Here is a 72,089-nt window from a genome sequence, read left to right on the forward strand (position 1 = left end):
CACGCTGTGATTTTACCACTTCGTGGCTGAGTTGCTGTCATTCTCAATCACTTTGTTATAATACCACCAACAGCCTACTGTAGAATATTTAGTAGTGAAGAAATTTCACAGCTGAACTGCAGGTGACATCCTATCGCAGTACTTCTGAGGGCGAGCCATTCTTTCCCAAATGTTTGTAGATGCCGAGGTGTTTGATTTCATACTCCTGTGGCCGTGCAAGTGATTGAAATTCAATGATGATGGATGGGTGAGTAATTTGTCAATATGGTGTACATACAGTAGGACATGGGAGTAACAACTGGCAGTTTGTAAGAGTGTAGGAATAGGATAACTGATAACAGAACCCAAACCCCTAATAATACTTGTAGTTCTACTAAAGATATGAAAAGAATCCTTTTATCTCTCGTTCTGCTTTCTAGATGTTTGAGTATTATTAGGAAAAGGTGACTTGGGCTGCTCCCTCATTTTCCAGGGGGTTGCCAAAGTGCATATTTGACTTGGCAGAGACATGACCTTCCTGTCCTTCCTGACACAGCCCTGCTGTTTATCCAGGCTTGGGATCAGCACTAGGAGTAGACTAGCTTATGACCTCCTGAGGCTAAGTTTGTGTCTCCTTGAATCAAACCGCTATTTTTCACATATAAGGCAAATGTTTACCACTACATCACGGAGCCACAAAGTCTATCTGGTGGTAGTAAAAATGAGGGCCTCACTTTAGGAGAATTATTGAATAAATGGTTGAAAAGAAGCTGCGAGATGGTAAAATGGACTGATTCTTATTTAGTGCTTTTCTACTCTCCCAAAGTGCTCTATACAACATGCCTCACTCACCCAATCACACCCATACAAGCATTTCCTTCTTTTTCTTTAGTGCTGTTTAGCAAACATTCACACTCAGATGGCTACATCAGAGAGCAACTGGGGGTTAGTATCTTACCCAAGGATATTTGGCATGCAGAATAGGGGAGCCATGGATCGAACCACCAACCTTCCAATCAGTAGCTGTCCTGCTCTACCACCTGAGCTATGAAGTATGAAGTTCACTTCTTCAACACCACCATCACCAATTTCTCCAGTATGGGTCAGAGCATCCCTACATCTGCTCTCAACTTTTTTTGCCAACTTTTTTTTGCGTGGGAAGCAGCAGGTGCATGTCTCGAGAGCCTTTGTGTGCACGCAGAGCGTATATCTTCATTTAGTCATTTCGTACAAGCCTCATTTGCCCATTAGAGTTTCAGCGTCGGTTTATCCTCACCTTTGATGTTACCTACTTTTGTCGTTGTTCAGCGTGTTGTTAAATGTATGCAGGTTAGACTAAATGAGCTGCAACCAACAGTTTTTTGCTTCCCACGCTAAACATGCAGGAACTCACACACTCCCACCCCGTCGTGCTACTGCAGTGACAGTGAGTGAACCCCTGGAAGCTGATAGACAGTTTAGGGTTTAAACAGCTCGTATATGTTATGCAAGCTTCCCTCACCAACTGTGAGACTCGTCTTCCAGCTGAGTCGGCATTGTCAAAGAGTTTTAACTGTAGAAATGTGAAAAAATAAATAAATAAATAAATAAATGTGGAGCGCAGGGGCTCAGCCTTCTGCTGCTGTAGGGCTGATTCAGGAAAAGCTGTTCCAAGATCACACTGCAGGCAATTTGCAGCCGTCACATGAATAGAAAGCATCAGAGAGCATTCTTCACATCGCCATTCTGAGCACATATTTAACAGCTTTGTCCACGTAGGTCTTTAATCCCCCAAGCTGAATATCAATTAACAGCCGCCTTCTTTATAGTCAGGTTTGAGAATAGCTTATGGTAAAGAAAGGGAGGCTGAAAAAAAGGGAGAAGAAGAAGAAGAGGGGGGATTTTAAATTGCTCTCTGTTCACTCAGCATTTAATGGTGCTTTTCTGAGGGTTCTGCCCTTGTTGGGTTGTGCTTTATGGTCAGATAAAAGTCGTGCAGGGGAAATAATTCCATCTGGGCTCTGTGCCAAGGGGCTGGTGTTTCACAGCAGCTCCAGCCTCTCACCAGGATGTGATGAGAAACTTGGTGGGAGGGTGAGGGATGAGGTGGGGCGGGGAGCAGCCCCTCAAGGTGCCACTTCCATGGAGACGCAGCTGGGCCAAACAAGACTTCCATCAGTCGACAAATAGGAGGTGAGGCGGCTGTCTGGCTCCCTCATTACTGAGAGCCCAGCAGCCTCTGTCAGTCTGCTGAGATGTGCTTCTTTGGGCCGTCAGTGTGGGCAACGCTTATCAACATCTCGTGGTAATGAGTGATGTTGAGCGTAAATCTTTTCTTGTGGGACTGGTTATGTTGTTGCTCTCGGCTCTGTTGCCTAGGAAATAAGCATCTCACTGTAAAGGTGGCAGTCTGTGGTCTGTTTGCCCTTTTCCTCAAATTTTTTATTCGATTGGATTGAACTTTCACCTCAAAAGTGAACACGCTCTCCATCATTTTTCACCTCTGTTTTGTTTAATATTCTACCTTGACTTTCACGTGTCCACTCAGAAAGAAGGGAGCCATCTCACCTCTCCTGACTCTTCACGTGTTCTCTAACTACACATTGGCACGAAGAATTGAAGGCTACTTGTGTTCATGCTGGTTTAGCGCTGAAGAAAAGATGTATTTAAAATCAGGGTCAGGGTTCACAGGAGAGAGGACCCAAGTGTAGGATAACAGAGGCAGGTTAAATAAACAAAAAGTGAGCCTTTAATGGCTGATCCAATAACCAGTTAAACACAAAGTCCAACCTGCAGTTACAAGGAAACAGGAGTCCAAGAAGAGGCTCATGAAACACAGACAACGAGAGAGCAAACAGGTGACACATAGGTGAAAACAAACACAACAAAGCTCCACTGGAGATGCACAGCTTTTCAAAATAAGACAAGAAGTAACTGAAAATGCAAAGGAACCAGAAAACCAACAGAAGACAGAGAGGGTAATGAGACAATAGATCTCCAGAAACGACTACCTCTGGGAACTTGACCAACAGCTGTGTCACAGACATTTGTACGGGCTGCTGCAAAGCTGCAAATCTTTATGCTAATGACAACGAGCGCAAACACAACATTACAAAAACAACAATCGTGAATACTCTGAAAAACAACAACAAAACTTTACTTTTCAAACTTGTAAAAACACCCTGCAAATAAATACAAAAATTGCAATAGTTTTTTTTTTTATTCAGTTCAATTCAATTCAGTTTTATTTACACAGCGCCAAATCACAACAGCAGTCGCCTCAAGGTGCTTTATATTGCACAGTAGATTGTACAATAATACATACAAAGAAAAACCCAACAATCATATGACCCCCTATGACCAAGCACTTTGGCGACAGTGGGAAGGAAAAACTCCCTTTTAACAGGAAGAAACCTCCAGCAGAACCAGGCTCAGGGAGGGGCGGGGCCATCTGCTGTGATTGGTTGGGGTGAGAGAAGGAAGACAGGATAAAGACATGCTGTGGAAGAGAGACAGAGGTTAATAACAGATATGATTCAATGCAGAGAGGTCTGTTAACACATAGTGAGTGAGAAAGGTGACTGGAAAGGAAAAACTCAATGCATCATGGGAATCCCCGGCAGCCTACGTCTATTGCAGCATAACTAAGGGAGGATTCAGGGTCACCTGGTCCAGCCCTAACTATATGCTTTAGCAAAAAGGAAAGTTTGAAGCCTAATCTTAAAAGTAGAGTGTGAAATGCACTACACACAGGTACACACACACACAGGTCTTTATCACCAGATTCCACATTTATTTATAGTTTTCCCAGGTTATGACTGAACACAGTCTGACAGCTGTCGGTCCCAGCTGATTTCCCTCTCCCTCCGCTCCTCTCCGTCTCACTATAAAAAGGGAAGGAAACCACCATCAGTCCAAATCGCCATCAGCTGTTCTCACCGGCATCTCCAGCACCGCCCCGTTGAGCTCACTGCACCACTCCTCCCCTGCAGCCGCACCCGGGACCACACCTCCCGCCACATAGAGATAGTGTCTATCTCCCGAATACAAACTGGAAGCTGGTTCCACAGAAGAGGGGCCTGAAAACTGAAGGCTCTGCCTCCCATTCTACTTTAAATACTCTAGGAACAACAAGTAGGCCTGCAGTGTGAGAGCGAAGTGCTCTAATAGGGTGATATGGTACTACAAGGTCATTAAGATAAGATGGGGCCTGATTATTTAAGACCTTGTATGTGAGGAGCAGGATTTTGAATTCAATTCTGGATTTAACAGGAAGCCAATGAAGGGAAGCCAATACAGGAGAAATCTGCTCTCTCTTTCTAGTCCCTGTCAGGACTCTTGCTGCAGCATTTTGGATGGGTGTCATCTGCATAGCAGTGAAAATGTATGCTATGTCTTCTAATGATGCTGCCTAAGGGAAGCATGTATAATGTAAACAGAATTGGTCCTAGCACTGAACCCTGTGGAACTCCATAATTGACCTTAGTGTGTGAAGAGGACTCTCCATTTACATGCACAAATTGGAGTCTGTTAGCTGTTTGACAACTACTCTTTCAAGGATTTTTGATATGAAAGGAAGGTTGGAGATTGGCCTATAATTAGCTAAGACAGCTGGGTCTAGAGATTTTAAGTACAGGTTTAACTACAGCCAGCTTGAAGGCCTGTGGTACATAGCCGATTATTAGAGATAGGTTGATCATATTTAAGATTGAAGAATTAATTAATGGCAGGACTTCTTTGAGCAGTTTTGTAGGAATGGGGTCTAAAAGACACGTTGATGGTTTGGAGGAAGTAATTACTGAAGTTAACTCAGAAAGATCAACTGGAGAAAAAGAGTCTAAATGAATATCAGTGGTACTGAAAGCAGCTGTAGATAATATTATTATAATAATATTATAATATTATTGGTAATTTTTTCTTTAATGATTAAAATTTTATTTGTGAAGAAGTTCATGAAGTCATTACTAGTTAACGTTAAAGGGATGGTTGGCTCAACAGAGCTCTGACTGTTTGTCAGCCTGGCTACAGTGCTGAAGAGAAACTATTTCTCCAGGCTAAATGATGATCCTCTAAATTTGTGACATCCATTTCCTCTCCAGCTTACGAGTCATCTGCTTTAGGCTACGTGTTTGAGAATTATACCACGGAGTCAGGTACTTCTGATTTGAGGCCTTAGTTTTCACAGGAGCTACAGTATCCAGAGTCGTATGTAGTGAGGATATAATATCTTGCTAATATATATCGTCTTTTTGGTAGCGTTGTTCTTTTGTTAAATGTTGCGTGTGTGTTTTATTTAATGTTGTATTTCCTGAGATGTTTTTGTGTTTTTCTTTTTGTCGTTGCTTAATTTTGTGTCGTTGTACTTAAAATGACACCGTAGTTTTGACACATTGCTAACCAACAGTAAGGTAAAACAGGCCTGGTATGAATAAAATGTGTTCAAGAATAATGTGTACAAACTATGACTGTAGTTACTTAAATAAATGCACATCAGCGTTCAATAGTGGCAGCTGTTACATGTTTTTTCATGACTGTAATTTGCCACTTGTTAGTCACTGCAGTAAAGCACATTAGTTTTTCCGGTTAATCTCCTGCACTAAGTTTTTAATTGGTGTCTATGAGGTAAGGCTAAAGTGGCAGTGAATCCTTTTCCTTTTTAGAAGCAGCTGCTAAGAAATGAAGTCACAAATGCACAGTGAAGAGGCCGCAGTGAGTACTCCAGATGTTTAACATTCAGCTTCCCATTTAGGCAAAGTCACAATCAGCAAAAAGAGCGTCTTGGCTTCCAGTCGATTAAAAGGGGAAAAAATGAAGATGCTATTGACGAAACATTTGCTGGATCCCGGGACCATAAATCATTACCTTAAGCCCTTTCGGTCCACGGTGTTCTTCTTTAATTTGTCCCCCTCCCCCCACCAGCTCATGGCCCAGATCACCGAGGAGCTCACTAAGACCATTGTCTTCCTGCCAGCTCACTTAGCATATCTAGTTTTATTTTGAACCCTCTGGCTGTTTGGCAGGAGGAGAGAATAAGCAATGTTAAAGGTATTTATGAGGCTGTCCTTAAAGAACCTTTCTTTATATCAACAGTTTGACTAATGCATATGACAGGGAACTTGATATTGGCAGCAGCTATGAAAAACTTGTCTGCATGACTGATGGTGGGTACGATAGCTGCCAAGCCAACATGTATTAATTATAGTAGCTTTTAAACACACTGATTTTCACTACGTTTGGGAACTACCTAAATGACCGGGCCATTTATAATTACAAGTCTGCAAGAAGCTTATAATTAAGACAAAATCGATATTTTTTTATGATGGCTTATGTGTATAAGCAGAAAACAGATTGTTGGACCATTCTGCAAAGCGAAGGGAGTTTGAGTGTTTGAGTGCAGGCACTTTTTTATGGAAGGTTTTTAGGCTATTCTGGATATATACAAATACCTAATCCTGCTCTGAAGGAGTCTGGATATACTACCCAGGGCACTCTGTAGGTATGAAGAATAAATGAAGGGTGGAGGCAGAAATAAAAGGCTTTTAAACAGCTCAACAGTCTGTTCTTTTTTATTCCTCTTTTTCTTCACACCGATGAATTATTGCAACATGCATCAGGCCAAGCTGAAGAAAACCTGAAGTTATGAAAAAGAATTCAGCTAGTGAGAAAAGAATAACCGGGACTCTCCAACTTCACTTCGAATTTGGTGATCCAAAAGCAGATCCAGTAACAGGCTATACCCCCATTTCAGCAGGACCCATGGCTGCACAGCTACTGTGGCCTGACACAAGTGCAGTTTCAATAACATTACTAACTGACTAACATTTGTAATCAGACTACCTTTGGCATTGTGTATCAGGACATGCAAAAACCTTATTTGGTTTTTTAGTTTTATTTATATAGTGCCAAATCATAGCAACACTTGCCTCAAGGCACTCTATATTGTAATGTAAAGACCCTACAATAATACAGCGAAACCCCAATAATCATATGACCCTTTTTGAGCAAGCACTTAGGCAACAGTGGGAAGAAAAAACTCCCTTTTAACAGCAGAACCAGTTTCAGGGAGGGGCAGCCATCTGCTGTCAACTGTTGGGGTGAGGGGGAGGATTTTTTCGACCATCTCTGTGTGGCTGCTATGGTTTCTGATCAAAACATGTCTACAGACAGATGACAATGAGCTCAAGGCGTTGACCTGGCCTCCAAGACACACTCACACCTCGCCAAACATGTCCAATCCTGGGAAGAGCCTGCAACTCTCAGCACGACAAATTATCCCCACCACTAATCTGACATTACGTGCATATGTGTTTAAATGAAAAAAAGTTTCCGTTTGCTTCACTAAGGTCTGACAAAAAGGTTATTAGTAGGCGTAGTTATGTTTTATTCACACCTCTTTCACAGGCCGCAATGTGACTGCTGGAGTGGAGCCCATGTACGTACCTGTGAGCTTTAAATGCATTCCTGTTGTAAATATTTCTAACACATCATTAATAGTATTCCACACATTATCGGAACTGCTAACAGTTACTGTCATAGCACATTTAAATGTGTACTGCGCACACTACTGTATCATAGGTTATATATGAAGATTGTAAAAATTGTATTTTTTATTGATTTGAACATTTTTATAGTGTCTAATATTATTATCCTTTTTTTAAAATCAGGTACTAGCAAGTGGTTATTTTTTGAGGTTGATGTAAAACCACAGAGGTCACTAAAGTAAAAAAAAAAAATTACTGCATAGCCCGTGTAATTGTAGATAATGTAACAAAAAATAGCCTAAATTTTCAAGAACCTATAAACGCGCTGCCAAATTTATCCTCAGCACTTAAAACTCTACTTCTGCAAACGCCCCAAAGCATCCTCTACCAATCTCCCTCAGTCAGACCCCACAGAACACCTCCAGGGGTCCCACGCCTCACGGGCATAAGTCCAGCCAGAGCCACTGAATGGAATTTGACTTAGTCAAGGACTCTGAGTCCGACTTAAACCCTTTGTGTTACATCTGTAGTTTGAATTTAAAAAGACTGGCAAATATTTTCACATGGACAGTGTACATGGGATTTCTTGCACTAATGGAAAATTATAGCCAAGCACAAATGAAGTGACTCACACATGTCTGAACCACAGAAAAGAACAAGAGAGAGAGAGAAAATATAGCACATTTATTTGTGAAAAAATAACTTGGTAGACAGGAGGGATGACTCAGAATGACAAAACTGCAGAATAAGAACCTCCAGGTTTACAGGATACATATTTATTTTCATTCTTAGTAGTTATCATAGATAGTACAGTTATCCATCAAACTGTCTATCCCATTACCTGGGCTCTCTCACAGTTACATACAGCACCTTTGCACCAGGCCCTCTGCTCTGGCTTCTGTGACTGTCAGGTTGATGTATGTACCTGTTAGCTGCAGCTAACCATCTGCACTTTTCACGTCTTTTTTCAGTGTTTCCCTGCATCTCTGAAAGACTCTTAACATCTTATTATGTATCTTATTTGTTCTTTGGATGCTAATTAAAGTGTAAATTTACATCAAAATTACAATTTTATTAATTGTTGCGTTAATTAGCTTAGCTTAAAACTTAGCTAGTTTACCGGATGCATTAGCTATGGTTTGCTTAACGATAAAGTTTTATTTTATAGGTAGAATTAATTTGAAAGGTTGATATTGGTGTGTAGAGCAAAGGCCATACATTTCTACAATGAAAAGCAGCATCAAAGCTGCCAGGAAAAATGCTGCATCAGCCAAGAAAGCCTTGGATCCTTCCTCTCTCTCATTTGGAGGAAAACAACAGAGGAAACTACAGGGTGAGTTCAACCAGCTGCTGTTAGCAGTAAAATATCTTTTTAAATAAATACATTTTCATCAGATAACTTTTCTTTCCTTCTATTTGCTGCTATTTTTGACTTGAATTTGTCAAAGATACATTCTGGTCTAATCAAACAAAGGAAATTTGTCTTGACTTTCTGTTTTGTTCTAATCATCTTTGTTGAAGATGTTGAAGATTTTGGCTTCTTTAATTTACTGGGAGACAGGGTTGAGAAGTTCCGGAAAAATGCAAAATATTTTTCATTTGAGTTTTTTGATATCTTTTCTTCCAGTGTTTTTACTTATTCAGGCACACATTCCCTTAAATGTTTGGGATTTTAGTGAATGATTTAAAATATGAATTCCCTGACACCATACTTTCTTTTAGGCCGGAACACCAAACATTATTGTGTATAACTCAGGTGTCCTCGGTCATTTTCAAGAGCCACAAAAATAGAAAGAATAATATATAAATGATTGTAGCCCACGGCTTTCCGCACACTGTTTGAGTGTGTGAGATACTTTAAAAGCTGAATACTGAATAAAGTGAATTGAGGCACTGTACTAAGATACCACACATGACATCCTCTAATCTGCCCTCACTAAATGTCGTTGTTTTCACAGCATGGAGAGCACAGTGATGCATCTCTGCTGTATCATGGTGCTGAGCTCATCGTTCATGTAAACAAGTAAGTTTTTCATTTTTATTGGCATTTGGATATTTCCCCCTTTCAACCCTGGATTGGCTCAGTAAAAGGACAGAGAAACTTTAAGATATTGCTAATGTGTGTTTGTGAGAAACAAAGGGACAGACTGTGTAGACTGCTCCACACATTCCTTTGACTGTTTATGGATCAGGACTCGCTCTGCGTGTAGTATTTAAACACTCAGTTTTCCCATACAGCAGAGGAGGGCTGTGAGAGGTTTGAACACCTCCAAGCTGCCGTGAAATCTTAACAGTGATTGCGTCACACGTTAAGGATCAAACAAACAGATGCTGTCAGATGTTTCCTGCCCATGTTAGCGCAGGAAATTCAGCATGCTCTACATAAAATGATAATGAGAGAATAAAAATGTTAAGCACACAGTTTAGCTTCACTAAGTCCCAGTAAGGTTGGATCTGAATTATAATAGCATATCTTATATTTTTGTAAATATCTATCCAGCCCACGTGCTTTATGAGCTGTATGAATTTAAATTCCTCCAGAAGCACATGCATGTGAACAGTATTGGGACTATTTATTGCTTTTTCTCATGCAGTTGAAACACTGACTGAATTGTGTGGCTGTTCGTTACCTGTGGAGGGCAGCAGCAGGCTAGAGATATATCTGAGCTACCTCCAGAGTGAAAAGAAGAATAAGAACGGAGAAGGAGAACAAAAATCCCAATGCAGCTCTATACAACTTCAAACTTGGCCCAGCGTTTTTACTATTATTCTAAAATGCTACTATATTATTATTATTTATTTAGAGCTGAAGCTAATCCAGTTTGGGCAGACTCGCCATAGGACAATAAGGTTTAACTGTAGGCTATGTATTAATGTCCTGCTCTACATGCTGTTGAAAAGGACTAGCAGAGAGAAGAGCGACCAGCACTTAGTAAGAGGCTGAAAATTCAAAAGCAGCAGAAAATTGTTTTATTTTCATTTTTAACTCCAATATGAAGAAACTGACCCCAGTGACTGCTGGAATAGGCTCTGATCCCCGTGCAACTGTGAATTGGATAAGCAGAAGAAAATGGATGGATGAAGAAACTGGACATTGGTAACATTGGTAGCATCACACAAGTGCTTTCACACGTTCAGTATCTTGCATAAGGATACTTTGGCATGCAGATTGGAGCAGCTAGGGATCAAACCATCAACCTTCCAATTAGTAGATGATCTACTCTACCTCCTGAGCCATGGTCACCTATTTAAACCAACGTCCAATCATATTATTTACTGGCAAGTATATTAAATATCCTTTTATTTGGCACATATAGGAATTTTAGTACTTATGTCAAACACGACTTACCTTAAGTTTGTGTTCAAATTATCCTAATTCTTTCTTTATTGTGGTTAGCATTTAGAGCTGTTTCCAGCTCTAAATTTCCATTAAGAAAAATTGTGGGGCAACAAATAATTTTCAAAGAAGTTTACATCTGTAGGTAACATGGCACAATCCAAAGCCGTTTACTGTGTAAAGGATGGCTACCTTTGCTCTGTTTGATATTCATTCAGTGTTCGTGACTCACGGCTGTCAGTTTGGTTTCTAGGTGAATGATGATTCTGTCAGCAGAACAATACTACTGATGTTTGTGAATGAAATTATGCAGAGAAAGCAGTGAAAGTCAAGGCAGGATGAGGTCCAAGAGACAACCCAAAGTGGTTCCACCAAATTGGACAAAAGACCAGAATCTTCCAGACAGTCATCACTGGTCAAAAACACATGAAAAGGCGTTAAACAGAAATTATTTTATATCATTTTTCATAGAAATTCAGTAACTTGTAACAATGTATTTTACATTTTACTCAGAAGATGGTGATAAATAACACATTTTTTTTTATTCTTCTGCCTTGTGCTCACAGTTTTAAAAATGACTGTGGTCTAGCACTGATGATAGGAGTTAATTAGCTTGGTCATCATATAGTGCCAAATCACAACAACATCACCCTCAAGGTGCTTCATATTGTAGGGTAAAGATCCAGAAATAATGATCATGAATAAAGTGGTCAATATTTATTATGATGATTAAAAATAAATTTAAAATTTACAAAGTTTCACAAGAAAATATTCTTGGTTTACTAAACCTGTATTAGGTCCTTAATAGTTAGCTCACTTGTCAGCCATATTGGAAGGCTTCCAGCCAGTGTGTATTTGGAATATTGACTAAATGTACTTTGATTTCAGTGGTAACCAAGACATTAAAACTGCATGCACATCAGGGCTGCCACAAACAATTATTTTAATAGTCGACTAATCGTGGCAGCCCTAATGCACATAGAGACAGTTTATGAAAACTTTTTTTTCTCCAAATATGAAAAATTTAGAATTTAAAAATGTTTTTTTTAGGGGCTGCGTCTCCCTCTCACAAAGTCTCCGTTGTGAATCATTTACTAATAAGCAGCTTTCTTTGCTTTAACAGAAATCTTTTAAAATCCTTCTTCTGCTTTCATTGTCGCCCCGAGAGGACTAAAATGGACTCAAATATAGTGCGATAATATCTGTTTATTTTCACGATCTCTAAATATTTATCATCACACACGCTAACAGGATTTTTTCTGCCTCTTTGTGAAGCGACTGCACATTAGCACAACTGGCCTGCACTTAGTGAAGGCAGTGAGTGTTTTACAGGGTGACAGGGTGACATGTGTCTTCCTGTTCTACCTGGTGATTTTTCTGTTAGCAGCAAAGCTAAAATCTTTTTAGGGTTATATATGTGTATATCTATCTATCTATCTATCTATCTATCTATCTATCTATCTATCTATCTATCTGTCTGTCTGTCTGTCTGTCTGTCTGTCTGTCTGTCTGTCTGTCTGTCTGTCTGTCTGTCTGTCTGTCTGTCTGTCTGTATATACATATATATATAAAGAGTCACTGCACCTTGACAAATATATATATATATTGTACCAAATCATTTGCATCTGAAAACAAAATCATGGTTATGCAAGCTTCTTCAGAAATGCAAATATATGGAACCTGGGTTTTATGTAAGCATTCAAGTGTCCAATTGAGCAAGCTGTCTCCTTTTATGTGGGGTCCTGTAACCTCATTAAACCTTACTTTGTGATATGAGCACAGATGGGTCTTATAAGTGGATGCATAAAGTAAAGTATGCCTTTCATCACCCAGTCAGTGCTATTCTGCTGATGGAGACTGATGCACAAATATGAAATGTCAACTGGTAAGTGATACGATCCTTTTTTTTAGCGTTTGTTGTTCCATCACTGATGTGTTTGAGTGTATGTGAGAGGCTTTTCACAACTTTCCTTGTTAACTATCCATTATAACAGCTGTATTGCAAACAGCTCATGGAGACTTTTAGTACTTTTTATTGATAAAAGGTGTCCATACGGAGATGGAAGTCTTCAAAACAAAAGTAAATCTATAATATTTGCATTAATGATTTAAACAAACAATGGTAAACTTTTTGTATGCAGTGTTTTTTGTTCATAAGCTATGGGAACTGTGTTCGTTTGAGGGATTGGCAAATAGACTGGGAGGGGGCAGGATGGACCCATATTAATAGGAACACTTGAATGAATTAGAAGAATAGGTTTTAAACATGCAGGACAGCGACAATACTGGGCACCGACTGGAGGACTGTACCAGCTTGTCTCATTCAAATGATGCAAACCTGCCTGATTGGCGGGATTTAAACGCTTGTTTCAGCACACTGTCCAAGCAAAACCAAGTCCACTCCAGAGTGTGTGTGTCTGTTTAACTGCCAGTAATCTGAAAGTAAAAAAACAAAAGCTAACTTCAGCTCCAGCCGTGTCTCATGTCATCTTTGAATTGCTAAAAAAAAAGAAAGAGGGATCCCATTAATGTTTTTTTTTTCATTATGCATGTGTGTGTTGTTTGTGATATTTGCTATTTGGAGTGAACTTTAAACAGCAAATGATGAAATTATGACATACACGTGTAAATAAATTCCCAAATTGACACTCCTTTGTAAACCTGTGTGATTGAATGTGCTTCACTCCAACACTGTGGGCTGTCCAGAAACAGCAGCTTCTTCAGATTAATTCAGAAGAGCACCACGAGTGGATGTTTTAATTTGAGTTATTTGGTCATTTGGAAAGGTCCAGAACAATTTAATACAATTAATCTTGCTGAGTGAAGGCAGTCATTGTTGCCATGTAGCAGCAGTAAGTGTTACCCTGATTGCGGCAGTGGTGTAAGTGTCCACCAGTATTGTCTCTGTCAAGTGGCTGTCCAGGTATGGTTATATGATCTTGTGAGGTAAAGCTGCCCCACAGATTTAGGTACACACAGACACAACTAAAAGCTCCACACCCCTTAACGTGTGCACACGCATGCACACACACACACACACACACACACACACACACACACACACACACACACACACACACACACACACACGTATGTGTATATATATATATATATATATATATATATATATATATATATATATATATATATATATACACACGCCCTGCGTCTGACCTGCGGGTCAAGGTGCAGTGACTCTGAGGTTGTCTAACTGGGCCTCTTGAAACTCTTGCTTTGCATTCCTGCACCCAGTGGAGGGGGGTTGCCACAGACAGGGTTATTACTGGACTGAGAGACTGAAAGAAAGACTGATAGAGAGGGAGAGAAAAGCGACAGAGGGAGGGAGAGAGGGAGGGAGGGAGAAGGGGGGGTTGAAGGAAGCTGGAAGGTATTATGCACTATTTCCTTGCCTTCCTAGAAGCTCTCACTTGTTCCCTCCCACTCGGCCGGCATTCTGTGGCAAAGTAAAAGAAAACGCTGAAAACTTGAACCTGCTTATACTCGAGCTTCCTCGGCCTTCAAACGAGCTCACTTGTTTTCTTTCCCTACCCTTCCCCGCGTATGTTTCTCGCACTCTTTCTTGCTCCTCGCCTTGTTCGTCTCTCTCCCTCTCTCTCTCTCTCTCTGGGCTGTGTGTAAGAGGATCACTTTGTTTCCGTTGCCTTTTTCCGCGGTGCTGCAGACACACATGGAGCAGAGGATTGGATTTGAGGAGATACTGACGAAGTGCACAGCTGCAATGGTCCCCTCCATCTCCACACCAGGACTAAGCCCCCCCACCGACCCACCCCAGTGTGTGTGTGTGTGTGTTTGACTCTCTCCCTCTCTCTGTCGCACTCTCTGCTATCCGGCTCTCCGTGGGGTGGGGGTTGCAATATAGTAACTCAGAAAAATGGAAGTGGATTGGAGACAGACAAGATAGGAAGCTTTCGTTCTTGGGCTCGGACGTCAGGATCTGTGTGGTAAGTGCTTTCCTCTTAGCACTTTTGACAAGTTCTGTCCCTAAGAAGAATCCATCTGCCTGAAATCTCAGGAGCACTCTTCATGGCTCTATTGATTCATTTGTTGCCTGCTTTAACTTCTTTAGTTGGACTTTAAACTCCGTTCCCAAGTATTAACAAAATAAGCCTGATTTTCCTTATATTTCTTGTCAGTCTTAAATTAATTTGGTGACAGGAGAGGCTAGATCTTTGAATTTGTGTCCCAATGATTTTTAATGATTTTTAAAACATTTTTTTATTTTATTTGGTGGGAGGGGGGGCGAGGTGGAGAGATGGGGTGGGGGCAGTTGACTGGGGGAAGGGATTTTGAAGAGGTCAAAGAGAACGGCTCGGACAGAACAATGGTTGTGAAAACTTTACTAGTCATTTAGTTACGCCTCTGTGAAACATGTGTCCGTTTGTAGCCAGGGACCCGTGCTCGACTCCAAGGAGGCTTGCTGTGGAGGCCATTTATTTTAGCTAATTCAATTTATCAGCTGCTCAGTAGCTTCACTTTTTTATGAGTTTGGAATTTTTTAATTTGTTTTTTAAATGGGGTGGAGTGCAGTTGTGAGACACCGCACAGTATTTAAGACACCGTCAGCCTCACCAACCGACAAAACTGTTCATGTCTCGTGTATTTTACACCGTCACTGCTTTTACAGGAACGAAGTGATGAACAAGAGAAAAGAAATGAGACAATGAGCAAATGTTTTGATACAAAATCATAGAGAGAGAGAAAGAGAAGTTCCCAAGTTTGCAGTGGATACGGTGGGCTAAGCTTCGATCCACATTTCATCGGCCTTTGATGAAGCGCTTGAGGAATTCAGATTTTTTGTTGTAGTGCTGTTGAAGGAATAAATAATGCAGGTTACAGGGAAAGTAATACTTTACTGCGAGCCCCCCGAATAACTCCATTGTGTGAAATGTTAGGGGGACCTCACATTTCACATATGTGAGAAGCACTGGACCAACATTTATAATAATTAACATTATTTATATATTTGAGATATGTTATTGCTCAATAATTAGTTGATAATAATATATGATAGGACTTAAGATTTAGTTTGAATTAAAAAATCACCTGAATTGTAATTTAGAAAGAATATTGTTACCTATTTATTTTAAGTAATGTTGTAGCTCATTTAAACTCACAAATGTTGGTGCAGTTAAAAAAAAGCTTCTTGTTTCCTGAATGTAAATCATCAGTTACATGAAATATATCACTAGCATCATTTAAAATTCACATTTTATTTTACTTTAATTTTTTTTGATGTGCAAATATTCTTTAAGGGTCTGACAAACTATGTAAAGTGTCAGTTTAATAAAGTAAGCCTTTTCACTCATTTGCACAGAGAAAGCTGTGGTTTGTGAGAGTCTTGAGAAATTAGCTGAGTTGAGCAAGAAACTCATTTTAGGAAGCTACTGAACTTTAGAGCCGTGATTTATGTGTCTCACCTTGATGGTTCACTGGCAGTTTGGGGTTTTTGACCTCACTCTTTGAGGAAATCAGAACCCGTTTCTCTGACCGCCTCACTCTGTGCCTCCCTCGTTCCCTTTGTTCATTAGACATCTCAGTAACATGGGAATTGAGTGTCTCGACTGGCTGTAATGGGCTTATTTCTCCTGTGAAAGGTAGTTTTTAGAGCCACGTTTTAAAAGCCTCAGATGTGCCTCTTTTAATTTATTTATGGCGTTCTCTGAACACAGTTGAATTTATAGTATGCAGGATGAAGCCTAGCTGCTACCATAGCTCCTTTATGCATGCACACGAGCTGTGCTGCAGGGTCTGGTTCTTTATTTTGATTATGTGGGTCATAGTGTTGTGAAGGAGCACAGAACTGCACATCTTCTTGGAAAAAAAGTCTGTCAGAAAGTTGGATTTCCAGCTTCAGCAGCGTAATATGAGAGTAAATAGAAACTTAAAGTGACTGCTCAGCACTGAGGATGATGCTGTCGATCGGTTTCTTCTTGGTGAATGGCTCTTTACACACTTGCAGCTTTTGCTTTTCTCTCCCAGTGTTAGCTTGAACAAATATTAAAATAATGTAAAAATTCCAGCTGTGCTCAGAAATATTTTTTGACCCTTTTTAGGAGGTAATGGCAGAATTTTTGGATTAAAATTACTTTTTTTCTTTTTTTACAAATTATAAAATGCACTTATTAAATAATAAAGTAAAAATCTGATTTGTAAAAATGACAAAAAACTTTACTTGAGTTTCTCAGCTCCCAGAATTCAGTGCTAGTGAAGAAGACTGCAGTTGTCTTCTATGACTATTAATCAGTTGGTACGGTGCAGTTCATCGTCTAATCGGAAACCCTCTCTACTCCTCTCTGGGATGCATTTGTGTATGTTTTCCAGTAGTATGTCTGCTGGCAATCTCCACTGCTGTTTTTTAAGCCAAGTAACGACATGTCGTCAGATAACCTCCCTGACCTCCCCGGGCCAATTTTAGCCTCTCCTGCAAGCCTGTTCTAGTTATAAATTAGCCTGGTTCTTGTGCGCAGGCAGTGAAAAGGAAAAGCTCAGTTAGGAGCAGTGATTTATTAGCTGTTAGGCTTCCACTGTCATGTGACTGACAGAGGTGTCATTCAGGATGAAAACAGAAACCCAGAACGCAGGCGGGATCCGACTGGTTCAGGAAATAGGAGGTGGTTTCCTTTTCTGCCACTCAACCAGGAGAGAAGTTGCATGATTTACATTTGAGTATTCCTGCCAAGTAGTGTTTGAGTCATTCTCAGAGCCTGTTAGTGCCACACTGTACTATTTACTATGATTTTCAAGGGTTTTAAGGTAATTGTCTGCGACGTTCCTAAGTTGTTTGTTTGTTAAAATCCATAAGATGAGAGACAAACAGGAAATAAAAATGAAATACTAAAATCTTTCTAAAACTTAAGTCTTTCCACTCAGCATCCACCTTGAATTGTCAGAGGGCATTTAGCTAAATGAACTTTCATTAAGAACTGCATTCGTTGAATCCTTAGATCAAACACTTACTTATAAGGGTTTAAAAGCTTTAAACAAGCCCTTCCACCCACGTCTTCCACCCTGTTTGCTGTTGTGCATTTTCCCACTGACTTCATCTCAGCTATGCCACGTCTCCCTTATGTTTCAGATAAATATGTTTGTACCTCATCATAATGCAACCTGTGCGAACCTGTGTGCTGGTAATCATCTATGTGATGTTGCCTGAAAACCGTGTTTTATTGCTCACTGCTGCTCACCTGGCTCCTTCTCTTTCCAAACACACCACCTTGCATGTGCTTCACTCTATGACTCGTGTGGCAGCTGTATACATACTGTGCTATATGCTCTATACGTGGTCAGGCTCATCTAAAAATCGATTACTTCTGTAAATCGAGTTTTGCTTACTCCGATTACGGCCTTAATGCAAGTAAGATAATTTTGTTAAGATGTTTGTATGACAGTCCCAATAATGTGAGTATTGTCTTACTCGGGTTATGATCAAATTACTAGAGTGCATGTAAAACCAGTGAGTGGAAGCCCTGTTTGTCTCTGTTTACCAAGCAGGCTGCTCCAGTTTTTACCTCTGACACATGAATTGTTGTAACAAAGCCTGGATATCACCAGGCTGAATTCAGGGAGGCTCGTGCTGTTGCAAGTGTGGACAGTAAGAAGTTTTTAGTCGTCATTGCTTTGTTTGTTTGTTTTTGAGAATGGCTAACTAGGAGACAGTTTCTAGTTGAATTTTGCTGACTAATGTAGGCACACAGTGTGGCGTACAGTTAATTCATGCTGTTCCAGGAAGAAATATGATCAAAATAACTCCTCCAACAATGCAGCTGTTCATAGAGCAGGAGTTCGTATCCCCGAAGGCCGAGAAGAGAGGAGCTTTACAGGTGCTTCTTAGGCCTGAGCAATGTGACGATCATGTATTGTGAACAATCTTAACTTGGCATATCTGCTTTAAAGTCATAAAGTTTGCGTCATTAAATGACATTCCCTTCTCTGTGTGATGTAGACAAAAGCATGATTGGTTATGACTCCTTGGATCATTAATTAGAGTTTATTGTAAACCAGAGACAGTATGACAGATGAAGAATAGCAGCGAGCAACAAAGGAGTCCCAAAAACAGCACTTCTGATCAGAACTTTCAAAATAAAAGCAAGATACAAATTGAATGCAGACCTTAGTGACACTGGCCTCGATTCGACTGCAAAAATAGGCCCAATCCAGCGTTTCTGTTATGATACTGATATCTGGGCTTAGGCAATTTCCTGATGCAAGCATTTAATAGTAGTTTTCTTCATTTTGAGACTCTGAATAATTCAAAATTATTGCTTTTATAACTTTATCATCTGATATGTCACAATTTATATCCAAGAATAAAAACTTACTGGATTTGTATTTGCTAGTAAATTAGTAAGTGAAAACAGGAATAATTAAAAAGTAATTACAACATAAAAATCATTGCATTTATCACATTTCAGCTCAAAGTGAGAGTCTCTTGTAGTTATACTATTTTCCTTTTTTGTCTCTCACACTCTCTCTCTCTCTCTCTCTCACACACACACACACACACACACACACACACACACACACACACACACACACACACACACACACACATCGGGCGTGGAGCTGACATCCATCCATTCATTTATTTTCTTAACCACTTTTCCAGTTCAGGGGCACAGGAGGGTTGGGGCCTATTCCAGCTGTCACTGGCTGAGTGGCGGGGTACACCCTTGACAGGTTGCCATCCATTCCATGGTGAAGTGAACTAATATTAACTGAGTTGACAACAACACTTTCTGTTATTTTAAGTGGAATAAAATCTTCCCTGCAAGTGTTAAAATGAACCGAAGACCTTCTAGCTTCTGTTCGTAATTGCTGTCTCTCCCTGAAAGTTAATGAGAGAGAGAGAAGCCTGTTCGGTTGTGTCAACTGTCTTGACCAAAGTTTGCAGTTAAATAAAAAACTTTTTCAAACATAGAAAAAAAGGAGCATGAAATGGCTCCAAACTACTGCAGCGTTTCAAAGAGATTTTACTAGGGCTGGGCCATATCATACCGTTCACGGTACCGGTATAATGTTGGGCAATGATAAGAAAATGAAATATCACGATAGAATATGGGTAAAACGCGCATGCGCAGTGCTTTTGTTTTCATACGCACATGGCGGAAAAAGCATGGCGGCGACGGAGAATATAAGAGCGAAAGTGGATCGTTGAATGAAACGGATGAACCAGAACTGGTTTGTAAAAAATGCTGCAGCTTCACTGGTGTGGAACTGGTTTAGCTTTCGTCCGTCAGATACACAACAAAGCACTATTTTTGGTAGCGCATGCTAGCGGGCCGTCGCTATTACCGTGTTTTTTGGAAAATACGGCACACTTAAAATCAATCCTTTGATTTTTCTGAAAATCGACAGTGGCCCTTATAATCCCGTGTGCCTTATGTATGAACTCTGGTTGTGTTTACTGACCTCGAAACGATTTTATGTACACGGCGCTCGAAAATCTGTCAAATGTTTCAGTGCGACTTTGCTAAGCTATGAAGCCGCACCGCTTGATGGATTGTCGGAGCATTACGGCTGTCGTAGGCGGAGCCTCGCGGCGTGATACGTACTGCGCTTCAACATAATGTTACCGTATTGTGTGTGTATAACCTCTTTTTAAGTTGTGTGGATATTATACATGGTTATGCTGAGGATATGTCGGCCAATTTCCACTGGAAATGCCTTTTGGTTAAACTATCAGCGAGGAATTTGCATTTGCACTGTTAAATTTTTATATAACTTTAATGCACAGAAAAAACAGCTGCTTGTTTAAGTGAAAATACATTGATGGTTTTTTTTTTGCACTAATAAAGTTGTGGAGTTGTAAAGTATTTTGTCTAGTGTCAATTATATCGTCAGTTATATCGTTATCGCAAATTTTCAAATGTATACCATGATAAATATTTTTGGTCATATCGCCCTGCTCTAGATTTTACCATTCTACTTTAGCTTTCCATCTAACTGTTACTCACGTAATAAGCAAAGAACAGGTTAGGATGCCTTTATTGATACATGATCCAGTTTTTTGGGTCGGGGATCCAAATATTCCATCTGTGAGTCCCAGCAGAGAGGACCATGTGGTCTACTGGCCAGACTGTAAAGATGGCAAAACACTACCAGCAAATCGTCTCAGTGTTTACTGATATGATTGGTGCAATCGTGACTTCCACAGAAAGACATCTTCAGTTTCTTAATCGAGCTGGTGGCTCGTGCCTCATCCCAATAACACTGTCCAAAAAACACGATCATCCATATGAGCACAATTGCAAACTGGGGTGGAACCACCATTAAAGCCAAACTTTTAAAATGACTGGCAAACTCTTTCATGCACCAGCAGAAGCTTTTGAGCGTGCAACTGTTAGTACACCCATTCAATGATAAATGAACGGATTCTATTGCATTCTGTTCTATTCTATTAGCACCATAGTTTCTGTCCAAGGTGGGAATCTGCTTCTCTGATTGGCTAATGTTACAAACATCACATTATGTTTCTTAAAAAGGTCACCTGCTGGATGTAGTAAAACTCTCCCGTCCTTTAGCATGTGCCCAAACTCTGAGATGCAGGTTTACTTATTTATGCATGCCAGTTTGACAAGTCTGTTTGTTTTACAGAGTTGACACTCCCTCTCCTTTAGTACACAATGCACATGTAGCCCTCCACGAGGATGATGCACCATTAAACTGTTAGTTCACATGTTAGGACGTATTCTTAGGACAGAGATTTCATTTTTAAGTGCAATAATTTGTCATTGGATATTTTTTTAGTATTTGAGGAAAGTCATAGGGGTTGTTTACTCTTTACTTATATGGTAAAAGAAAGTCATGACTTTATGGGCGATTAGCATAACTTACTTTGACAAATAGCACGAAGTGCAGGAGGATGCTAAGTGTCATTCAACACTACAATAATGATGACAGATGATATGCGTCATAAGTCACTCATTATTGAATTATTAATGACCTGAGCGAAGTCTTGAGCATTGCCAATGGAAAATAACACAGATGTTTAGTGTTTGGGATTGTTCGCTGTGATAAATTAATACCCATGGCTACAGTTTTCAGTTCAACCTATTATTACCACATGAAGAAGAAAAGTAGAACAACATGTCGGTCTTTGAACTTAAAGTGATGTGAAAAAAATATTATCTAAAAAGCAAAGCAAGAGTAGATACACACATACACATGAGCACACATGCAGCATTGGATTCTGGCACAAATGGCCCCCAAAGGGTTGTTTATAAAGGGGGTGATGTCATGTCTGTGATGGAGGCTGTGTCTCTTTACCAGTGATCCATTTCTTACCCAGCTGTCCTTTGTGCTACTTAGCAGAAAGGAAGAACAAAAGAAAGACGGATATAAAGATGCAAGATTATTTTACATTCCTTTCACCTCCAGCTCACTTTATACCTGCCATTAAAAGGTTTTAGTTATTGATACGATGTTTTTTTTTCTTCATTTGTTTTTGCCCATTTGATATTTTCTGTCCTTTGCTGCACAAATGTAAGGAGGGAAATAAAAGAGCACAAGTCAAACATTGTGTTTCTACTGTATACCAGAAGGCGGTTGTTGGAGTGACCGCGTCTAGGACGCTGATTAAACAGCATCCCAGTGCTTACTGTGAGGTGCTCACACCAGACTGCTTCTGCAGTTTTGCTATTTGAACACCTTATTTGAAAAAGTGCTCATCTTTGTACTTTCACTAATCCAATTTACATATTTATTATCTTATTTAGTGTTTCAGCAATTTTATTCTGGACAGTTGCCCATTTCCTGGGTCAAAGGATCATTGGCAATTTGTCTGCTTGTCTTTGAGCCAACAGGAGTTCGTTCTTCTGTGCAGACAAAGGGTCGCGGGACTTCTTTGTGGCATCGTACGTGTGTCTGCGTGTGTTTATGTGCGTGTGCGCATATGTCAGGTCTAGTGTTTCCAGCCCCTCAACTCTGCACTATTTTAAACAGCTTGGCTTCTTTAACCACCGCGCTCTCTATGGCGGGCACGCATATAAGTGCTGTGGGGGGGTTGTTGGGGGAGGGGAGTCCATATAGAGCTCAGGGGGCTCCCTGGGAAATGGTTTCCATACATTTAGCGTTTCCTCTTTGTGGTGCAGCAGGGTTGTCGCGTCAAAGCTGTGGTACAAGGAGGGGTGGAGGTGTTGGATAATGCAGACACAATGGGCTAAGGCAAACATTAGGAGTGAGACAAAGGACACTCCGCTTAGGTCACAGGGGGGGCAGCTCTTCCCATTATCTAAGGGAAGTGATCTTAACTGAGGGACTTTTTAAACCCATCAGCAAATTAGGGGCAGCGCTGAGCTGCTGGTGTGCGTTCGGGTCATGATCAAAGCCTCGAGAGTGGGTCTGTTTAAAGAGGAAGGCCGTAAAGCAAAGGACAGCAGTCACAACACAGCACAACATGAGGCTGGGTTAGCGCTGAGAGTGCTATCATGACCGTGTTATCATTGTCACAGTCGGGATATTTACTCATGGGAAGCAGAGGATAACTTCTTTCTCATCTGCACTAAAAACAGCACAAGCACCGTATGTCATATGGTCAGCTGAGTGTTTCTGCACCATACACGTGTGTTCTAAGGCGAGCCAATCTATAATCATGCTACACCTCTAATAAAAATTGGCATCAGTTATCTTTTTTTATATAGAATAACAAAATTGTGTTTCAGTTTCATTGTGTCAAATTATCATCTAGGTTTTTGTAATTGTGTTTTCTTTGGATATAGTACAACATTAGGTTTTACCTTTCTAGTATGACTTTGTATAGTTGTTGTCTAATCTGCTGTTCAGAGATTTGGGCTATACAGTATATTTAGCTTGAATTAATAATTTACTTAAATAATTTATCATTAAAATAACCACCAAAGGATTTTTTAACATCACTAATTTATTTAGACACTCCCATATTTGCTAACCACTTTAGAGCTGAGACGTAGGTCAGCTTTTAGTATTTTTTATGAGCTAAGCAGCTTGTCACGTTCCACTCTAATTTATTGCTTGAAAACAGAGTGTCAATTACGTGGTAATTACACGCTGTTAAAGCTACTGCTTAACTGCTGGACATTATGAACATTTATGTCTTTGTTTCTCACTAAACATTTAATTTACTATTGGGGTGTTCAACCATAAGGAAACAGTGCGATCAAAGCAATTAACCTGTCGTTAACAAATTTTAAAAGATTTCACTGAAAAATCACTGAAGAAAATTGATGGAGGGAAAAGCTAGAAAAGAAAAGCAGAAATCTTTTTGCCAAAAAGCTCAACTAAATGTCTCCATATTCACTTATTGCGCTTCTTCTCCTTTTTTTTGTTTTTTGAAACCTTATTCGTGTTTGTGTGGCTGAAGGACCATTATGGGACAGGCTTTTAAGGGAGATCTGGGAAGTGGAAACCTAATACTGCCTGACTGCTGCTCTTGTGTACATGAACCCCACAGCTGCTGGACAGAGAGGGAGAGAAACTGGGGAGAGAAAAATGGAGGAAGAAAGGAGGAGGGGATATAGGAGAGCACGGTGTGCTCGGTAATTAGTTGTCTGGTTTTGTATTGACCAGTCTGGTGCTTGGGCCTTGGGGACTGTTAAATTTGCAATTGAAACTGAAAGGATTATGCATCCAAAAGACATTAAACAGGAGCAATGAATAGATTGTGGGCCACACGGTGGACTACTTTGTTTTTCTTTTTTTTAATCTTCTTCCATCTTCTTAGACGAGCTCGTACTTTCCTTGTGAGAAGCTGATGTTTTACATGTTACAGGTAAATTACAAAAATGTACTGTAGGGTCATGACAGTTTTACATTGTGATAATGGCAGCCCGTTTTAAGAGTCAACCATTACAAAAACAAACACTACACTGGTTCGAGTCATCATTCGGGGTCAGTTTATTAAAAGCAGACAAAGTCTGAAATCATTGCCACATGCTACCTGCTGCAGAGTGCGATGCGAGTCTAATGAAATGTGTTTGAATGGAGACGTGGTGACCACGTGTGGGAATTGATGGCTCTAGCCTGAGCTGCCCAGGGGGGAAGGAAGATTTGTGTCTGTGTTTATTGGTGCTGAGGTTGCTCGTGCTTGCTGCAGTGGGCCCACAGAGTAGGTAACACCTTCCAAGTACTTGCTGAATCTTATGGCCCAGAGAGATTCCCTTTAGATGCACTGCCAGCGTTGATTTAAAACGATCAAACTGGTGTGCGTCAACAGTTTAGTGACTTTTAGCAGGGGAAAGCAGAGACGGGCACAGGAATCGCTTCAAACTAAAGTGTAACGTAGCCCCTTTCTAATGACTTCCATTGTGTGTTAGGGTCCGCTGTACCTGCCGTTCTCACCCTTGGGAATGGTGCAGCATGCCAAAAGTGACATCACCCTTGCCGTCGCAAGCCACACTTTGTTGTCGTTTCAGCCGTGAACCTCTTAACCTGCCAACACCACCAGAGTGAACACACGAGTGTACGGTTGTGTCAGTTTTTGCTGCTGGTTTAATGAAGCTCAGAGATTCACAGACCATACAGAGGCAGATGATGATGCCACAGTTTGAAACGATGAGGCTTTGACTTCTTCTCTTCCTATAATGTGGAGCTTTGTCTGAGTGGAAACGCTTATCGTTCAGGTGAACACTGCAGTGAGTACTCGTGCCCTCAGAGCTGGTATAAATGGTACGGCGCTGCAGCAGCAATGTTACTGTTACTGGCAAGTATAATGGACCCATCAAGCAGGCCAGACCTTACAGTGGGGAGGCAGAGGGTGACTTTTAAAAAGGCAGGCTATAATATGAAGGACCTCTTTGCTTCCATCTGCATCGAGCATTTGAACCTGCTGAACTGTGAGCCTTGAGTGTGTCTTGTGGATGATAGAGGGGTGATGTCATGCTCTCTCTCACTGTTTGTGTAGCTGGCAGAGCTGCTGGAGAGAGTCGCACACTATGACTTAGTCGAGAGCAGAACAGCCCTGTGGGACGCTGCCAGAAAGTTCCTGCCTGCTCCAAAAACTCTGGTTTCTGCTTTTTCCTCTGATTCTGCTTTGACACGATGATTCGAAATCTTGTACCAACAGTCCGTGTTTTTAATCTGTTCGAGTGTCCTGTGACGCTTTGCGACCCAGAGCGAGGAGGCACTCTTTGTAGATAAAACACACAATCTGGTCGAGATCCCGCTTTGTGATTATCACAACGTAAATACAGGAGAGCCTGAGCACAGGTGGCTGATGCTGGGCTGATGGTAACCAGACCGGACTGATGTGTGCATGGAAAAGAAATCACTGCTGTAATGTCACGCATAAACAAAGCCTATTTTCTAAACCTTGCCATGTTCGCTTGAAACATCATACAGCTGAGCGTTTTCACATTGCCAGAACAATGAGCCAACTCCAAAACAGCAGCATGGGCAAACCTTCTTTTCTTTCACATTTACGTAAATATTTTCCCTAAACTTACAAAAATATGATTAGACAGAAACATCTTCTTTAAAAATAGCACTTTTGCTGCATTAATGCTTGAAATAAAAAATGACAACATAAAGATAAAATCAAATCTTTTCAATTGGAATTGTAGTTAAATTAAAGAATAAAGCCAAATATACTGCACATGTTAGGTGTTTATTATTCTGTCATATAAATGGTTGTATTTTTGTTTTAGAAAAACAAAAAAGAAAAACCACGGCCTTTCTGCAAAGGAAAACCAGAGTTAAAGTACTAGTATTTTTTTGTGTGCGTATTTTTATTTACTTAACAAATATATTTTTGTTTTATATATCCAGAAATAACAGGAAATGCATTGCCTTATAAATAAGTGAGCCAACACAGCTCATTGCCCCAGTCATATATGTTTGTTAGTATATTTGTACTCGCGCCCCAAAGGCCCATTTCTGAGCCTGGACAAACCCTGTAATATCTTCTAAATTGCCCTAAATGTTGTGAGGATTACTTTAATTTTCTGCACTATTAGGCATTTTACCTCAAGAAATGTGTCTGAAAGGCTTTGTGACATTTATTCTGATGATGTTAAATTTCTGGTTTAGTCTGTTCGCTTCATCTTCATTCCCTGACTCAGCAGCCAACTCCCAGAGAAAGTTCAGATTTTCTATATTTTTGGATTTTTTCAGGCAAAAACAGCTTTTTCAGACCGACTGCTGCATGCGGCACTCCATCGTCTGCTCGTCAGAATGAGGTGGCAGGTTTTGAGCTCCTGTGCTCATCTGCAGTTAAGAACCTTGCCAACTGAGACACCCCCACTCCCACACACACACACACCCCACCCCACCTTCTATTTGGGGGTCTCTGACTCCCCTCCCCTCATCCCTCCTGGTAATAGATGGCCTCCTCGCTTTGAGCTTGAGCCCACCTTTAAACAGCTAGACAGGACTGGGGTTTGTCTCGGGCCAAGCGGTGGAGTGGAACAATAGGAGTGTGTGACATTGTCTGGTGTGTGTTAGGAGACCGACGTCTGTCTGAAACATACGTACAAACACGTGATGGCGTTCTCTTCACACAGCTGCCTTTACCTGTGCCTGCCAGGTAGCAGAGAGGGAACACGGGACATCCAGGGTATGCACATCTGCACATTTTTTCCTCTTTTTCTTTTTAAGCCACTGCCGTTTGTCAAACGTGGCTTCGCGCCGAGGCATCCGTCTCCACATCACGTTCATTGCCGTTTCCATGCTTCCCGCTGTTTGTCTTTGACGACAAACCCTTTGTCTGGCTGAAGCCTTTAACACAGAGGGGCTGGGATGGAGCCTCCGTGGATCTGTTCTTATGCCTGTGTACGTGTTTGCGTCCATTCGCGATAGACCATCTCTGAATATGTGTGTGTTTTCGATTCATAAGCTGCTAGGACAGACTGCAGCATTGACCTTGGCTTTGTTGAAATGTGTGTGAGGAGAGCATTTATGCGTGTGTGAAAGGAGTTTTTTCTTTTTTATTGTTCTGTCTAAAAGTGCTTATGATGCCACGATTCCTGTTATCTGCAGTAAAGGAGCATGTAGAGTTCTCCCTGCAAATCTGTTTTCCCTGCAGTGGCTCCATGGGACAAGGATCTTGTAGATTTCTCTTTTCTTTTCTTTTTTTTGCTTTAGCATATTCTGCATTCATATGGAAATAAGGGGCAGATGAGGGACAGAATCTCACATCAATTTGATTGGGCCATGAATAGCTGCCAGTGTGTTTGGACTGACCCAGCGCTGCCTTAAAGGCACTGCCCAGCCTCTGCTCTAAGACCGCAGAGCCGAGCACATTTTCAGCTGCGACGCACACGTGTTCGTCCACACACGCGCGCTTCCACCAAAGATGAAAAAGCAGATGCTCATAATTGTACTCATACAATTAGTTACACTCGAGCACTTAGGAAGACAGAACGCTGTCTCATTCTCTGTCACTGTCTCTGTGTTGCACATATACAGACAGCCACGCCAGATCCCAGGGAGACGTTAGTGTCGCAATACGCTCGTCTTTTTTTTTCTTCCTTTCTCGCAAATCCTTTTTTTTTTCTTTTTTATTAAATCCTCACTCACCCTCTTTTTCCCAGCAAAACGGATGTCATGATGATGGGCCTCCTTTAGCATTATTAAGGAAGTTTGACTTTATGCTTCCATTTAGTTTTGGGCCAATGAAAGATGCTTAAAATATTTTATTACAATATTTCCCTACATCTTACAATTAAACAGGACAAATAGATGTCTGTTTACATAAATGCAGAGTTAGAGTTGCTGCAGTTAAAACACAAATATAATTTTCCATGTGAAATATAAAATATTTCACATTAAAAAAAGAAAAGAAAATTTTAGCTTTAAGGTTTTTGTGGTTTTGTGTTATGTAATACTGTAACCCTGAGAAAATGCACAGGCATCGGTTGGATTAAGGTAATATGCTTTTTCTACACTGTCTGTGAATTAATATTGTATGTGAGGAGTCCCGTTTCTAATAAATTTTGAGTGTGTTTCCTTCCCGGGCACGTCTGGTACAATGGGCCTCCCAGACCGAACTATTGCAGTTGGATCTAGCAGCAGGAATCCATCAAACAAGATTTGTCTCGGTGGATATGCTGGTTTTGTGCTCAAGAATTAGAGCCCACCACCCATATTCAACCCTGGTCTGAGTTACTTTGTCTTTTATCAAACTAGACAGTCCCTGAAAGCGTGGCTGTAGAGTTTTAATTCATTTAGTAATGCATCGTCTCTCTCTTTTTTTAAAATAATGTTTTTAAAATATGATAACTGCAATTAGGCTTATTTCAATAACATAGACATTTAAAAAAATAAAATCAAGTAGATAAAGTAGAAAGAACCGATTCATTGTTCTTACTCGGTTTTATTAGGATATTAAAAGATTTTTTCACAAGTATTCAGCACCTATTTTAAGATAAATTAATAACATTTATTTAAAAAAATTTTGTGCTTAATATTTAACCTGAAATTAAACTTTTTTTGCTATTAAATTTCCTTCATGAAAGTATTTGTTCTGCTGCTGTGCATTTCATCTGCTAGATTATCTTCGCTTTCTCCCTGGTGGCTGTTTTGTTCTGTTTTCCGAGTTTATGGTTAAATTTAGGCAGAGTTAAATATTTTGCCTGCTGAAGCATGGCATGTCCGCTTTAACACCAAGGTCCAGCCTCTGTCTGTTAAAAGAGCAATGTGTTGAAGGAGGGCCTCAGTGTGTGTGCGTGCTGTTTTGTCTCTCCATTAGCACCCATTCAGAGACAAAGAGTTAGAGGAGCAGACGATGGGCTTGTTAACACACAGGCATTAGTGAATTAGTGTGTGTCTTTGTGAGGGAGGGGACACTCCTCTAGTGTTATGGGGCTTTCACCACCGATACACTACACTCCAATACCACAAGTGTCCAGCCACTGAATAGGGAGGATTTGTTGCTGCACACCTAATTAAATAGTGCTTTGGGTAGTGGTTGTGGTGAGGGGCCCTTTGTTCCAGTCCACCTTCTAAAGCACCTTGGAAAGCTTAGTGTTTGACTTTGGTGACAGTGGAGGTTAGACCCAGCCTCTCTGTGACAAATGCAGCAGCTGCCTTTCATATACGATGATCATAGCTGGGACCTACAGACATGCCCAGCGAATTGCTGCACATTTTTAACTTAATCACCCAATTAATAAAGTGATTGATTCATTAAAAAACAAAAGAAATGTGAGTTTGTTTGTTTTTCCCTCCCACAGTGAAAATGTAGTGAAACAATGTGAGATAGATGACAGAGTGAAAATGTTGTGGATCTGCTTAGTGTTGTAGGTTTTGAGCAGGACTGACTGCTGGGGGGTGAGGAGATTATGATGCCCTCTGCTTTGTGTAACAGCCTATGGGCTTGACCTGAGGGAGGGAGACTTTGTGGCCCTGAGAAGGGACAACACATCTGAAGTCGGTTCAGAGTTTGCACTTTCTTTTGGATAGAATCTAGATTTGAGGTGGTAACTGTTCTCTAAAGTTATATTATTACAGTTTATATAGAATCCAGTGTAATCTTTGTGTTATTGTTTGTTTCTCTGTAAGTTAATTATTAAAGTTTTTGCCATCACCTGATATTTTAGTGCCTAGGAATTGGTCACGTTTCTCCCCTTGACAACCCTAAAAGAATAGCATTAGCTAGCACACAAGATAATATGATATTTCCCTCAGTCCACCTTTAATTTATGACAGTGGTAATCCTCATTGCTTCTGTTCTCCTGTGCACAGCTGACATTAAAGTGAATGGTAGTTTTTTTTTAGATATGTAAGCTGCAGTCACAATCTCTTACAGGAATATCTGACAGGGTCACTCAGCGATCGAGGGGTTTTTGGTTGTTTGGTTAGCTCTGCTGCCTCATCATGAGCTGTGAGAGCAGACGTGGTGGAGCAGCACTCTGGCATTCAGCTGCCACCGATTCCAGGCAGGACGATGGTGATGGTGGGTTGCTGGTTTACCTGTGTGTTCCAGGAAACATCTGCCAAAGCTGCTGTTTGGTTGAGTGTGTGCTGGTAAATGTGTGGTGCAGAGAAATCAAACGCATTTATTTATTGTCTCATTTACTGCCAGTTGTTCTAGTATGAACAGTGGAAAAATTATTTGCTTTTGGATCCATTAGAGAGGAGAGGATAGTTTCAGATGATAGAGAAGAAACACACACACACACACACACACACACACACACACACACACACACACACACACACACACACACACACACACACACACTTGATCAAAAGGAATAAAAGATGTTTTTCTGTTTTTATTTCATCATGGGGTATTTTGACACACATTCCAGAAATAATTGATTTAAAGAATTCAAAAAATATTTTAACTTGAAGGAAAAATATATAAAAGGCTTCCCTGACGTATTTATTTTCACATTGTTTCATAATTCTGTTGTGTCTTTTTAAAGATTGGATCGTGTGAGTGCGTAACATGAGACGGGAATGTTGAGCTTGTCTTTGTGGCAGATTTGGCCGACTTGTCCCCGTCACTGTGTCGTATAAAGGTTCAGTGAAGAATCCCCTCCCCTCCACCCCATGGTCCCATCTCTGCCATTGTTCCTGCTAACATCAGTCAGCTCTGTTTTTTACATGCAGCCTTTTTTTTTGTTTCATATCCAGGATGAATAATGTCCTTTTTATTTTCAGGCCTTGTCTCATGTTATTTATCTAGTTTATCTTCCCTTTCAGATTATGTTTAATGTAAAAAACAATTAAATGAAAATGAATTTATGTTGCATATTTTACTCTTTTGTAATTTTTTAAAATGTTTCCTAAATAAGATTGAAAATAAATTATAATTTTTTTTAAAGCAATTTAATAATTTTGAAATTATAACATTGTATCTGTAGTGAGATGTTTATCACGCAGTTAGCAGCTATTATTTGTTTCAATCAACATTTTAAGAGTTATTCTTGTTAGTTTAATTTTTTGTCACAACATAAACTGGAACTGAGTTTTAATCATAGAAACCCAGACTACAGAGGAGATGCACTGTTTGCAATCAGCTGGCAAACTGCTTTTTTTTTGTCTGTTTAATTATAACATTTAATTTCACATGAAAGCAGATTTTTCTTCAAGCAGGGCGAGACCTCCAGCTGCTCTGGTTCTGTGCTGTTAGGATGTGGGCTCTGGCAGCAGCGGTATTTTCGGAGGAAGGCCCGGTAGTCGCTGTGGGATCAGCCTCAATTGTTGTGCGAACACAATGCCTTTGCGTCCTTACTTCACTGCTTCTTTTGCTTTGCTTCCCCTGCCTTTGAATTTGCTCATTTTCTGCCCTGTTTTGTTCCCCCCATCGCCCCCTTTGATTGGCCCCTACATAGCAACTTGTCACATGGAGCGTGTAGTCTATAACTGCTCCTCTCTGAACCTTTTGCTTTTTAAATTCAATGCGAAGTGGTACATTTCTGCACTTAATTTTTGTAACATGTTTTATCCAATTAAATGCAGTTAGAAAAATTCTTTTAGCATTAACTGTTTTTAAGTATTGTTTTTAAACATTTAAAATATTTTAAAAAAAGATGTTAACACAATTAAATAAATTCAAACCACTTATTAATAATGTTAAATCAAAAATAAATTATTGTAAAATAAGTACATGAGATAAAAAAAATCTAACAATTACTTTTCTACTTTCAAAATAAAAAATAATCAAATAAAACCATAAATCCATATGTGAAATAACAAAATGAGTTTTTCTTTATGAATCACAACAATCACCTTATATGACTGTACAATGCTGATATGTTGACATTGATCGTGCCACCTTTTACTGTCATCAAGCCTCTCACTGCCTTCTCTCTTTGGCCCAGTCAAGTGCACATATGCTCATCCATAACCATTTACTGCAGCAGTTCAATATGTAAACACACACACACACACACACACACACACACACACACACACACACACACACACACACACACACACACACACACACACACACACACACACTTGACGTTAATAAAAGCACATCGTTTTAGCTGCCTTCACATAATGATTGTATTTAATTAATTACCAGGACTTGACAGGTCGAGTGGTTTTGACTTGAAATCATATTGTCATTGGGTCTAATAATGAGCCAAGTAATGCAGTAATGTATGTGTTACTTAATTTATTTATTTTGTACGTACAGCTAATTCCTCAGAATATAACTGAGCAGTTCATATTTTTTCAATTTTCTATTTTGTATAGTTGTTTTGTTCCTTTACATATGACTGGAGTCATTCATGTAAATAGTTTACATTTGTTTTACAAATGTTGCAATTGCATTAAACAATTAATATTTAAGTGCTTTATGTCTATTTATAAATTTTAGTTGCAGATTTTTTCGATTCAACCAATTTTCCTTTTTGTTTTTTTTATTTTTAGACAGGTTTTTTTTGCAGAAGTTTAATTAATTAATAACTAAAAATTCATTTGTAATCATAGCACGCTAATATAAATATAATACTAGAGAATACTATAGAAATCAAGCATGTTGGATCATCCAGTGATCAGTGAGGGGTGAAGAAAGCAACTCAGCTCTTTTCTGCATTCATCACTTTAGCAAAATACCAGACCACATCAGGAATAAACTTGGCAACAACTGTTAAAGATGACATTTTCTTTGCAAAAAAAAAAAAAAAAAAAAAAAATATATATATATATATATATAATTATAAGGATAGATAGATAGATATTCTTACAAGTATTAAGAAAAGGAATCACAGCTCTGGGCCCACAACACAAACCTGAGAAGAGAGGGGAAAAAAATGCTGGCTAAGCTATCTGTTTCACACACGCGGGGACAGAAGGTTCGATATTCATTCGATCGATGAATGAAAAGGCACAATGGCAAAATCGGACAGGCTCCTTTTCAAATCCACGTCTCCAGTGTCCCCCCCCACCCACCCACCTCTCCCTGCCGCCCCTCCACAGTCTGCAGTCGCTGGGCGGCTGGTGTGGCAAACAGAGAGAGAAAGAGAGAGAGGGGAGAGCAAGGGTTACATCAAGGCTGCTCTCTGGACCGTGCAAACAAGTCTAGACCAGTGACCTGTTCAATGGCTCCTTTTGAGGAGTGGGGCAAGTTCGGTCAGAGCGAGGAGAAAGGCAGGCACAGCCTCTTTTCACTGCCGAAGCAGCTCACAGCTCGCGATCGACAGGAGGTAAGGAGGGCCGGGAGGGCAGGCATCTGCTTCCATGGTTACAGGCCGGGTATGGGGACCCTACAATTGAGGAAGCTCCGTTCTCATGCTCCCACAGAGGCAATGTCACGCATTTTAAAAATGCGTCAGGCCGGGGCGAGGACCACATCCACCAGCGGCAGAGTCGCTCTTTCAGTGTGGAAATAAAATGATAGCACGTCTGTTTGAGGGGTGCAAAAAGAGTGTGTGGGGGGGGCCTTTGGGATGGGGGTGGCAGCATGTGCTTGGAAAAGAAAGAAATGCGTCACATGATTGAAATCCTAATTCAAAGTAAGGTGTTTGTTTTTTTCCCGCGAGCTGCAGTGATTTTCACAAATGCGCCCGATGTGTGTTTTTAGCGGCTTTGGTGGTGAAATGATGTGGTTTTGTACAAGTTCGTGGCACAAATGATTTATCCTCAGAGGGAGCAAAGGTCAAGGTTTATATGGTCCGATATCTTAATGAGGATTCTCCCAAAGCAGCAGAAAAATGGAAACAAAATAACCTTTTTTAAATTTCTTCCGCAGGAAAGACGTTTTCATTTCTTTCTTTTTTTTTCCTTTCTTTTTTTTTTTTTGCCAGTGATTTCAAATTCAAATCAGCTCTAGTGAAATGTGCATATTTGTTACTTTAGCACAACGTGTGTGTGACGGTTTTGGATTGCAAACCAGTCAAATGTGAGGAGTCACATCTGTCTGTTTATTTGTTGATTTGTTTGTGTTTGGGCACAAGCTGTGTGTGCGTGTCTGTGTGCTCGTGTGCACGCGTGCGTGTGTGCCGAGTTGAATGGATGCTTTGGGCTTTTCTTCACGAAGGCGGGCTGTGTTGGAACGTTGAATTTGGTCATGCAGCTGACGCTTTACCCCTTAAAACACTCCAAACAGAATGAACAGATGGCCGGCCCTCAGGAAGGGCTCGGGGCGTTGGATTTGCTCTCAGACCGTGGGAAAGTCTTTGGCTGACTTCACCTGCTCGGGGAGCTGATGTGACTGGATTAAACGGCAGTGAAAGAAATGAGAAATTAAAACTAACACAGAGCACGGTGCACGGAGCTTTGTACGATTGCGAGCATTTGACTCACATCTTGTTTAGCAGTGGAAAAAAGGGACAAACTGAGACCCGCAGAAACTGATTCAGTGTTTAAATTTAGAGCTTTTAAACACAACAAACATGCTTTGTATATTGTTATTTTTCTTTGTATGTGTGCAAAGGAGAGCAGGGTGGATGGGTTCAGTTTTTTTTTTTTCATATGTCTTTGTAATCCTAATTGGAAACAGTTGATCCTCAGTTTGTTGAGACATTAGACATGATGTTTGGCCATCTCACCCTCTGCTTTTGATCATCTCTGTCTCAGAGAGACAGCCATGTGCAGGCTTTGATTTATTGTTATTAAAAAAGAATGGGGCTGTTTGTCAGCCTTCCATCTGATTGATGCTAAGATGCATGCACACTTCAATTTAATACTCTTAAAAAGAAAAAAAAGGCCCACGTCTGTGCACTTAATGGCTCATTAATTATGTGTTTGAATGTGCAATAAACTTAGATGGATTATCTGCACTGAAAGGTTGTGTTTTGTTCATTTCATTTAATGTGTGGATGCTGGAATTTATACAGAAGCCACTTAAGGATGTGCTGACAGGTGTGAAACTCCATTTCAGACCTCACGAATGAATCATCGAAAACAAAAATCACTGCCACAGCTGAGATAATGATGGGTGTAGCGTGATGTCCGGACAGGTAGCTCTTTATTCACCGCTCAAGGATTCACTTCCGTGATCCGATTGCAGCTTTCGGCAAAGGAGCAAAACGCAAAAAGATGGTGTCCTTAGGCTTTGTGATTACCAGCAGGATGATTTTTTTCTTTCTCCCACAGTTTTTATTGGTAGTGGTTTTACTTGTGGCAGGGACTTCAATAGATATAGAAAATTAATTTGACAAGTGTCTTTGCACATGGGTAAATATTTGCCATATTGTTGTATTTATGACACCAGTTCAGTCATTTCCAAATGTCAACTGATAACCACAAGAATCCTTGGTTGGTGTTAGTCCAAGTGCTTTGCTCTCAATGAAATACTCCATTTCAGTTAAACTACAAAAAAGTAGAGTGCATAAGAGTTCAATTTAGGCAAGAGTCAAGTGCTCTCCATCTGAGAAGTGGGAAGGGAGGAGTTGTTGGGTAGTGGAGGAGGCTGTGGAGGACTAATCAGATGTGTTTATGTGCTGAGCAGCGTAGTCAGTGTTAGACAAGAAATGTGAACTTGACTACAGAGAGCCTTTGGGAGTATAGGTGCATGTGCTCTTGAGATTTAGCCAAAGTTGGGTTATTTCTGGAAAGGGGTTTGCGCCATAAGGATTAGGTCATCCGGTTGTATATTCCATATTCATTTGGAAGACGTGCCCTAGCGGAGCAGCGATGATGTGACAGCGTCGACAGCAATTAAAAAGAAATGGTTGTTTCTTTCTCTCCCTTTTTTTCTTTTTCAAGCTCTCGACCCGATCGGTCCAGCTAAGCACTTCATTCAACAAGAAGTGATGTTCCAGCTGTTTTTTTCTCCCTCTAATTGCATACGTGTGAGCTCATCTCTGCCTCTCAAAAATGTCTCATCTAAATTCAAAAAGTTCAAGAAAATACATTTTTCTGTGTGACTGCAGAGCCGCGGAGCATTGCTAGAGCTGGGCTCTGACACTGGACCAACACTAATTGGGTTACTAGAGCTCGTTCCCTATTCGCTCATACCCTATATATAAATACACACTAAGAGACATTTTGTGCTCCGGCCTGGCTGACCTGTTCACATCATGGTTTATTTTTATAGTGGTAATTTGCCATTGGCCTGATGGTTTGGTTTCAGAGGCCCACATCATTAATCATGGAGGGCATTACTGCAGTGTAATTACACTTTCTCTCAGTGAACCCGCAACATATAACGCAAACACAGTTAGCTGCAAAGTATGCTCGGCACAACGGCAGGGGAGGGCTGCTGTGTCTGTATTGTTAAAATATTGCACTCTAGTTTCGAATAGAAAAGAACGAGTTTAAAGGGTGCTCAGAAAATGCAGTGGTCAAAATCCCTTTTAGGTGCGTTTGTAGAGAGCGGCTGTGTTTCACCAGTAACTGTTGCTGATGATTGACTACAGTGGAACATCCTCTTAAGGAATGTTGTTTGAAGGTGGTGTTAAGAGCTTAAGAGTTGACAATAATTAAAACCACAAACACGCCAGGAAACAAATGGAAGTATGCATGTGTGCTGTGGGGGGGTTAACGGGTAAGTTGGAATCAGTGACAATGCCGTATAACCCCTTTAAGATCATTATTCCGCACAAAATGCACCCCCGGGGTGTGTGACACATTTGTGAATGGGCTCTTCCGCGGGATTTAACGGGTTAACAGCAGACAAAGGGAGCTGGGACCATGTAACCCAGCAGGGGAGACCCCAGTGGAAACACCAGGCTGCCTTATAATCCTCATGCTGTCCCATCCCGTTTGCTCTGCTCTGCAATCACAGATGACTGACATGCACCCTGTAAGTCGACATGGCTCTGGGGTGAGAGGAGCCACGTGTTTTCAGCTGGTCTCGGCAGAATTTCCTCCACCAACTCTTACACACACACACACACACACACACACACACACCTCACGCTTTTGTCCAAGTTGTCAATGAAAAATGATAATTAAAGACAAATGCTTTGATTCCCAGTGGATGGACATGACCTTTGGACAGATGCCTGTCTTTATTGTCTTGACCAGCTGCATGTGATTTCATGCTGTAAGCCCTGATCTAGCACACATATATGGAAGCATCATGCAGTCTATTGTAGGGCAACGTGTGCTGTAAGGATCTGGTTGTGTGCTGGAGATCATAGAGGCCAAGCAAAATAAATCCAGTTCATAATACAGCGTTACAGATGTCAGTTCCACTGATGTTTGCAGTACATCTTTTGCGTGTTATACTTGGCCAGTTACAGTCTGACTTTTTTCTAATAGCAAAGCCTTTTCTGTCTGAATGAGCAACTGCATTCTGTTAAAAAAGATAAATTGTGGCAGCTTTATTTTCTTTGATTAGAGCCTGCACAGATGTGGTTTTTCACTGGTAAAAGATCTTTTTGTTTTCAGGCAGTGATTCAGGCTAAAATGTGTATTTAATTCTCGTCTTTCAAATGCACGGCCATGTTTCACTCGTTCAAAACATCGATTTTCACTTTCTTTGTGAGATTATGAAGCAGTTTAGGTCAGTAAGCCACATTTCATTGTGAGCAAACTATCTGGAGAGGTTCTGTTTGTCGGCTCAAGGTATTTTAACTAACTTTAGTATTCACGTTCTGCACTGCACAAGCATCGCTATGCACACATATCTTGAAAACTCAATTTGGTTTAAACCAAAGGCTCAAGCGTTTGCTGTTGTGGTGGATTGTCATGAGAAATATGGTGATATAATAATATTTTGGGCATTATTTTCTATTTGGCAAGAAGTAATTAACTGCTTGAGCGTTGTTAATTATGAGAGGGGAAATGACAATCCGAAACTTGTAATGTTTGCTCATTTGAAATTATTCACCCAGAGAAACGGACGCGGCTGTTTCTCGTAGGATTTCTGGAGCGTAACGGTTTCAAGCTACTGTTTGACCTTGCTGCTCTTAAGGTGCACCGTGGGCATCTTTAGATTCCCGACATGTTTCCGGACCCACTCAGATGTTGCTCGATTACCCCTTAATGGTCATTTTCTTTGGAAGGCAGGGCTGATTCACCTGCTGATTTACCTGCTAGTCCCCGGCTTTATTTGCCACAATAAGAGCCGTGAAGGCTTCCAACTGTCTGGTACCCGACTGTGAGTGAAAGTCATCTGAGCTCCAATAGCCATTTAAAAATCATCAGATATTAATTCCTCTCCTCTTGCTTTTGAGTTTTCGGCTTATTGACTGGTACCTCCTAATTGTGTCTGATTGTTTTGCAAGGGCCTAATTAAGGTCTTGAATCACCAATCATTTTTCCATAGTCCTATACTAATTCCCGTAATTTCCAGTGTTCTCCTTCCCATTGTCAGACGATTGCTTTGATAATGAGCGGCTGTGCAGGGGGATTATCTTGGAGAAAGCATTTGGTGAGGACACACAGAGAAAAGGTATCATTATGATAACTGCTTTCTCTGCCTCCTAAATGAGAAGTCATCCTTAAAGTAGTCGATTACGGTCTGCACCTCTAGAGAAAGCCTGCGCAAAATTATTTGTGCCATATAATGTTCTGAGGTTCTGTGAAATTTGCACACCTGTCTCTATGATATTATGTGGCACAAAGAAGCATCTATAACTACAACACAGGACTGAACGGTCTCTGTAAGAGATGTACCAACCTCAAACTTAAACTAATAAACAATAGCAGCGTCGCCCTTTGTGTCTCCTTCAGGGTGAAGTGTTTTGGATATTTTGTTTACGAGTCCTTTCAGTTATAGCTCACCTGCACCGATGTTGTGCCTGATAATTTCCCTTAGTAGCAGTAATGCACCTACATATAAATGTTCCTTTGCTTTTTAATGTTGAGCACATAGATCATAGCACACAGCGTCTTTCTAGTGAACGACAACATGAATGACGCGATGTTAAAATGTTCTGAAAAGCCTGTAATGATCAGAGAATGTACTGAAGTACAAGTTAATCATTTTAAAGCTGTTCACACTGTGTGAATCATATTTTAAAAGGTGGCTGTATTTTAAAAACTGATTGGATTTTTTGAACCGGATTTTTAATAGACATCAACATCTGTGACAAATCACATAAATGTTCACCAGCTCATCAGTGATTAGACCATTAGGGTTCAAACATTAGTGTATTTCTTTGAATGACAACACGTTTGCTTAGTGCTCTTTCCATCAGTATGTAAATGGTAACCCGAGCCTTTCGTGTCTCTATTGTTTTTACCATCTGAGCAGCCTGATAGGAGACAGCGGTAATTAAAGCACGGGGGCGGGCTGTGAGGGGAGCCAAACGCACAATAAAAACCTTCTGTGAGATTCCAGGACGAAGGTGCCACGCAGTCCGATCCATTTTAATTGTCGTTTGAATTAATTTGAGAACCCTCAGGTCGATTAAAAAGATGCATTCCTCCGGCTGCGCGTGATGTCATATTCATTGATCCGTAGAGGTTACTTTATGCAGTCGTGTAGGATATGTTTATGCTTCTGAAACTTGGCCGTTTGGAATTCATTAGCTATTGATCCCTGTTAGCGATGGTAAACGCAGGGTCTGATAGCAGCCTTGTCTGAAGCCAGGTAATCAATTCAGTGCCATTCAGAAAACAAATGCCCTTTTACTTTATTATTGTTCTGCATCAACATTTGATACTGCAGCAAAAAAAAAACCAAAAAACCCCCACTCATATCTCTGTCACAGAGTAACTTTGAATTTACTGTTTATTTGTCGAGCTTTTCTTCTGCCTTTGCGTTCTTTTCCCCTCTTGAGTTTGTACGAGGTTCGGTTGTCTCTGCACAGCCTCTTCCTCTCTCCTCTGCTCTCACTGACTGATTCTTGTCCTCCATCCATGCCTCCTTGCGCACTGATTGGCTGCCTGTTAGTCAGTTGCAGCCAATAAGCCATTTTGAAAATCTCAGTGTTTAGTCTGGTGCTAGGCAGTAGGATCAACAGACAGGTGGGTCGGGCAAAGTCATTGCCGTGGCTGGCTGCACAGAAAAGCTGCGTTAGCTTTTAAAGCAACATTACCCTAAGTTAATAGTAACACGGCAGTATTTCTGTAATCCCAAACAGGTTAGCCCATGTTTGTGAGCAACTGCTATGTTAAGCCCCAATGCTCAGAAGCATGTGCTCGACTCTTTCTTTTGGCTTTTCTGTCTAATTAAGCTGAATTTCTTATTGCTCTTTACACATACATGTGTTTGCCTGTGTCGTAGCAGCAGTAGCAGGTTTCACACGCCTGACCGTGTTGCTTTTAATTCACTTGTTCATATCAGCTAATTGGCTTTTTTTTAAGTCATCTTATTCCTTTGTCAGTCCTTGTAGCTGAACGCTGAGAAAGAGGCGCCAGAGCAGGGCACAGTAAGATGAGGCCTCTCTACAGGGGAAACAGAGAAAAAGTAAATCCTGTGTACTGCCTCGACTCTGTTCGCTTTCTTTGCCAGTAATAGTGTGCAGGGTGTTTTCCCAGTATACTAAAACACTCAGCAAACAGAGCTATCCAAAAATATTCCATGCAGGATGTTAGATTTCAATATTTGGGCTTTGTATTGGGTTCTTGTCCTTGGCAAGATCAAGTCTCATACTCAGACACAATGAAGTGGCTGGATGGGTACGTTTCATTAATGCGAACTGCACAAACTCTGTCTGGATTAACCTGTTGACTGTTTTTCTGTCACGGCTTGAGGCAACATTAAATTAATGGAGATAAGAGCTTTGAGCCAAAAATAACCCCCTGTCTCTGGTGTGCCTGCAGAGAATAAAGTAGCACAAATTATCTTCCTGCTTAGTTTTGGCTGCCAGTATGCAAAGTTTTGGTAAAGATAACAAAATGTATAGTGTTTTATACACTTTGAAAATGCCACGTTTCTAAATGAATAGCTGCTTAACACAGCTTTTACATTTTCAGGCTTATAAAGATGTAATGCTTATTTTTTCCTTCACAAAAGGATGTCTCAGGTGGAGTCTGGTTTGGTCGTCATAACCACTGATATAGTGTTTGTGTACCTACACAGATGTATGTTGCCTTCACAGTATAACAGGGTTCCCATCAGTGTATAACAGGCCATTCGATAAAAACAAACACTAGCTTTTCTCAGCCTTTCTTATATCCTCGCACATGTAAATCATGTCGTTTCCTCCCCCGCTGACTTTATTGCATTGTCGATGACAGTGTTGATTTTTTCCACCCCTGTCTGGTTCATAATGGTACGTTCCATACCCAAGGGAAGTCCTTCAAACCCCCACCCCTCTGGTTCTCATTTGAACTTTGACCCTGGCCTTCTGCCTTTCAGGACATGAACTGACCCCCTCATTGGGGGAATGTTTTGGCTGAGCGTGGCTGACGTATCAGATGAGGCGCTCAGGTGGCCGCATGGCCATTTTCTTCTACATCGCAGAGCTAGCTGTCTCGTAGCTATGCAGACCTGTGCACTTATTTTTCCCTTTCCACAACATAGTATGTGTGAGAGAGTTGTGAAATGGATATTGTGTGGTGGTTAATAAAGATGACCTAATTATGGGGAAAGATGAAAACGGCACACAGCAGTTTCTCCAAGAAGAACATTAGGATGCCGCCTTTTCCTATCAGTAAATAGCACCGTCAGATCTAAGTGAACAGTCTGAATTGTCGACAGAGAAGTGTCGACATTTGTGTGCTTGTTTTGCACCAGCGAGGTGTTGACTGCACACGATTTAATAAATGTAACCACATTAGATTCTGATGATAGCGTTGCACAAGTTAGACAACAGGTGTAGCACGCTGCTGTCCTTCTTCTTTCTGTTTCCAGGGATTTAATCAAGTGAAGGTGAGTTGTTTGCTACAGGCTGCTCTTGATGACAAATAATGGGGGGAAACACACATTAATCTTCAGCTCAGAACAGACTGCTTACTGGCATTACAATCCCATTACGACGGCATCTTTGATGTTGATCTATCGGTTGGAGCCTGATCGAAGTGTTTGCTCAACGTTTATTCTGTACCGTCGTGTCAGTGCGGTGTTTCTGACTTGGTCTCATTTGTCACGAGAATATGAAATGGGTAACATTAAAAAAACAGATCATTTCTTGTTTTGTGTTTTTATTTGCATGCATCTGCAAATGTTTTGTGCCTCTCCTCCACCTGTGTTCTTATCACGCTGTCCTCTCTAAATTTGATTCTGTTTTTCTTCTTTATTTTAATGCCAGTTTGAAATTGTCCTTTCTTGCAGCAGGTCTACAGTTATAACTTCAAACGATGTCCTAATCCACTATGAAAATTAGCATCATATAATTTAAATAAAGGCTAAGATATGCACAGAAATATTTTATATGTTGCCGCTGCATCTTACTGTCTTATCCATCCATACTGGTGAACTTTTCTTTGAATGACTGCTACACTGTGGAAACGAAGGTTTTAGATTATGTGCAAAATGTGAAGTATTTCTCCACATTTTGTGTTAAATTAAAGTAACGCGGTGATTGAAAATACAGAGGTCGGGAGTCATTGCTACACTGATCGTTTCCTTGAAGTCAGAGCTGAGCAAGTAAGGCAGATGCTCAACAGTCTGGCGTTACGCTGAGTGAGGAGGCCGGCGTGTGAGATGCTCTCAGCACAGAACTGTAGTGTGGTCTCTGGCGGATACCTTTCTCTTTAGTGAGTCACAGGTCTATGACATATGCTTGTGTTACGGTAACAAACCACCTGACTGTGCTTGGCTACTTTTCTGGCTAAACTGCAGAAGTGTGTGGCACAGGAAAACACGCTGCTGATGATGCATGAGCGATTGATACACTATATCCCAGCGTGTAAGACAGAGCTCGTCTCGTCTGCTTGAAAGAATCATTGCAGAAGTTTGCAGAAGATTCCTTATACTACCGAGTGTCCTTTTTTATGTTTTTTAATACTTTCCAGCAAAGCCACATAAAGTGTTTTATTTGATGTGTGACGAATTTGATCCAGTGTTTGTGTTTACTGAAAGAGCTCACATGATTTTGATGAATAGCGTTTTAAAACAGAAGCATGTGAACTTTATTTCAATCAGGAGGTGCAGTGTGAGCGTGTCGTCAGTTTGTCATGTATCTAGACGATTTTATTTACTTTGTCAAGAAAAACAAAAAATCTGACATCAGCACTGAAATCTTAAGCAACCAGCACGCCCATGGAGTTGACTTTGGAAGGCGATAAGCATTCCTGCTCCACTCCATATTAGCCCGCAGTGCTCGTGTGTTGGGCAGCCTGCCAGGTAGAGGTTGCTATGGCTTCTAACACCGCCCTTTACACTGCCTAACCCCCCCACCCCCTCCCAGAAGGTGCGAGATTTTGGGAGGGGGCAGGCCACGCTTTGATTTAGACAAAAGATGTCTTTACAGTGTCAGCAGAATACTAACTGGGAATGCTGTGGCTTTCTGGTAGGAAATCATGTGATCTTTCCAGCCAAGGTTTTGTGATGGTGCCAGGCGAGGCAGAGGGAGAGAGAGACTCACACACGGAGGGAGAAAAGGGGAAAACTTTGAATAATGATGCCAGCAAATCATTTTTATACAATTTTTTTCTCTTCTACTTTGTTTCGGAGAAAATGGCGGACAGCACATCGCTGAACTGAAGCCGTGATTTCAGTGAGCTCAGTTTAGAAGTGTGCCTCGGTCTTTTCATCATTCCTCCATTTAGCAAAGTAATAAACCAATGGTCCTAGCACCCACTGCGCATAGCTCACACCCAAGTAGAAAGTGTGGATACAGAAAGATAGAAACATAAAGTCTGACAGAATAGTAGAGACGTAGGTAAGTGGCATTTTCTGTTCTCTTATTCCAGGTTTTCCTTTGTCGCACTGCGGCCGTAGGAATATTCTGTTGTTTGTGGCTCTGTGGCACTGGCACAGTTAATGGTAGCTGACCGTGGCATGCTTGATTACACTGGCATCCCTCTCAGGCTCTGCTCTCTGCTCTCTGCTATCTGCGGTCTTGACTAAGTTGAGCTAAGCTCTCACCACAGCCACATTGCTGTTGGCCAGGAGGAGGACCGCTCTGGCAATTCTGTGGGCTAGTTTGGGATACAAGTCCACAGCAGATTGTTATTATTATGGATTTAATTTTGTAGCTGGGAACTGCAGAGACATATGACACTCCCAAACTGAGGCACAGAAACTTACCGATATACACACATTTGTGTTTGTGTTTTTCTTCTTTCCCGTGTGGATGTGATGTTGTCAGAACAGTTATTGACATGTAACTGTGAACCTTTTTTTTTCTTTTCTCACAACGATAAGAGTCATTGTTAAAAGTGAATCGTAGCATTAAGCTGCAGGTCCTGGCAGATGCAAAGCATTGTGTGGTATTTAAAAGCAATTCTCTTTTCCTGTTTTTAGATAAATAAATGGCCACCCTAGAGAACCCACTGGCCCAGCGACCCATCCTCAGAGCAAGATGCAGCCACGATGGGTAAGTTACCACAATGCTGTCACCATCTGTTTGATGAACTTTGATCGTGTGGGGCGAATGTCTTGCTGCTAGCTGCGGTGTATTCACTGGCACTGCCGTGATCTGCATGAACGCCAGTGTTCAGCACACGCGTCCTGCTTTTTTACACCTGTGTTGCTATAGCTGCGAGGCAGTATTAGTCCTTTATTGAATTATTTTGCTACTTTGGCCATAACCATTTGGCACAAACCCGTAGATCCGATCTTGTGGCGAATCTGACAGCACAAGCTCGCCTCTGTGGGTCTTTGTCATTGTGGTGCGATCGTCGTGCTTGAACCTTTTTTTTTCTTTAATAATTTAGGTTTTAAACTGCTCCATATATTAATATTCAATCTTTCTCCAAGCTTAAACCTGAAATGTGGTGATAGTGATGAGACACAGTTTGGCTTGAGGATGACTTTATTCAGTACATAGACGAGAGGAACCCTAGTTGAAAATGTGTGCATCCGGGTTGAGGTAGTAGGTTGTATGGTTTAGAATTACACCCTGGGAGTTAACTGTACAACCTTCTAGCTTTCCTTGGAGTACACGTATGACATCAGTTTGCAGTTTGAACATGCAGCACCTCTAAAGTGATGCTGATCTTTAGAATAATGTAACTCTGGCTCACATGTGGTTTTTGTTTCATGGCGGGCCTGCCAGCTCACTATGGCCCTGCTAGAGTTCTAGTTAGAACACATTGTACTCAGGCTTACTGCTTGTCTTCATCTGCCTTTTAAGTGCTAACATATTCAATCCTGATAAAAGATGTTAGGAGTTGCTCCAGTTATAAACAGTTGTGAAATTCAGTATGAGTTAAACAGGGTGCTAAAATATAAAAATATGCCATATTGTCTTATTTTGAAGTGCTTTCTACTCGCTGAGGTGTAATTGCGTGGTGGAACCTATTTCACACCGTGATGGCCTCGTGTTTCAAACCGCCGCTTCATCTTTGCGGCCTAGTATTACACGTCGGCCTTTTTATTCAACACGGCTGTGGCGTCTTTCTAATGTGTGCTGCGTGCCAAATATTATGATACACAGAGGGTTCGCTGTAAACAGAAAGTATAAAATATAATAATCAGACTTGTTATATTTAGCAGATGCTCTGTGATTGCCATTTGCACACATATTTTGAACAGCTGACTCAGGTTAGGTCTAATTGACACACCTAACACTTCCTAAAACTGTCTACCCAACGCAGCCCCACTCTATTATTGCAGTTGGATGTTTATAGGTTGTTGCCAAGTCTTGTGATACATTGTCCACAGTTCCATACTATGTGCATTTGTGATATGAGGTCCAGTTTCAGGTTGAAGCTTGCCTCAGCGACACTAGAGTCTCTGTTTACTGTGGACTTGTCCACTGACTGACTGCGTCAGACTACATCTGTGTCTGGCATTCAGCCACAGCTTGTAAAATGACTCCAAAGCACCACACAAGAGAAAAACGGCCTGGCAGATCAGCTTGAGATTGTTACTCTTCAGGACGGTTTGATGTAAGCAAGCTGCCTGCTCGAGCTGGAGCTTTGTTGTAAATTCTGCTGTAGTTCTTCATCATTGTGATAGGGTTTTTTTTTATTGATGACACAGATGTTACAATGTTTGGAGCTGAAGCTGAGCAGGCTGCCCTTCTGCAACCTTTGTCATTTATCCAACGAGCTTGTATCTTTTTCATTGTTTGATGCTCAGAGTTTCCATTGAATTGCGCTCATGCTTAGCCAGATATGCTGTTCCACTCTGAAATATTTGATGTTAAGATGTTGAAGAATTTCTTTGGCTGAAGGGTTGTCTGCAAAGTTAGCCTGCTCTTCCAGTGTGAACAGTTGTGGAAAACCCCTTACCTGTTTCCTATCAGTGCAGCTATTGAATGGAATTAATTGGCTATTTTTAGATCATCAGTAATTAAATCTGGAGGGAAACTAACACCGTTGAAATCCAGCGATCCTTGTCAGCATCGCATGGCCGGTAGAGTCACTGTCATCAAACAGGTTTCTGTGTGGGAATATGATCCTGGTAAATCCCTGGAAACCAAAGAAGGCCTTTTATCTTCCATTTTGTAATCCCACTGTCAGGAAGATCACGCCTCCTTATTCAGCTACACACCACCGGGTTTCACATTGCTGCTGCTGCTGCTGCTGTTCTGACCCACTCACAGGAAGAAGAGTCAGAAGAAGTGTTGAAAAGTGGACAGTGTGCTGAGGAACGCAGAGGGGATCTCATGCCAGTCAGCTTGGAATGAAGAGTTAGTTCAGGCAGCACCAAATGTAGCTTCTTTATTCAATCACAAATGCAAACTTTGTTTCCTTCGTCTTTAGCTCTTACAAATTTAACAGAGTATGCAGAATGAAGATGTGCCTCACTAGTGTTTATTTCAAGAGCTGCGATTTTCTCATCTTTCCTCACCTCTGAACTTCAGTCGTTCCTCCAGATGTGTCGAGGAAAGCGTTGCTGCTGAGAATCATGCTGCCTCAGCACTCTTCTGTCCAGCTGGTCATTGGTTCCAGCTGGGCCTTCATTTATGGGATGGTTAAACAAATAAATTATGGGATTAGATAGGGCCGGTTTAGGTCGCTGATTTATTAATTTTTTTCTGCCCCCACTGCTATAACAGCCCCTTTGAGAAGTACGCTGGCAAGGAACTTCAAGGTTCTTCAGATGACTTTAAGAATTAATAAAATAAAGATTGCCTTGATTGAATTTGGTGTGCTGCAGTCCAAATGATGTACAGCAGGAAGAGCTGGCAGCACTGCGCAGACAGCCAATCATGGAGCATCACATTTGCTCTACATTTCATCAGTGAAGGCAGCCAGAAACCTAAAGAGTGCGTGTATTAGACCAGCAATAAGGAAAGTTGCTGAAACCTAGAATAATAATTCATTTTGGATGATATTTCTTCTTTTTTGGCCAGTTTATAGTTGTTTCCTGTTGCATGTGTTCAGCTAAACGCTAGCAAATGCTGCTGCTCTTTAAAGCTCCATATGAAGATAAATCTCACTGAGCTCAAAACAAAAATAAACAGTCCCTAAAGTGAATTTATGTTACCGCCTGTGGAGTGGATGCAATGTTTACATTGTGATCAGATTGCAGATTGTCCTGCATTTTTGTTTCGATGTCAGAGAAACTGTATATTCAAAGCAAGAGACCCATCACACGAGACTAATACACTTTGTGATACTCAAAGTTCTGTGAGCCGTTTAGTTGTATTGCAGACAGTGACACTCAGGCACAAAACATTGGAAAATCAGCCAACTGCTGCTTACATCTGTAATCTCTCTGAGAGCAGAGATTGGCTTCTTGCTTTTGACGTCACCAATGGGTGGAAACCTTGGTAACAAATCGTCTGAGACCAGAACGCTGTCGGTTCTGGCCAGAACGCTACTCTAGCTCCCCAACTCATAAAATCTCACTTCCCTATAAAAATGAGCAGCCTCGAGCACCATTTCTTCCCAAGGAAACATATTCCCTTAATGCATTCGGGTTAATGGCAAATGAATAATCATAACTACTTTCACCCGCCCCCCAAACACACACAGACACACACACAGACACATGGGGGTGGGGTGTCATCGATCTGTCTGGAGTGCGCCCCTCTCTGCCTGCTGCATCAGCCGCTCTCCCCCTATTGATACGCTCTTGCCCCTTGACCCCTGGGACAGATCGATGCAATTGATTGGAGAAGGGCAGGGACAAGGGCAAGATCTGCTGACTGGCCGACAGCAGTGTGACAAGACATGATCGTCATTAATGTCCCGCTGGCTGGCTGGCTGGCTGGCTGGCTGGCTGCGAGGTGCTGTGCATCACATATTCCCCGCCGCCCGCTCTCCTCCCCTTCCAGCCTCCATCTTTCTCCTTCACTCTTCTCTTTCCCTCCTCCTACTTGTGCTGCTCCATGGTCCCAGTCTGTGCTGCTTCAGCTGACTGAGATAACTCCATCAGTGGGATACCTGTCTAATGCTCGCCTGGCATCTGCCAGCACAGATATGCATCTCCAGGCTGCATGGAGATATTCTGAGCTGAGTGTAGAAACATGAACAGTGTCATTGCGAGTGTCTGCTGCATAATGTCTTTGGGCTCATTGTGCGAGCTACTTACCAATCACAATGGAGCCGATCCTATTTTTGGTTGCTTTGAAAAGCTGTGTCTTGATGCAATTCAAAGCAAGTGTATCAGAATCTGCTTCATCTCTGTCAAAACAACTTTATGCATCCTCTGATTGGAGGTGAATCCCATCCTAGTATTATACATGCGCATGCCCTGATTCTGAATCTGAGAATATGTCACTGATACACAGCAGAAACTCATCTGTTTTTTCACTGTGTTTACTCTCATGGACCAGTTTCATCACGCTGCGGGATTCTATTTTCCAGTCTAGACTAGAAACAGGCGATGTTTGCGTGTATTGTGGAGGGGTGATGGGCAGGATAACTCCAGACTCGGCAGTGACACTGCTGTAATGGAGCTGATTGATCACCTATATGGCCGCCTGCTGGCCCCACTGGCTGTAGCATACAACAAAATCCCCCCCGCCCCGTCTCTGCGTCACCGCCACCATCGCCGAGCCGATCCACAAGGACCAACCATCCCCCATAGACTTCATCCTGGCCACGATTTTGACATTGGCAGCAGGATTTACTTGTGCACCTCTTCGGCGCTTAGCTCGCCATGTTTCTGTGTGTTTCTGCAGGACGGAAAGGTACAGACGAATTTGACATCTTTGATGAAGTGACATTTGCTGTGAGAGCCTTTTTCCTGCACTGCAGCAGAGTTGGGAAGCTGATGCTTTCCATTTGAATTAAAGGGCATAATCAATCAATGATAACATTTGCAGACCTCTCTCTCTCTTTCTCTGGCCCCTCTTTGTGGCACAGGGTCGTAACCCTAATCTATCCACGGTGTTGAAGGTGATTAAGGTTTGAGATTAGCGCAAGCTGTCGAGGGCAGATCTGGTTCAGGCTGAATGAGAATGAGTAAAATGTCATATTTTTAAAATGTACTCTCTACGGGTTTGTCCCTCGGTATCTCAAACAAAATATCTTAATTACATAAAGACAAATGTATGTCACATTTCTTTCTATTGTTGAGGTTTTTAAACATTAAAATGACCAAATGCTGCTTTGGCTACGAACAGTGAAGAATTCTGGCAAACGCTGAAAGTAGGTTTGATGTTTTTGTGACCCTTCGAGTTAATCAGTCTGACTCGAAATTATGCTTGCTGAGCTCCATTATGTATATTTCCACATAGACATAGATGTAGTGCTGGGCGGCACAGTGACACGTTTCTGTATTTTGCGTGTGATCGTGCAGGATCCAAAAAGCATGATCTGAAAATGTAACACTTGACAAGAACGATGAGGAAATTCTTGGACCAGATATTTGCTTTTGTGTCTGACTCAAACAGCCGTGTGCCTTATGCTGCCGCTCGCTGCTGTCAAGCCTCGGTCACAATATTGTGACAGTGACAGTTTGTGTTCGTGCTTGTGCTGACCACATTGCTGTGTGTGTGTGTGTGTGTGTGTGTGTGTGTGTGTGTGTGTGTGTGTGTGTGTGTGTGTGTGTGTGTGTGTGTGAGAGAGAGAGCTAAGCAAAGCAGCTGGAGTGTCACTCTGTCTCACTGTTCTCTGTCTGGTTTTTGGGGTGTGGGGGTCTTGTTAGTTTGTTGCTGCCTATGTTGTGTGTGTGCAATGCCATTTGTGTGCTCTCTGTCTGAGATGGTAATTTTGTGTCAGTGGCTACCTCTGCTGTGCATGTGTTTGGATGTGACTGTACCAGCTGCACCGATGCTACAAGACAGTGGGATAGCTACAGTGCATCCTCCACCACGGCCAACCAGTCCACTGCAGTGTGCACGCGTGTGTGTGTGTGTGTGTGCTGCTGAAAAAGAGAAGAAATTGATCAGCACAGGGAGGAACGTGTTCACCAGCAAAGGCTGGATGGAGGGTGTGTGTGTGTGAGAGAGAGAGAGAGAGAGAGAGAGGGGGGAGAGAAAGAGCGAGGGCTGTCGCTGCAGACTCCTGCTGCAGTATCTCACTTTGGGCAAGCAGCTGCAGACAGGGAGAAACAGACAAGCAGACAGGTACAGACCTGGAGTGATGGGAGGGGATGGGTGGTGGGAGGGGGTGGGGTGGAGATAGTAATAGAAGGTAGGGCTTGGGGTGCAAGGGTCAGATGGGGGAGGGGGATGAGTGAAAGCAAAGTAGCGGGTTCCGGCGGCAGCGGCAGCTAGAGGGAGCAAATGTTTTGGGGTTTCTCATTTTAATTTTTTTATATCCCGTTGTTTGTTTGGCAACGGCAGCGTGACGCGTCGGACCTGCGATGGGTACGAGAGAGAAGAAGACAGGGAAGAAAAATAAAAGTAGAGGGTGTAGATAACAGTGTCACGACATGGCTGATGTCCCATCGTCATGAGCAGGTAGGAGGAGAATGAGTAGTTCTGGTGGTGGTATTGGTGCTGTGGAGGGGTGGGGGTTGAGATGCTGAGATGGAGCTGACAATGCAATTGGAAAGGAGGGATGCTGTGTGCTGGGGAGTAGTGGGTGGGGGTGAGGGGTGGGGTGGCGGAGACGTCCCACCTCACTGACCTGCGTCTGGCTGCAGCTTCCCGCGGACACCTCAGCCTTTATCGGCACCCGCGCCGCCCCCCACCGTCTCCCCCTCCTTTCTTCTGCCACTGCCCTTTTTTCCCCCCCCTCGTTCTGTTCTTCATCATCCTCAGCTCAGAGGCGGATAACAAAAGGCGTAGTCGGTGGCAGACAGAAGAGTGAGCATGCGAGGCAACGCGTCGGGTGGCGCGGCGCATTCATTTCCGGAAGCCTCCACTTTGCCTGGCGTTCCCCAGAGAGAAGGAGACAGTCAGAGACATCTATCCGGCTGCTTTTTTTTCTTCTCCTGGTCTGAGGAGGAGGAGTTGTGGGATGATTGGGAGGAGGGGGGGGGGCGGGCGGGGGGAGTGGGGGGGGCATTCACTGGTGTGTTTGGGTACACGACCGGTAAAAACGATATGGGAATGTTTTCAGTATTGCTTTAGCATTTACTGCAGTTTGGCATTTTTAAGTGCAGCTAAGGTCTGGATTGTGACTGTTTGGCTCCGGCCGGGCTGGAGCTGCTTTCCAGTTAATTGTCTCGCTGAAGCGCCGTGCCTTCTGACACTGATAACTTATCGCCAAGCTTGCTGCTGTGGCGGCAGAGTTGGGCTGGTAGGTGGTAGAGTCTGGTGTCGAGGGTATTGCAGTCAGCAGTGGAAAGTGAAATATGGGAAGGGAGGCAAGTTTCGGTACCTGTGCTGAAGACGAACCCGCCCTTCTCTCGTTCGTACTGCTTTTGTGAAAAGATGATTTTTCTGGAAATTTACCCGCATTCTGTGTAATGCTGAGCAGCTCAAAGTGCCGTGCGTTTTTTATTTTTTTGGATTCAGTGTCTAACCGTACCTATCCGTAGGGGCTGCTGTGATGGAAAGCCAGAGGGTGAGGCTGCTGCTGGTGGCTCTCTGCATCCATCAGTCGAGCAGAGTCTGCCAGCCAGGTCCTGGTCCCGCCACCCTGGAAGCGAGAAATTTAGACTGATGATCAGCTGATGCTCTTTAGGACAAAGGCGAGCCCAGCTGCTTGGCTAGGGGGCTTTTCCTTCCTCAGCACAAAGGCTAGTTAGCACAGAGCAGGCAGTGCAGGCTTGTCTGTTTGTCTGAGCCTCTGCTTCTGCTTCTGTCTGGGCACTGCCACGAAGATCATTTAGGTCTGGCCGTCTCCGGCGAAATCCCTGCTTTGTCTTTCTTTGTCATCTCTGCAGCCTACTGCTGCCACTGCTGCTGTCTGCTGCTTTGTTGTTTTTTAGTGTATTTAAACATATGCCTGAAAATCTGTCTACCTTTGCAGGTCTTTGTGTGCACAGGAATCAAACCAAGCCGTCGAGAAAAAAAAAGTTGTCCGCAGTGGAAGAACGGAGGAACGCTGGAGCATATATCTGTGCAGAGCTACTTTGTTTTTTAATTGCAGCCTGTGCCTATAGTTTCAACTATATTTAAACTATAGACACTTTGTAGCTTTCGGTGCCTTTTGATAGAAATTTGGTACGTTTAAGTGGCACTGGTTGACGAAGAGACAGTGTGTGTGTGTGAGTGTGTGTGTGCATTTGTGTGTGAGTGAGTAAGAGAGAAAGAAAGGTGTCAGTGCCCTGCAGCTGACTGCGGCTCCTCTGTAGACTCTGTCGTACTTCACCTGCTCCCTGAGACCCTAACTTGTGAGCTCTCTTGATGAAAAATCACGGGTTAGGCTCTTGGGACGCGGGCGGACGGCACAATCGACTTTCTGCCGAATGTTTCACATGGAATCGGAAAGAATCAGCGGCTGATTTTCTTTTAAAAATGCATGTATGGATGGGACGGTGCAGAGAATGGCTAACACACAGAAAGGAAATAGCTTAGCGCAGTAAAAAAAAAAAAGCACATATGTGAAGGGTTTATGTTCTGTTGGCTCCTCCGTGACATCGTATATGAACCCGTTAAGGAAAACTGCAGCACTGATGCGACTGCATCTGCAGGGCTGCGCTTGTTTGAAATTTTTTTGTTTGTTTTTCCCCCCAAAATCATGAAGGACGCCTTTCGTAATGGCGCCAGTACCGCCGCCATTAAAGCGAAAAATACCCATCGATTCTGCACTGGGCTGTCAACCGGCACCGTAATCTCTCTTTGTGTCAACATCTGTTTGAATACAATTCTAGTAACACATGATCTGATTAGAAATGACAGGACACCAACCAGTCCAAACCACCACACCCCAGGCTCATGTTGATTAACCCCTGTCACCACCTCCACACAGCCAATATATCTGATCCTCCATTACCAGAGCAGTCACTCTGAAATTGATAAGTCTAGACGCTATAGGAGCAAAAGGACTAATGCCACATCTGCTGCTGCTGTGAGCACTGGAGAGCTAAAACACACAAGTTCAAAAACATTTTTTTCTTTACATTTTTCATAGTTGATAATTTCACTTATCTGCTTCATCAATTGATACATTTCTCAGCCAGATGTCAGAAAGTCTTCAAATATTTTACTGTTAGAATATAAATTTTCTACATTAGCCTCAAAATAATTCTTCTAATTATAATTCACTTCTACTTTTTTTTTTTTTTTTAGTTAGAAGTATGCACATAAACCAGATACATAAACAAAAAATACTCTAATGACTTTATATCTTTCTATATTTAATTGATTTTGAAAGGTCCCGATTGTTCAAATCAGGGGAAATAAAGAAAGATACCATGCAGTATGTGAAATAAAAACCTATGGCCACGCTTTGAAAATGTGGAATCGGGTCAACAGAAACCGAGTTGCTCTCTTCATCTGAATATTTCTGTTGAAATCTGCGATTGTGGTGAGATGAAACGACCAAATTGGTTAATGATCTCAATCAATATTTAAACGGGAGGCGTAGCTCAGCGCAGACAGACATCGTAATTCATTAAGACAGGCTCTTAAAGAGAAAAGGACAAGATTGAATGCTGAATAGAAAATGAAAACACTGGACCCGTCTCTTATAAACATGACTATAGAAGTGCAATTACAATAAATTAGGTCTGCATAAAAAAAAAAAAATCGGTTCTTTTCCTTTTGTGCCAGAGAAAGGTGTGAATTCATTTATAATTACAGCTTGACCTGGTTTTTAAACTTTCAGTTTTTCCCAAGACGGCATGCTTTTCTGAAAACCTAATTTCTGCTAAATTACTCGTATTAGGAATACAGTTCAAAACAATTGATTTTCTCTCTAATGCCCTCCTCTCCAACTCTCTCCCAGTCTCCAGTCTTTCTCTCTCCCTAATTATGTTTTTTTTTTTCTTGTCTCCCTATTTGGTTTCATAGCGAACAATGCCGATGCCAACTAATAGTCTGTGCCTATGCCACAGAGCCCCCAGCAACAGCTGAAGGAGCGCCATGCCCCATGAATACCAAACAGCCAGGCACAGTGCGACAAGTGCTGAGCAGTCAGACGCAGCACAGGCAGAGCGGAGCTGGTGCCCACAAAACAGCCAGACAGTTTTATTAGGGTCTGTCTGACACGCAGCAAAGTCTGGCAGCACCCGAGCCCACTGATGAAACAACCACCCCCCCACCCCCCTCCAACAGTAACAAAGCAGCACGCTCAGAGCAATCCACCAAGGATCCAATAAATATCACCCCGTAAAAATCAGCTCCCAGCTGGTTTGTAACTGCGCTCAATGGGGAATACAAACTTTGTTCAAAGTCAAACTAGTTCTCAATGAGCTACCGCTAAATTGATCTCGATTCTGCCATCACACATCACACACTGCATCGGACGTAGCAGCGAAGGCAGGAAGTGTCGTTCAGGAAAATGCTGCTAAAGCTTTAACGCTGTAAAAGTCGTGATTTTATTGAAAGTGAACAGATCCAAGCCTGTAGGCATTGTGCTGAGGGAAAACATTGACACTTTGGGATTAATATGTTCCTCATTAAAAGTCTTTGATTTTGTCAGTGTCAGTTTTGTTATTACTTATTATTGAAGTGTATAAAGTGTGACTTTAAAAAATGGGTTAATTTAAAATAAGAGCTGATTCAAATTGTTAAAACTTTTTTTAATGAACTCTTAATCAGGTTGCAGTTATAGTAGATCTGAAAGTGTCTGTCAAGGTTGCACTATCTAACAGCGAGGGGCAATATTAGCTTTTCTTTTCTGTTTCTGTTTTAAAAAAAACAAAACGTTTATGCACCGTGTTTATGCCGAGCCAATCAAAAGACTTTTCCTGGTGCCGGTTTAGACACAGGATGTTAAATATTATGTTTGGACTGATTAAAGCGAAATAATTGAAATTGCTGCACGGATCAGCAGATCTCGTATATTAATATGTTGCGATGCGCTTTTATCTGCACTCGTGTTAAACAAACAGCTGTCGGTATGAGGTTTCTGTTCTCGCCAAGTCTTCAAGCTCCTGCAGGAAACATTGATCCAGACCTTGAATAGGTGGAGATAAACTAAAGACTCCAGCTGATGGCCCGAGTGTGTGTGAGAGATTACGCTCCATTGTTCAGAGGTGGTCATGTAACACACTCCGCCGCCGCGTCGCTCAGCTTTAAAAGCAATAAGGCCAGATTAACATTTATTCGGCACGTTAGGATTTGGGCTGGAGCGACATGGAAATCAGGTGGATTTTGTGAATTAGATGGCTTGTTTTTGATTTTTGGTTGTTTTCGATTGTCAGGCTTTCCTGTTGGAGGATCTCTTATCGCAGCAGGGTGGGGAGGAGGCGCAGGTGGTGGTGGTCAGTGTGTAGGTGTGTGTGTTTGGGGGTGGGGGGTATCAGGTATGCCCGATAGTGGGGCAGTACAGAATGGAGGGGGGGAGTGTCTGAGTTTCCAGACACTGCGGCAGGAGGCCAGACAGTCACCTAAACGCACACACGTAGAAGTGCATTAGCGACAAAGCGACACACACAAATAATGGAGAAATACACACATTTTTGTACACAGCCTATTCAATTTTGTTTTTAATTCAATCAAGGAGTATAAATCATAGTGCCACTTGTAATGTAATTATCCTCATGCATGGAAAGCACAAAAGTTTCTTTATTATTCTCAGGGCGACGGGAGATAAACTCCATTAACTATTACAGATTACAGTAAGTGCTGTGGGAGGTGCGGCTGTCTGTTGAAAGGACAAGCGATCTGTGCTGAGACTCGAGGATTTTCGCGGCGGGCCCGTGGGCACGGAGCAGGATTGTGGAAAAGTGGGGCCGATGATTAAAAAGCAAACAACAAAGCTCCGAGGGAGCAGACTGACGGCCTGGCAGAGCAGAGGTCTCGGCTTAGCCAACTGGAATGCTCGCAGACCTGGTTGGTTGCGAGTGTTTGTGCTGTGCGCAGGTCCACAGTATTCGAGGGTGTCTCCTGGCCCTGCTCCCTGCTCGGGTCCCGTGTTTTCTCGCCATTCTCTCTCTCTCTCTCTCTGATCTGCGATTCACTTCGGAGGCGTTGCCAGGGAAACCTGGTATCTGGCTAGCGGCTTGATGGAGTTATTGAACTGTAACTGGCTGGGATAATTACGCTCTGTCTTGCCGGCTGGCTGTCCAGTGGCTGGGACTTGAATGTGACCTATAGCTAGCCGGCATTGTCACCGCAGGCTAAATGTTTTTAACCCCTTGGCTGCCAGACATTTGGGCTGTGGTAACTTTGGCACTGATGTCCAGTTTGAGTTTACACTTACTGGAACTCCTGCTTCTGTAGCCACGTCGTTGCTTTTGTAGCTAAAGATTCAGTTAAGCCTACGCCTGTAACTCCAGCAGACACATGTTCAGCGTGCTTTCTGTTCATGCTGAAACAGGCCATGACTCGGAATTCCTCGTGTGTCCTCAAGTGTATCCACTGATCCCCTGAGCAGGTGTATCCTTAGATAATAAAACTGTGTTTCTTCAGAGTTTGCATGGATGGATTTGTATCTTTCAGTACAAAAGGCTTAACGTTTCACAGATTCTCTTGTGTAAAAGAAGGTTGGTGGAGTTTCTGTGTTCCTACATTTATGCTAAATTGCTATCATTATCTCTCCTCGTCTAGGAGCCCCGGCAATTGTCTGCCATTCTCCATGCTTTAAGGTAAGACAGATACCACTTGCATCTGCAACACCATCAACAAAATCCTTACTTTTCTAGTCTTATTCAGTCTGATCCATTATGCCAGCAGACAGCAGCAGATGAGAGTTTAGTTGTGTGACTGCCTTGTTTTGCTTGCAGTAGACGAGTGAGTCAGTAAAAGTGTCAGACCGCCGTAACAGACGGCCTGCGCGAGATAATTAGCCCGGAGTCATTTGGAAGGCGCTCAGCTCTGCCCAGGTGCCCACTCTGCTCAGGAAGAGACCAGGCGACCTTTTACTCAGCTCCGTCCCACTGCAGTCACTTAAAACAGTGATGGATGTTTCCCTTTACTCCCTGCTCCCTACCGGCTCTCATTCTCCTTTCCTCTCCACCCGTCCCTCTCCCATGTCACCATTTCCCTCACTTCTGTCCTCTGCTTGCAGTGCCTTGTTTGTCCCTTCTCCTCTCCTTGTTTTTCTACCCTCGTCTGCCTCTTACAGCTGCCATTCTCTCTGTTATTCCAAAGTGATGAGAGGGAAGAGGAGGAAGAAAGGTGTGGAGAAAAGGGGGAAGGGGGGGATTTAAAGTGAAGTGGTGAAGGAGACTTTTTTTTTCCCCTGTCTTTTTTTTTTTAATCCTGCCAGTTTGAGAAGAGCAGACTCGAGCCCCGCGCCCCCTCGGCTCCTCATTAGTATGCACCGGCTGTCGCTCAGGTGACATGGCCACTGGATTCCATCCCAACTGCAGGAACATCAGCAGCACGGTGGAGAGTGGGATAGCAGGTAAGGACAATGAGAACGGAACGGCGTGGAGGAAAGGAGAAGACGAAGGTGGTGGGATGGGGCATGGACTTGTATACACTGCTGCAATCCAAATCCAGCTTCTTTAATTAAAGCGTCTACTGCTGTGAGCTGAGCCGTGCAAGTTAAGTCATCGTTTGCAAAGCACATCCACGCAATTTTCCTCGTTAATGAAATATCCCGCACTTCTCTGTACACAGTTTGAACAATTCATGAATTCACGAGCATTAAATGTAGATGTTGGAGCGTCTGCTCTTTCTGCTGATTTTAATAAACACCTCTGTTGATTATGCTGCGTGTGTTCAGTTATTTCGAAATATAATATTTTTACTCCATGTAAGCAAACAGCGGAGGAATCCTGCAGTTTCCCTCAAAACAGTTTCATTGTTTTCACTTGTGCGATTTTGATTCCCCGTGATATGTAGGATATTGGTTTTGTTGCCAAAGGCAGCAAATAGAGGGGCGTACTACACAAACAGTCGCACTCTGTACGTGTGTGTCAGAGAAGCCAACAATATGAGAATAAGGAAGGAAAAAAGTGCAAGAAAGAGAGTGTGTGTGTGTGCATGCATAGGTGTTTGTGTGTGTGTGAAACAGAGACAAACTGTGTGTGTGTGTTTGGGGAGCAGTGCGGCCAGGCTGCAGATATCATCCATCTCCCTGTCACAGGCCCAAGGGCTGCTGGGAAAGTGGCAGACAGCTCCCTGGCTATGACAACAGAGGCTGCATCCTAATTTTCCGACAGAGAATGCCTGAAAAAAGCTGCGCCTCTCCTCCCTCACCGCCCAGTACGGAAAGCCATTAACCCCTCGATCTGGGAACAAAGCACGGAGCTCGGCCCGGGCCACCGTTGGCTGCGAGTCACATCGGCTCCCATCATCCTGCAGCCGTAACTCCGAGCAGAAACGTTCCGCCTGAACTCGTCTTTCCGAAGCGCTCCGGGCCTGCAGAGGTACGGCTGAGCGCGGCGAGGAGCACGGACCAGCTCTAAAGGTGTATCTGATGAGGAGCTCGCATTACTGACAGATACTTGATGACAGCGCAGTGATTTAATTTGTGAAGTGCATTTTCAAAATAAAAGAGCTCGTGGCAAAAGCTGTTCTAACTGGATTACATGCTTTCTGCTTAGCCATGACTAATTTTGTTATAAAGCTGTTGTCAGATATTCTATGGCTTTTGTTACACACGCCAGCACTCTCTAAGTGTTTCTGCATCTCCTCCCTGATCCTGGGAGTTAAACACTGGCACCAAGATTAAATCAGGACTCATTAACATGAAGGAAGTGTGTGAACGTTAGTCTTTTTTCCACTCGTGCCGACTTTGGTTTTAAAGTTTCAGCACTTTAAGGAAAACCAAGCATTCAGAGCCAAGTTAAGACGCGCAAATGTTTAATAGATTCCAGGTCTGATGAACATATGATGACTGATCAAACGTGCTTTGAGTTAAACACACAATAGAAACGTGAAAGAATGTTAGTTAGTAAAGCCTTTTTTTTGTTACATAAGTGCATCGTTTAGTATCCAGTGTGTCAAATGTCTATTTTAAGAGTTCATGTATTAATTTCACGAGTTTCACTAGAACTTAATGCTAAAATTACACACAGAGCTTATTTAGTTATTTTTCTGCAGACATAATCACATCCCAGCTCCTAGAATTTCCAATGAAATTGTTTTCTTTGTAAGCAACACTATTGTTGCTTACTCTCTGAAATTGCACTGCAGGATTTCGCAGTAGGAATTCAGAATTTCAGTAGGAACTAAAAAGAAGTCTTTTTAAAATTTTCATTAAAAGAAATAAAGCTGAGTGAAGAGTCGATGGTGCCAAATAAATGTAATATTTTCCATGAAGACAGAAGATGGTAGTAAGCAGTGTAACAGAGAGTTTAATCTTGTCCCACATCAGGGCTGATATGGGAACGTGCTGTAAAGAGCTTGAATTGATGAATTTATGATCAAAGACGCGAGGACGAGGCCTGCTTTAGATCTTTGATCATTGTTAACAAATCAGTGGAACGCAGCGTCGGGATCAAACGTGTTCGGTACCGAACAAAGACCGCACATGTTGGGTGGGAGGCAGAGCGTGTTAGGCAGGTACTGCAGGGTACACAGAGGAGCCGCCCTCTCCTGCATTCTTATGTTTCAGAACTTGCTCAGTGCGTTTTAAGGCAGATGTAACTCATACAGATAGTGAGTGATGTTAAAGAAAAACACTAATATATGTGTTCAGTGACATTTACCAGTTTGTACTTCATGTAGTAATGAAGTGCTCATTTATACTCTGGACAAACTCTACTGGCTGATGAAAGCCAGCAGCTGCAGCTGGAAGCTCAGGAAGAGATCTGGCACGGTAAGTGGCCCTCCAAGGTTTGAAACACATTTATTGATCATTTTAGATTCATTTGCTGATGATGTTTTTTTTTTTTTTTTTTTTTATCATTTTAACATCTTTTGAGTGTGTGAAACAGCACACACATAAATGCACTTAACAAAAAAGCCATAACATCATCTTGGAAAAACAATATTATTTTGTTAATGATTCACTTATTAAGTCGAATTTTAGGGTAAAATAAATCTCTGGTTCTTTATTAATAAACCATGAAAACCAGCACAGGTAAAAAGATTCCCTTCTCGGCAGAGATGCTGCATTCAGGTCTTAAGGGTTAAGTAGTAAATCAGAGCTTCGTGCTTTGGGGTCATAAATGCTTCATGGGAAATGAGTTTCAGTCATACATGTCGATTGCGCCTCCCGAGTGTCAGCAACTATGAAATATGGTAAGTGGGGGGAGCGAAGTGATACATCCACCTAAAATAAACCCAAAGAACTGCATGACCTCTGTCTCTCTCTCTCTGCTTTTTTTCCTGACATGAAAAGAGACAAAAACACGAGCGCATTGAGCTTTCTGGATTTGTCATTTGTGGTTTACATTTCTATGTTTGGCTCGCTGTAAAACATGAACTCCCTAATCAAGCGCACATGTGAAGGAGCTTACTTTACACACAGCTGCAATCGCCGCGTCACTGCAGCTTCACAGCAGCCTTTATTCCGACCGGCCATCTCCTCAGTCACGGGTGAAGTTGACGTCGCTTCGTGCGCAGCACTCCTCTGCATGTGCACGATGCTGATCGGGTCACGGGTCGGAAAAGCTGAGCCTGGGAATCCGAGGCCCGCTCAGCGCAAACGCAACTTTGATTTGTGATGATGAGTCACACAAACATGCTTGTGCATGCGATCACAATCCTCTGACTGTGTCTGTGGAAGTGGCCTCGGGGATTCTCACACTCAGACTGAGGGGTTAAAAAATTCTCAGATGTTGCTAATGAGGTCGAAAACACACAAACTCTTCGTTTGCAAAACTATATTCATGAGCATCTATGCTCAGATGATGAATCCACCCACTTTATAGTGGTAGGAGGACTGAGTAATATCAAGCGATGATGCAGCAATTCAGGCGGCTCATTTCCACAGAAGATACACAGTGCACAAACAAACTATAATTTACGATATTTTTTAAAAATCTAATATTATGATTGAAAGGACATCCAATGATCACAATTGACAAGGTGGAATTTCCTTTGCATGAAAACGAACCTAAATTACCATCTTTCAGCTTTACTCGTGTAAAACACACTGATGGATAAATTAAAATGAGGCACAGTTTCTAACAAGCAAAAATTATGATTTTTTAAAAAAGAAGTCAGGCGATCAAATAAATGCAGCAGAGTAAACAACACAACATTTTCTTCTGAAAAAGTTTGTTTTGGAGTTTTCTGATGGTTTTCAGTTTTTGTGTATTGTTTCCAAAGTGACTGCTCAGACTCTTTTTATTTATTTTTATTATTATTTTCATTTACACAGTTATTTCCCCCTTAAGGAGCGGGATTACAAAACTCCTGTAAATAATATAATTATTGCCACAATCACTGGAAGACACAGTTTCAAATCTTTCTTTGTGCCACTTTTGCAGCAGTGCTTTCAGCGTGCCTCCCCACAGCTTCCCCGGAGTATAACTCATACTAACTTTAATGATCCCTGAGTTTTCCTGTGGTGCAAGCAAATGGTTGACATTTATTATACTCAGTGAATTAGCTTAAAAAACACACAGCTGCTAAGATTTTGAAGTTATCCATGTTCATGAACTTTCAACAGAGCACCAGCATCATGAAAACCTGAGACTTTCACATGAGACACATAGTAGACTGTTAGTACTGTTGTGTCAGTGTGTGAGGGGCACATCGCCGCTGCAGCCATGTTTACAGGTAGTTTAGTGCCATTTCCGGATCACGGGGTAAATCAGAGGGGTTGTGTGGTGATTAGGATGATTAATGAGGCAGGGAGAAAAACAAAGTTCTACTTCTCAGATTTCTATTTATTTTTTCAGACATGGAGCTTCCTGCTTTCATATGAAATATCAGCTACACTGACCTCTTTGGGCCTCAAACAGTTTTATTTAAAATGAAGGCACTGAGTGATATTGTATCTCTGGCGGAGCAGCTAACAGCTCTTAAACAGCACTGCTTTTGTTATCTAGTGTTGTTTATTCCACAGGCTAAACAACACTGAACATAAATGCTATATATACAGTAGATATATCTTTCCGTATCAAATAGATATTAAAGAGTAAGAAATATTGTCTCACCTAAAATACAGTGCATTAGAAGAATAAAGCAAAAATGGAGAAAAGAAGTCTAATGACACACATCAGACGCAAACAAATGTCTGCCAACATTATTATACCTGCTGAACACTGTCAGTACACAGCCTTACAAAGCTGCTAGCAGGTATAATACAAATACATAAATAAAAATAAATGACTTTTATTATTATTATTATTTATTTTTTAATTTGGTTCTACTGAACAAGCCTTTTTTCACACTGTGATATAAAGAACACAATAAAACAACATTATAGCATCTCATTTTGTATTTCATTTCATTCCTAAAGCCTTAGGCAGTTTCTGCTTGAGTGGCACTCCTGAGTTCAGAAACCGAAATGAGCCACCCTGGGCTCTGTGGAGCAGACACGTGTGGAAATGAAGGCTTTCTGCGTCCCATCACCAGGTCAGAGCCAGACCTGAAAAAGTCTGGCAAAGTGAGATTTTCACTTCTGCATATTGAAATCAGAGCATATAGCATTCAGAATAAATAGCATCCTTCAAACGGTAAACTCTACAAAATGTCACGAAGCGCAACAACTGTTCCACTTTGATGTTCGTAACACTGGCCTGCCTCTCCTGTGCTGCAGTAAGCAATCTTTTATTCATGTATGTATACAGCCTGGTACTGAGGCAGCTCCAGGGAGGAACGGGACACCTCATAGAGGCCATTTTTGTTTTTTTAAATAAATCGACAAAATTGATTTTAATCCATTTGATCCATTCATTTTTTCCATTCTTTTCTTTCCTGCTTCACTCTCTAAAAGGCAGCTTTACTAAGATGGAAAATGACCTGTGATTGAAAATGATGTGAAAACCACGACCGCAACAACCAAGAAGAGAATAAAATCACAACATTTGTTTTAGGCCAGCAAACTCCTACAGACTCCTGCACTAAAGACACACATACACATGTATATGTCCACATGTGTGTCACATCCCTATATGTGCATGTTCTATAGACAGTGTATCTCTGCAGTGTATTGATTCATCTTTATTTCACAGTCTCACACAACAATGATGGTGGCCACGGCTCGCCACGCAGCCAGGCGAGCGTGTACCTCCTCCTGTCCTGCCACGCGCACCGAGCAGCACGCCGCAGGAGTAGAAAGCTCGAATATACAGATGTTTCTGTCCCTCACAGGCTCACTGGTGCCTGCACGCAGCGTTACTGCTGCTGCTTCTCAGACTACAGCCTGTCAGACGCTCATCCATCAGTGCAGAGACGGAGGGTACAGCACTGCGGCTCCGTCTGATGTGAACGACTGAATGAGAGGACAGACTTGTGTCAGAATTAGCGGCTGGAACAGATAACACAGAGCTGCTGTGTTCTCGGTGTGTTAAGGAGGCGCTTTATCATCGAGATTCAGTGTGAAGATGATCACGTCTTCTCTGGCAGAGAATGTGACTGACAGCTCCTCACACTGCAGACCTCTGTACTCACTGAACACATGTATAGTCTGCAAACCTCGCAGAAGGCATTTCAGTTGTCAGGCATGCTAAATTTCCATATCGGATGTTCCTCAGCTTCAAATAGCGGTCATCGGTATCATAACACAGAGTCAGTGGTGTTATCGCTCAGGCCTGAGTGTTGTGAACATTGCACTGCCAGCTGATTGAGTGATAGACCTGCATTGCTGTCTGCAGAGAGCTCTGGCACCATCTTGTGGCACACTTTTCAAGGCAGAAACTGTAATAATAACAGTATTACAGTTGTAGTAGTATTTAACATGACCAAACTAGAGATGCTCTAGTTTAAAGGAAGAAGATTCATTTATGTAATAAGGAGTGATAATGACAGGCTCAATATAATGACAAACTGGTGCGGAGGTCTAGCTCTGTGCTGGGACGTCCCCTGGAGTCTGTGGAGGTGGTTGGCGAGAGGAGGGTGTTAGTAAAGCTGACATCCATCATGAACAACCCACATCACCCACTGCATGAGTATGTGAGTGGGCTGAGCAGCTCCTTTAGTCAGAGACTGAAACACCCTCGCTGCAGGAAGGAGCGCTTTCACAGATCATTCATCCCAACAGCAGTTAGACTCTATAACTCCTCATTCACGATGTCATAAGTCACTGGACACTGTGAACATCCACGGTCACCACTTCATGCATAATGGACCTTCCATGTGTACGGACATGTGCAGGTATATATGTATGTATATGTATATTTAGTGTGTACATGTGTGTGTGTACATGTCTATAAATAGGAATAGTAGTGGTACAATAGTTATGTCAAGCTATATAGTTTATGTCTTCCATATTTCCAACCATACTCACATACTGTGTGTGCTACCATTATATATAGTGTATTATCTTACTTTTTTCACTGATTGTACTTATTTGTATTTTTGTATTTCCTTCCGATATCTGTACCTGAGCAAAAATTTCCCCGTTGTGGGATCAATAAAGTCTTATCTTATCTTATCTTATCTTATCTTATCTTATCTTATCTTATCTTATCTTATCTTATCTTATCTTATCTTATCTTATCTTATCAAACCCAGCAACACTACTGTAACCTTAAAAACGCCACATTCACTCACAAAGACATGACAAGAACTGATGATATAATCCCTCTAATATCTCAGTTTTCTGTCTTAGTTATTGTTTTATTTATTTTTTCCTTTTTCTCTCTGTTTATGTCCTCGGTCCAGTTTATTTCTGCATTTTGTTCGTGCTATGCAAATGAGAGGTCTGCCATGAGTTCATCCCACACCAGTAGCCAGAGTATGTTCTGAAAAAACGGCCGATAGAGGACATGCCAGATATTGGAGACTGGCCTCATATGACAACTGACAAATGGGAGCACAGAATGCTCTTCCAAGCTCCTAAAATGACAGGTCCTCAGTCATGCTTTCATTCAATTTGGAGGTTTTTCCAAAATAAGACAGACCATATCGTACATCAGTCCAGGTGCCATTGTTTCCCGAACTAACCTCATTCATGGGGAAGACAGCAAGCTATGACTATGCATGTATCTCTCTTGCATTGATCAAGGGTTACAAACCATTTCTAAGACGTTGAGACTCCAGTAAACTACACTGGGAGCCACAAGGAAACTTAGAGCTGTGGCGAACCTTCCCTGGTTCACCACTGATGGATGAAGCATAAAGGTAAGCTAACCCAGATAAATATGAGGATATCTTGAATAGCACAGGCCCCCGCTGTGTTTTGGTTGGACTTTTCTTAATTTTCTTTTATTGGATGTTCGGAAGGAATTTTTGGTTCTCTTTGGTTCTTTGAAGAAGGTAAGGTATGGGGGAAAGTCATCACTGGGCTTCAGCTTGTCATTGTAGCTTGTCAGCCCAGGCAGACTCGGCTCTAAGATGACTTTTCTAACTTAGAAGTTGACAAAAGACGTTTTGTCAACCCGCTGTGCTCCTCCTTAATTCAACTCGCGGTGCTGTTGCAGCTCCTTTTATGATGTTCATACAAAAGACATGCAACACATTTTAGCTTTAAATGTGTCAGAGAGTAAACAAGCATGCTGGGATTGTTCCCAGCTGTGGGAAGAATTGAGCGACCACAAAAAGCTTAAAGATGTAAATTAAGTTAATGTGCAGAACCGCTGTGTTTACAAGTTCAGAAGAAGAACAAGCTCTTCTTGCTGCCACGCTGTTAGCCTGTCATTGCTCTTCCTCACAGTGATCTGCCAGCAGGTGACGGTAATGCACCTTTTTAAATCGTGACCGACTGCAATGGGTTTGTTTGTCACTGCAGCTGGGTTCAGTATGCCTCTTTATGCAAACACCCTCCCAACGAGCTCGCCCTCTTCTTCAGTCTGATGTTGTGTGTATACTCTTATAAAGATGTATATCATTAACTTTGCGTCTCATCACTGATGTGTTTGCGAGAGCAGGGAGTGCTGGGACTGTCTGGGAATCAGCGCTCAATCAGCACAGCAGGAGAAAATGAAGTGAGCCGTCACTTTGCAGATTACTGAGTATTTACTCAAAGAAGTAAAGTGAACAGTTGTTCAAAGTTGGATCACACCCCGAATCACTCCACAGAAGACACACTGAAAGTTATACTGTGCATCTGATATCTGCAGCAAGCCTGAATGAGAATAATGTGTTGACAGATAATGGAAACTGAAATATTTCAGAAGATGAATCCCAGTGAATTCAACAATAAGCCCAACATTTCCTGTCATGGTGTCCTGCTGATTTTCCCTCTGTCCCCAACATGATGCAGTAAACCCGTCATTTAAGAGTTTAGGTAATGCTTCTTTGGTGTTCCTGTCACCTCTCTCATTTCTCACTAAGGACTCAACTGTAAAGTGAGTCAGACAGCTCTTGGAGTCCCTTGTCAAAGAAATGCATTGTTTGACTGTAATAGTAGTAGGATTAGCCAAAAAAGAAAAGAAGCCATCTATGAGTTTCTCACATAAACACATTTTAGCATGGTAAATGGACTGGTTCTTACTTGACCGCCTTTCCACTCTGCGAGCACTCAGAGTGCTCTCTATATAACATTCACACACAGATGAGCACATTGGGAACAACTCTGAGCAACTCTATCTTACTCGAGGATACTTTTGATAACCAACCTTCTGATGGCTCTACCTCCTAAGGTAGATCTTTGGGGTTGTTGTTTGAGTGATGGGTTGATTGTGTCAGTGAGGTTTGGGTTGTTTTCTTATTTTAAAAAGAGGGAGTTTTAGTAAACATGGACATGTCTAGAATTGGGCCCTTTAAAATTGTAACAGTGCACTTAGAGAAAACCTGTTTTGATGAGCTAATAATCAGCTCTCTTTTTTCTCATTTTTTGTAGGCAGGACTGCAAGATTGAATTAACAGCGCTAAAAAATTTTTCGGGAGAGCAAATATAAGGTGACCTTTTCCAGATTACAACTGGCTGAGGAGAAGGCCACCTGTGGGAACCTGGAGTTCCGGTCTAGAAGGATTGCCGCGTGTCAATCCAGACCAAAAATAATAGACAATTGTTTTTCTTTTGAGTGAATGCGTGTGAATGAGTGAATGAGGGTTAGCACGAATAAAGGGGGGCAAACAATTGACTCTGTTGGGGAGAGAAAGGGGATGCTTTGCAGACTTAATCCTTTGGCTGCTGATTTTGGGTTGCTGATGTTTGCTTTAAGAAAATTTTGTTTTATTGACTGGGTGTAGATTATGGCAGTACATTATATTGTTGGGGAAATGCCAAATGCTAAAGGGGAGAAATTTTTTTGATAGAACTCATGCCATTAACAAAATAGGCCACTGTAAAAGTCAGCTAAAGTTTATAGAGGAAAATATCGTTAACTCGATTTCCCCGGGTCTTTTCCTGTGTGTTATGAATAAATCTTCTTTTTCTTGGTACCGGTACTGGTTTTATTTTGTTGTATTTATCAGTGACACCTTAAAGGCAGGTCTGTGAATATATTGTCAGACATAAACCAGTCCGTGGCACTAAAAAGGTTTGGGGCCGATGTCATAAATAGTATAAAAGATGAATGGATCTACTGCAGCATCACTGTTTGTTTGGTTGTAAAAAAAGCTGGGTGTGAGTGTGAAATCACCTACTCGTCATTGATAACTCATTAGCCAATAAGCATACAGTTTCATAGCACAGATAATCCTCCATTTTTAAACACGACTTAGATTTATGAACTCATTTTGTCTATTTTCTAGAGTGAGTGAGTCCATGAACGTGTTTAGAGCGATCAGGTCAGACAGCTGTTTCTCTATTGACTTCTGTTCATGTGACATCATCCACACACTGCTTTAGAGTTGTACACCTTATTGGATGAGACACAACCACCGGTTGCTAGGGAAATATATGTGTTCCCTGACTGCTGCTGCACAAAAACCTCCCAGCGTTTGCTTTGGTTACGAGCAGTTTGCACCAGTTGCCTGTAGACCAACTCGTGTTTGTCTGTAAACACTCCCTCACTGCTCGCTGAGCTGTGCCATGCAAAGAGAGAAGTAAAAGTTGTGTCTCAGTGCTGCACCCAACATCTTTCAAAAGGCACAATTTTGAACACTTTACCTGATCTTACATTTTAACACTTACAAAATGGTGGACAACTTAACATCATGAGTTAGCAGTCAAGTATCAGCTTTAAACCCAGGACTCTGTGTCTTTTTGTAGAGGGCTTCTCACAGATTGCAGCTTTTTAGGTGCCTCGACATTAGTTTCGATTTTTCCAGTCTGGATGCTACGTCCATGTTTCACACTGTGCATGCATGTCATCAACGTCACCTGGTAACTGTTAAGCATTTTGTGTAACATTAGCTCTGGAAATGACGGTGAATGATTTTACCATCTATCCATCCACAGATTTATTTTTTAAATGAGCAACTTTTGTTAATTTTTATAGCTACTTTATGTAATTACTGGATTATTATTTTATTATTTATTGTCTTTGTAAGCTTTGTTTTTCTATCTTTACCTTACAACACAAAGCGCATTGAGACAACTGTTGTTGTGATTCAACACTTTGTAAATAAAACTGAATTGAATTATTAATCGAACTGTGTCATGAATAATGTTGCTTTCTGTGAAGTACAGACCATACAAGTTTGCATTTAAAATTTTTGGTAAGTGTTTTAGTGTAGTATTTTGTTAGACAGCTACATTAATAAACAGATATGTGGGCCTGTCTTTTCCACTCAGATAGTTAGCATGCTAACACCTTAATTTAGGAATATTTAGCACGCTAACACAGGCGGCGCGGTGGCACAGTGGTTAGCACTGTTGCCGCACAGCAAGAAGGTCCTGAGTTCAATTCCAACATCAGGCCGGGGTCTTTCTGTGTGGAGTTTGCATGTTCTCCCCGTGTTTGCGTGGGTTCCCTCCGGGTACTCCGGCTTCCTCCCAAAGACATGCAGCTTGTGGGGATAGGTTAATTGGATAATCCAAATTGTCACTATGTGTGAGTGTCTGTCTGTCCCTGTGTGTTGGCCCTGCGACATACTGGCGACCTGTCCATGGTGTACCCCGCCTCTCGCCCTATGACAGCTGGGATAGGCGCCAGCGCCCCCCGCGACCCTGAAAAGGATAAGCGGATGGATGGATGGATAGCACGCTAACACACTAAGCTATTGTGATGATATGTGAAGAGCACCATCTTAGCATTCTTTTTTGGGGGCATTTCCCTAAAGTGCAGCTGCATTGCTAAGGTAAGCTAAAACTTAGCTTAGCTAAAACAAGCTAATTTTTAAGAGGATACCTTTGTATTAGGGGTGGGTTTTGATAATCGATTAAAATCGATTCTGGCTTGGATAACGTGATATCGATTCATTAAAATCCTGAATTGATTGTTTAATATAAATTTATTTACGCCAGAATCTCAGGTTAAACCTCACCAAATTTCAACAACCACCAAACATTTAAAACAGTAAATGAGAGCAGGTACACGGATTCTGCACAAAGACGTAAACACAAAGCGCGGACCCGCCGACGGATCAGAATCAGTGAGATGTCACTCACCCGACGGCACGGACACGGTCGGGGCTGAAAGCCGACAGCTCGCTGATTCTGAAGTTTCGGCGGGTCCGCGCTTTGTGTTTACGCCCTTTTTGCACTGATTCTAAAGCTGTTAGTTTGATCTCTCTCCAAACAATATTGACCGAACCAGCAGCAAAAGAAGATCCAACCTACGCTTCACAAAAACATCGTCATGAATTCCCTCTGACTTTTGCTGTTTTGCTTCCACCATGATAAAATCACACTTCATGCAGAGCTCTCTCTCTCTCTCTCTCTGTACTTCAATAACAGTTTCCCGTCTAAAAATCTGTTTTCTGCATTATTCGCTTGCTTGTTACGCACAAGTCTACCGTTGTTTACAGCGCTGTCGGCCGCTGTTTTTTTTTCTTTTACTTACTTCTGAAAAGAAAACCTAATTTCTGCCGTTCAATAGGCTTCTGAACAAATGTAAACTTTTTAACATTATGCAAAATGCAAAACGCTTAACCGTGTCTCTAATAAAACCGCTGTAACGTCAGAGGTAATGTTCATAAGTTGATTAATGGTTTTCTTTCGTTTTTGATGTACTGCAGAATATTTTTATAAAATCCAGGCCAGGAAAATCACCTTCATGTTTTTCTGTGTTTTATCTTCAGCTGCTTTGACACAAAGGCATCTGCTGTGATGCTCACTCCTTTAATAAAGTCTGGAAAGTGTCAGCTTCCTTTTTATAGATACAAAAATATGTAAATGTACTGATCTGAATTATATTATTTCTGAGTGTCTGACGCAAAATTTCCCAGATTCAAATCGAATTGAATCAAATCGAATTGAATCGAATCCTGGATCGAATCGATTCGGGACCTCGTGAATCGGAATCGAATCGATTCTAGAAATCGGTGACGATACCCAGCCCTACTTTGTATATACAGTATTTGTTTTCGTTACGTGTGAAGTAGGACTACACATTACAACAACGTGGAATGACTACTTTTTAAATTCAAAACTCAACAAAGAACCCATTACTTCTCCCAGATAGTTACAGCACTGGGGCAGCAACTAGAGTAAGTGCCAGGTTGTTGAACTTTGAACACTACATCACTGCCATCATTGTTAAGATGAAGAATTAATCATTTACCTTCTGAGGTAAGAAGCCAAATGTTCCTAGCACCATCTGTGGTGTCTGCATGGAGCAGAAATTTGTTTAGAACCTTTCAGAAAGTGCTGCAGGAGAGAGGTCACTTTGAAGTCAGGAAGTTGGAATGTGAGGATGAATAATGCTATGCTGCAATTAACACATTAACCATGATTTATGCCTGAAACTTAGTTAAAGTGGCACCTCTTAAATTTCTACTGACCTTGTTTTTGTCTGTATGTAAGGTTTTTTGTTGGTAATGCAGGCGTACCTCTTCTCTAATGCAGGTCATCCTAACCTTTTACTCATGCTGGTGGAGTGCTGACGGGAATTAAGAGTAAAAGGGCACTCAGGCAGAAGGGCTTGTGTCTTCTCTGGCTTTTTTTCCTTTTTTTTTACCAGAGTAATCTGGGACATCAGAGTGATGATTCAGACATTATCATAAAGCGTTGTGTTACAAGTCTAGCTGGAAGATTATACTTGAACTTACACCGAGAGAATCTGAAGATCT

The 72,089-nt window shown here is 41.8% G+C and overlaps 1 long non-coding RNA gene across 1 annotated transcript; it reads left to right on the plus strand.

The window, feature by feature from the left end:
* The first annotated feature begins 14,199 nt into the window (after positions 1–14,199).
* Positions 14,200–58,655, plus strand: LOC308387475. The gene is made up of 4 exons (XR_013969954.1): positions 14,200–14,738; positions 44,918–44,990; positions 57,567–57,604; positions 58,228–58,655. It is a non-coding gene; the product is annotated as an uncharacterized lncRNA (long non-coding RNA).
* The last annotated feature ends 13,434 nt before the right edge of the window (positions 58,656–72,089 follow it).

This window comes from Rhamphochromis sp. 'chilingali' (assembly GCF_963969265.1).
Source record: "Rhamphochromis sp. 'chilingali' genome assembly, chromosome: 19".
NCBI lineage: Eukaryota > Metazoa > Chordata > Actinopteri > Cichliformes > Cichlidae > Rhamphochromis > Rhamphochromis sp. 'chilingali'.